We start from the raw sequence: 70,906 nt of genomic DNA, 5'->3' as shown, positions 1-70,906 counted from the left end.
GGTTTCTCTGGAGTGCCATGAAGGAAATCAAGGCTCCTTTCATGTTTGATGTGCAAAACGGAATTGCTCTGCATGCAGTGCAGGGGAATCGGGCCTCATCTCGCGGCGAGTGGGAAGTCTCATGGTTTTTCTCAAGTTGCGGCGGGAACCTGGGGTATATTCTCGAGTTACGACGGGAATGGCCCTTCCACCCACGTGTTTGTTCAGCGACGTCAGGACTCCTGCCTAGTTGCGAGTTACAACTCCGGATTCTCCTCGAGGGTTGGCAGGGCAATTGGGACGCCTCTCCAGCTGAGGAGGGAGACCAAGAGTCCCTTTCCACGTGCCACAGGAATCCTGGGACTCCTATCAAGTTTCACGAGGAGTCAGGCATCATCTCCTTTGGAGGCACTGACCACCCCGTACTTCTGAAGTTTTCAAAGGATGTGAGGCCTCCGGTCGCGATGAGGTGGGGAACTGGGTCTTCCTCTGTGGTCTCCACAGGGGATTCAGACATCCTTTCGTCTTGGGAGATGCAAGACGAGCCTGCATTCAAGTCACTGCAAGGATATCCGGCCTTATTTCGAGTCAGGGCATCACGGTGTCCATTCCACTTGAGGCCGCAAACTCAGGGTCCCTCTCACATACCTAGAGCTGAGAGAAGCCTCCTCTTGAGGTGCTTGTGGTAAGGTGGTATTCCTCTGGAGTCGAACCCAGGGACTAACCTCTCATCTCGAGTTGATTTTTGGTCCACGGAGCTCTTTCGTGTTGCTACAGTGACCTCAGGATCCCTCTAGCCTTGAAACAGTGTTCTTGGGGTTTCTCTGGAGTGCCATCAAGGAAATCAAGGCTCCTTTCATGTGTGATGTGCAACACGGAATTGCTCTGCATGCAGCGCAGGGGAATCGGGCCTCATCTCGCGGCGAGGGGGAAGTCTCATGGTTTTTCTCGAGTTGCGGCGGGAACCTGGGGTATATTCTCGAGTTACGACGGGGATGGCCCTTCCACACACGTGTTTGTCCAGCGACGTCAGGACTCCTGCCTAGTTGCGAGGGACAACTCGGGATTCTCCTCGAGGCTTGCCAGGGCAATTGGGATGCCTCTCCAGGTGAGGCGGGAGACCAAGAGTCCCTTTCCACGTGCCACAGGAATCCTGGGACTCCTATCAAGTTTCACGAGGAGTCAGCCATCGACTCCTTTGGAGGCACTGATCTCCGCGTACCTCTGGAGTTTTCAAAGGATGTGAGGCCTCTGGTCGTGATGAGGTGGGGAACTAGGTCTTTTTCTATGGTCTCCACAGGGGATTCAGACATCCTTTCGTCTTGGGAGATGCAAGACTAGCCTGCATTCAAGTCACTGCAAGGATATCCGGCCTGATTTCGAGTCAGGGCTTCACGGTGTCCATTCCACTTGAGGCCGCAAACTCAGGGTCCCTCTCAGATACCTACAGCTGAGAGAAACCTCCTCTTGAGGTGCTTGTGGTAAGGTGGTATTCCTCTGGAGTCGAACCCAGGGACTAACCACTCATCTCGAGTTGATTTTTGGTCCACGGAGCTCTTTAATGTGGCTACAGTGACCTCAGGATCCCTCTAGCCTTTGAACAGTGTTCTTGGGGTTTCCTTGGAGTGCCAACAAGGAAAATAAGGCTCCTTTCATGTCTGATGTGCAACACGGAATTACGCTGCATGCAGTGCAGGGGAATCGGGCCTCATCTCGCGGCGAGGATGAAGTCTCATGGTTTTTCTCGAGTTGCGGCGGGAACCTGGGGTATATTCTCGCGTTATGTCGGGGATGGCCCTTCCACCCACGTGTTTGTTCACCGACGTCAGGACTCCTGCCTAGTTGCGAGGGACAACTCGGGATTCTCTTCGAGGCTTGGCAGGGCAATTGGGATGCCTCTCCAGCTGAGACGGGAGACCAAGGGTCCCTTTCCACGTGCCACAGGAATCCTGGGACTCCTATCAAGTTTAACGAGGAGTCAGGCATCGTCTCCTTTGGAGGCACTGATCTCCGCGTACCTCTGGAGTTTTCAAAGGGTATGAGGCCTCCGGTCGCGATGAGGTGGGGAACTAGGTCTTTCTCTGTGGTCTCCACAGGGGTTTCAATTATCCTTTCGTCTTGGGAGATGCAAGACGAGCCTGCATTCAAGTCACTGCAGGGATATCCGGCATTATTTCGAGTCAGGGCATCGCGGTGTCCATTCCACTTGAGGTCGCAAACTCAGGGTCCCTCTCACATAGCTAGAGCTGAGAGAAGCCTCCTCTTGAGGTGCTTGTGGTAAGGTGGTATTCCTCTGCAGTCGAAGCCAGGGACTAACCTCTCATCTCGATTTGATTTTTGGTCCACGGAGCTCTTTCTTGTTGCTACAGTGACCTCAGGCTCCCTCTAGCCTTGAGACAGTGTTCTTGGGGTTTCTCTGGAGTGCCATCAAGGAAATCAAGGCTCCTTTCATGTGTGATGTGCAACACGGAATTGTTCTGCATGCAGTGCAGGGGAATCGGGCCTCATCTCGTGGCGAGGGGGAAGTCTCATGGTTTTTCTGGAGTTGCGGCGGGAACCTGGGGTATATTCTCGAGTTACGACGGGGATGGCCCTTCCACACACGTGTTTGTTCAGCGACGGCAGGACTCCTGCGTAGTTGCGAGGGACAACTCGGGATTCTCCTCGAGGCGTGGCAGGGCAATTGGGACATCTCTCCACCTGAGGCGGGAGACCAAGGGTCCCTTTCCATGTGCCTCAGGAATCCTGGGACTCCTATCAAGTTTCACGAGGAATCAGGCATCGTCTCCTTTGGAGGCACTGAACTCTGCGTACCTCTGGAATTTTCAAAGGATGTGAGGCCTCCGGTCGCGATGAGGTGTGGAACTAGGTCTTTCTCTGTCGTCTCCACAGGGGATTCAGACATCCTTTCGTCTTGGGAGATGCAAAACGAGCCTGGATTCAAGTCACTGCAGGGATATCCGGCCTTATTTTGAGTCAGGGCATCGCGGTGTCCTTTCGACTTGAGGCCGCAATCTCAGGGTCCCTCTCACATACCAGAGCTGAAAAAAGCCTCCTCTTGAGGTGCTTGTGGTAAGGTGGTATTCCTCTGGAGTCGAAGCCAGGGACTAACCCCTCATCTCGAGTTGATTTTTGGTACACGGAGCTCTTTCGTGTTGCTTCAGTGACCTCAGGATCCTTTAGCCTTGAAACAGTGTTCTTGGGGTTTCTCTGGAGTGCCATCAAGGAAATCAAGGCTCCTTTCATGTGTGATGTGCAACACGGAATTGCTCTGCACGCAGTGCGGGGGAATCGGGCCTCATCTCACGGCGAGGGGGAAGTCTCATGGTTTTTCTCGAGTTGCGGCGGGAACCTGGGGTATATTCTCGAGTTACGATGGGGATGGCCCTTCCACACACGTGTTTGTTCAGCGTCGTCAGGACTCCTGCCTAGTTGCGAGGGCCAACTCGGGATTCTCTTCGAGGCTTGGCAGGGCAATTGGGATGCCTCTCCAGCTGAGGAGGGAGACCAAGTGTCCCTTTCCACGTGCCACAGGAATCCTGGGACTCCTATCAAGTTTGACGAGGAGTCAGGCATCGTCTCCTTTGGAGGCACTGATCTCCGCGTACCCCTGGAGTTTTCAAAGGATGTGAGTCCTCCGGTCGCGATGAGGTGGGGAACTAGGTCTTTCTCTGTGGTCTCCACAGGGGATTCAGACATCCTTTCATCTTGGGAGATGCAAGACGAGCCTGCATTCTAGTCACTGCAGGGATATCCGGCCTTATTTCGCGTCAAGGCATCACAGTGTCCATTCCACTTGAGGTCGCAAAATCAGGGTACCTCTCACATACGTAGAGCTGAGAGAAGCCTCCTCTTGAGGTGCTTATGGTAAGGTGGTATTCCTCTGGAGTCGAAACCAGGGACTAACCTCTCATCTCGAGTTGATTTTTGGTCCACGGAGCTCTTTCGTGTTGCTACAGTGACCTCAGGATCCCTCTAGCCTTGAAACAGTGTTCTTGGGGTTTCTCTGGAGTGCCATGAAGGAAATCAAGGCTCCTTTCATGTTTGATGTGCAAAACGGAATTGCTCTGCATGCAGTGCAGGGGAATCGGGCCTCATCTCGCGGCGAGTGGGAAGTCTCATGGTTTTTCTCAAGTTGCGGCGGGAACCTGGGGTATATTCTCGAGTTACGACGGGAATGGCCCTTCCACCCACGTGTTTGTTCAGCGACGTCAGGACTCCTGCCTAGTTGCGAGTTACAACTCCGGATTCTCCTCGAGGGTTGGCAGGGCAATTGGGACGCCTCTCCAGCTGAGGAGGGAGACCAAGAGTCCCTTTCCACGTGCCACAGGAATCCTGGGACTCCTATCAAGTTTCACGAGGAGTCAGGCATCATCTCCTTTGGAGGCACTGACCACCCCGTACTTCTGAAGTTTTCAAAGGATGTGAGGCCTCCGGTCGCGATGAGGTGGGGAACTGGGTCTTCCTCTGTGGTCTCCACAGGGGATTCAGACATCCTTTCGTCTTGGGAGATGCAAGACGAGCCTGCATTCAAGTCACTGCAAGGATATCCGGCCTTATTTCGAGTCAGGGCATCACGGTGTCCATTCCACTTGAGGCCGCAAACTCAGGGTCCCTCTCACATACCTAGAGCTGAGAGAAGCCTCCTCTTGAGGTGCTTGTGGTAAGGTGGTATTCCTCTGGAGTCGAACCCAGGGACTAACCTCTCATCTCGAGTTGATTTTTGGTCCACGGAGCTCTTTCGTGTTGCTACAGTGACCTCAGGATCCCTCTAGCCTTGAAACAGTGTTCTTGGGGTTTCTCTGGAGTGCCATCAAGGAAATCAAGGCTCCTTTCATGTGTGATGTGCAACACGGAATTGCTCTGCATGCAGCGCAGGGGAATCGGGCCTCATCTCGCGGCGAGGGGGAAGTCTCATGGTTTTTCTCGAGTTGCGGCGGGAACCTGGGGTATATTCTCGAGTTACGACGGGGATGGCCCTTCCACACACGTGTTTGTCCAGCGACGTCAGGACTCCTGCCTAGTTGCGAGGGACAACTCGGGATTCTCCTCGAGGCTTGCCAGGGCAATTGGGATGCCTCTCCAGGTGAGGCGGGAGACCAAGAGTCCCTTTCCACGTGCCACAGGAATCCTGGGACTCCTATCAAGTTTCACGAGGAGTCAGCCATCGACTCCTTTGGAGGCACTGATCTCCGCGTACCTCTGGAGTTTTCAAAGGATGTGAGGCCTCTGGTCGTGATGAGGTGGGGAACTAGGTCTTTTTCTATGGTCTCCACAGGGGATTCAGACATCCTTTCGTCTTGGGAGATGCAAGACTAGCCTGCATTCAAGTCACTGCAAGGATATCCGGCCTGATTTCGAGTCAGGGCTTCACGGTGTCCATTCCACTTGAGGCCGCAAACTCAGGGTCCCTCTCAGATACCTACAGCTGAGAGAAACCTCCTCTTGAGGTGCTTGTGGTAAGGTGGTATTCCTCTGGAGTCGAACCCAGGGACTAACCACTCATCTCGAGTTGATTTTTGGTCCACGGAGCTCTTTAATGTGGCTACAGTGACCTCAGGATCCCTCTAGCCTTTGAACAGTGTTCTTGGGGTTTCCTTGGAGTGCCAACAAGGAAAATAAGGCTCCTTTCATGTCTGATGTGCAACACGGAATTACGCTGCATGCAGTGCAGGGGAATCGGGCCTCATCTCGCGGCGAGGATGAAGTCTCATGGTTTTTCTCGAGTTGCGGCGGGAACCTGGGGTATATTCTCGCGTTATGTCGGGGATGGCCCTTCCACCCACGTGTTTGTTCACCGACGTCAGGACTCCTGCCTAGTTGCGAGGGACAACTCGGGATTCTCTTCGAGGCTTGGCAGGGCAATTGGGATGCCTCTCCAGCTGAGACGGGAGACCAAGGGTCCCTTTCCACGTGCCACAGGAATCCTGGGACTCCTATCAAGTTTAACGAGGAGTCAGGCATCGTCTCCTTTGGAGGCACTGATCTCCGCGTACCTCTGGAGTTTTCAAAGGGTATGAGGCCTCCGGTCGCGATGAGGTGGGGAACTAGGTCTTTCTCTGTGGTCTCCACAGGGGTTTCAATTATCCTTTCGTCTTGGGAGATGCAAGACGAGCCTGCATTCAAGTCACTGCAGGGATATCCGGCATTATTTCGAGTCAGGGCATCGCGGTGTCCATTCCACTTGAGGTCGCAAACTCAGGGTCCCTCTCACATAGCTAGAGCTGAGAGAAGCCTCCTCTTGAGGTGCTTGTGGTAAGGTGGTATTCCTCTGCAGTCGAAGCCAGGGACTAACCTCTCATCTCGATTTGATTTTTGGTCCACGGAGCTCTTTCTTGTTGCTACAGTGACCTCAGGCTCCCTCTAGCCTTGAGACAGTGTTCTTGGGGTTTCTCTGGAGTGCCATCAAGGAAATCAAGGCTCCTTTCATGTGTGATGTGCAACACGGAATTGTTCTGCATGCAGTGCAGGGGAATCGGGCCTCATCTCGTGGCGAGGGGGAAGTCTCATGGTTTTTCTGGAGTTGCGGCGGGAACCTGGGGTATATTCTCGAGTTACGACGGGGATGGCCCTTCCACACACGTGTTTGTTCAGCGACGGCAGGACTCCTGCGTAGTTGCGAGGGACAACTCGGGATTCTCCTCGAGGCGTGGCAGGGCAATTGGGACATCTCTCCACCTGAGGCGGGAGACCAAGGGTCCCTTTCCATGTGCCTCAGGAATCCTGGGACTCCTATCAAGTTTCACGAGGAATCAGGCATCGTCTCCTTTGGAGGCACTGAACTCTGCGTACCTCTGGAATTTTCAAAGGATGTGAGGCCTCCGGTCGCGATGAGGTGTGGAACTAGGTCTTTCTCTGTCGTCTCCACAGGGGATTCAGACATCCTTTCGTCTTGGGAGATGCAAAACGAGCCTGGATTCAAGTCACTGCAGGGATATCCGGCCTTATTTTGAGTCAGGGCATCGCGGTGTCCTTTCGACTTGAGGCCGCAATCTCAGGGTCCCTCTCACATACCAGAGCTGAAAAAAGCCTCCTCTTGAGGTGCTTGTGGTAAGGTGGTATTCCTCTGGAGTCGAAGCCAGGGACTAACCCCTCATCTCGAGTTGATTTTTGGTACACGGAGCTCTTTCGTGTTGCTTCAGTGACCTCAGGATCCTTTAGCCTTGAAACAGTGTTCTTGGGGTTTCTCTGGAGTGCCATCAAGGAAATCAAGGCTCCTTTCATGTGTGATGTGCAACACGGAATTGCTCTGCACGCAGTGCGGGGGAATCGGGCCTCATCTCACGGCGAGGGGGAAGTCTCATGGTTTTTCTCGAGTTGCGGCGGGAACCTGGGGTATATTCTCGAGTTACGATGGGGATGGCCCTTCCACACACGTGTTTGTTCAGCGTCGTCAGGACTCCTGCCTAGTTGCGAGGGCCAACTCGGGATTCTCTTCGAGGCTTGGCAGGGCAATTGGGATGCCTCTCCAGCTGAGGAGGGAGACCAAGTGTCCCTTTCCACGTGCCACAGGAATCCTGGGACTCCTATCAAGTTTGACGAGGAGTCAGGCATCGTCTCCTTTGGAGGCACTGATCTCCGCGTACCCCTGGAGTTTTCAAAGGATGTGAGTCCTCCGGTCGCGATGAGGTGGGGAACTAGGTCTTTCTCTGTGGTCTCCACAGGGGATTCAGACATCCTTTCATCTTGGGAGATGCAAGACGAGCCTGCATTCTAGTCACTGCAGGGATATCCGGCCTTATTTCGCGTCAAGGCATCACAGTGTCCATTCCACTTGAGGTCGCAAAATCAGGGTACCTCTCACATACGTAGAGCTGAGAGAAGCCTCCTCTTGAGGTGCTTATGGTAAGGTGGTATTCCTCTGGAGTCGAAACCAGGGACTAACCTCTCATCTCGAGTTGATTTTTGGTCCACGGAGCTCTTTCGTGTTGCTACAGTGACCTCAGGATCCCTCTAGCCTTGAAACAGTGTTCTTGGGGTTTCTCTGGAGTGCCATGAAGGAAATCAAGGCTCCTTTCATGTTTGATGTGCAAAACGGAATTGCTCTGCATGCAGTGCAGGGGAATCGGGCCTCATCTCGCGGCGAGTGGGAAGTCTCATGGTTTTTCTCAAGTTGCGGCGGGAACCTGGGGTATATTCTCGAGTTACGACGGGAATGGCCCTTCCACCCACGTGTTTGTTCAGCGACGTCAGGACTCCTGCCTAGTTGCGAGTTACAACTCCGGATTCTCCTCGAGGGTTGGCAGGGCAATTGGGACGCCTCTCCAGCTGAGGAGGGAGACCAAGAGTCCCTTTCCACGTGCCACAGGAATCCTGGGACTCCTATCAAGTTTCACGAGGAGTCAGGCATCATCTCCTTTGGAGGCACTGACCACCCCGTACTTCTGAAGTTTTCAAAGGATGTGAGGCCTCCGGTCGCGATGAGGTGGGGAACTGGGTCTTCCTCTGTGGTCTCCACAGGGGATTCAGACATCCTTTCGTCTTGGGAGATGCAAGACGAGCCTGCATTCAAGTCACTGCAAGGATATCCGGCCTTATTTCGAGTCAGGGCATCACGGTGTCCATTCCACTTGAGGCCGCAAACTCAGGGTCCCTCTCACATACCTAGAGCTGAGAGAAGCCTCCTCTTGAGGTGCTTGTGGTAAGGTGGTATTCCTCTGGAGTCGAACCCAGGGACTAACCTCTCATCTCGAGTTGATTTTTGGTCCACGGAGCTCTTTCGTGTTGCTACAGTGACCTCAGGATCCCTCTAGCCTTGAAACAGTGTTCTTGGGGTTTCTCTGGAGTGCCATCAAGGAAATCAAGGCTCCTTTCATGTGTGATGTGCAACACGGAATTGCTCTGCATGCAGCGCAGGGGAATCGGGCCTCATCTCGCGGCGAGGGGGAAGTCTCATGGGTTTTCTCGAGTTGCGGCGGGAACCTGGGGTATATTCTCGAGTTACGACGGGGATGGCCCTTCCACACACGTGTTTGTCCAGCGACGTCAGGACTCCTGCCTAGTTGCGAGGGACAACTCGGGATTCTCCTCGAGGCTTGCCAGGGCAATTGGGATGCCTCTCCAGGTGAGGCGGGAGACCAAGAGTCCCTTTCCACGTGCCACAGGAATCCTGGGACTCCTATCAAGTTTCACGAGGAGTCAGCCATCGACTCCTTTGGAGGCACTGATCTCCGCGTACCTCTGGAGTTTTCAAAGGATGTGAGGCCTCTGGTCGTGATGAGGTGGGGAACTAGGTCTTTTTCTATGGTCTCCACAGGGGATTCAGACATCCTTTCGTCTTGGGAGATGCAAGACTAGCCTGCATTCAAGTCACTGCAAGGATATCCGGCCTGATTTCGAGTCAGGGCTTCACGGTGTCCATTCCACTTGAGGCCGCAAACTCAGGGTCCCTCTCAGATACCTACAGCTGAGAGAAACCTCCTCTTGAGGTGCTTGTGGTAAGGTGGTATTCCTCTGGAGTCGAACCCAGGGACTAACCACTCATCTCGAGTTGATTTTTGGTCCACGGAGCTCTTTAATGTGGCTACAGTGACCTCAGGATCCCTCTAGCCTTTGAACAGTGTTCTTGGGGTTTCCTTGGAGTGCCAACAAGGAAAATAAGGCTCCTTTCATGTCTGATGTGCAACACGGAATTACGCTGCATGCAGTGCAGGGGAATCGGGCCTCATCTCGCGGCGAGGATGAAGTCTCATGGTTTTTCTCGAGTTGCGGCGGGAACCTGGGGTATATTCTCGCGTTATGTCGGGGATGGCCCTTCCACCCACGTGTTTGTTCACCGACGTCAGGACTCCTGCCTAGTTGCGAGGGACAACTCGGGATTCTCTTCGAGGCTTGGCAGGGCAATTGGGATGCCTCTCCAGCTGAGACGGGAGACCAAGGGTCCCTTTCCACGTGCCACAGGAATCCTGGGACTCCTATCAAGTTTAACGAGGAGTCAGGCATCGTCTCCTTTGGAGGCACTGATCTCCGCGTACCTCTGGAGTTTTCAAAGGGTATGAGGCCTCCGGTCGCGATGAGGTGGGGAACTAGGTCTTTCTCTGTGGTCTCCACAGGGGTTTCAATTATCCTTTCGTCTTGGGAGATGCAAGACGAGCCTGCATTCAAGTCACTGCAGGGATATCCGGCATTATTTCGAGTCAGGGCATCGCGGTGTCCATTCCACTTGAGGTCGCAAACTCAGGGTCCCTCTCACATAGCTAGAGCTGAGAGAAGCCTCCTCTTGAGGTGCTTGTGGTAAGGTGGTATTCCTCTGCAGTCGAAGCCAGGGACTAACCTCTCATCTCGATTTGATTTTTGGTCCACGGAGCTCTTTCTTGTTGCTACAGTGACCTCAGGCTCCCTCTAGCCTTGAGACAGTGTTCTTGGGGTTTCTCTGGAGTGCCATCAAGGAAATCAAGGCTCCTTTCATGTGCGAGGTGCAACACGGAATTGCTCTGCAGGCAGTGCAGGGGAATCGGGCCTCATTTTGCGGCGAGGGGGAAGTCTCATGGGTTTTCTCGAGTTGCGGCGGGAACCTGGGGTATATTCTCGAGTTACGACGGGGATGGCCCTTCCACCCACGTGTTTGATCAGCGACGTCAGGACTCCTGCCTAGTTGCGAGGGACAACTCGGGATTCTCCTGAGGGCTTGGCAGGGCAATTGGGACGCCTCTCCAGCTGAGGCGGTAGACCAAGGGTCCCTTTCCACGTGCCACAGAAATCCTGGGACTCCTATCAAGTTTCACGAGGAGTCAGGCATCGTCTCCTTTGGAGGCACTGATGTCCACGTACCTCTGGAGTTTTCAAAGGATGTGAGGCCTCCGGTCGCGATGAGGTGGGGAAGTAGGTTTTCTCTGTGGTCTCCACAGTGGATTCAGACATCCTTTCGTCTTGGGAGATGCAAGACGAGCCTGCATTCAAGTCACTGCAGGGATATTCGGCCTTATTTCGAGTCAGGGCATCGCGGTGTCCATTCCACTTGAGGCCGCAAACTCAGGGTCCCTCTCACATACCTAGAGCTGAGAGAAGCCTCCTCTTGAGGTGCTTGTGGTAAGGTGGTATTCCTCTGGAGTCGAACCCAGGGACTAACCTCTCATCTCGAGTTGATTTTTGGTCCACGGAGCTCTTTAGTGTGGCTACAGTGACCTCAGGATCCCTCTAGCCTTGAAACAGTGTTCTTGGGGTTTCTCTGGAGTGCCATCAAGGAAATCAAGGCTCCTTTCATGTGTGTTGTGCAACACGGAATTGCTCTGCACGCACTGCAGGGGAATCGGGCCTCATTTTGCGGTGAGGGGGAAGACTCATGGTTTTTCTCGTGTTGCGGCGGGAACCTGGGGTATATTCTCGAGTTACGACGGGGATGGCCCTTCCACACACGTGTTTGTTCAGCGACGTCAGGACTCCTGCCTAGTTGCGAGGGACAACTCGGGATTCTCCTCGAGGCTTGGCAGGGCAATTGGGACGCCTCTCCAGCTGAGGCGGGAGACCAAGTGTCCCTTTCCACGTGCCACAGGAATCCTGGGACTCCTATCAAGTTTCCCGAGGAGTCAGGCATCGTCTCCTTTGGAGGCACAGATCTCCGTGTACCTCTGGAGTTTTCAAAGGATGTGAGGCCTCCGATCGCGATGAGGTGGGGAACTAGGTCTTTCTTTGTGGTCTCCACAGGGGATTCAGACATCCTTTCGTCTTGGAGATGCAAAACGAGCCTGCATTCAAGTCACTGCAAGGATATCCGGCCTTATTTCGAGTCTGGGCTTCACGGTGTCCATTCCACTTGAGGCCGCAAACTCAGGGTCCCTCTCAGATACCTAGAGCTGAGAGAAGCCTCCTCTTGAGATGCTTGTGGTAAGGTGGTATTCCTCTGGAGTCGAACCCAGGGAGTAACCACTCATCTCGAGTTGATTTTTGGTCCACGGAGCTCTTTAGTGTGGCTACAGTGACCTCAGGATCCCTCTAGCCTTGAAACAGTGTTCTTGGGGTTTCTCTGGAGTGCCATGAAGGAAATCAAGGCTCCTTTCATGTTTGATGTGCCAAACGGAATTGCTCTGCATGCAGTGCAGGGGAATCGGGCCTCATCTCGCGGCGAGTGGGAAGTCTCATGGTTTTTCTCAAGTTGCGGCAGGAACCTGGGGTATATTCTCGAGTTACGACGGGAATGGCCCTTCCACCCACGTGTTTGTTCAGCGACGTCAGGACTCCTGCCTAGTTGCGAGTTACAACTCCGGATTCTCCTCGAGGGTTGGCAGGGCAATTGGGACGCCTCTCCAGCTGAGGAGGGAGACCAAGGGTCCCTTTCCACGTGCCACAGGAATCCTGGGACTCCTATCAAGTTTCACGAGGAGTCAGGCATCGTCTCCTTTGGAGGCACTGACCACCGCGTACTTCTGAAGTTTCAAAGGATGTGAGGACTCAGGTCGCGATGAGGTGGGGAACTGGGTCTTTCTCTGTGGTCTCCACAGGGGATTCAGACATCCTTTCGTCTTGGGAGATGCAAGACGAGCCTGCATTCAAGTCACTGCAAGGATATCCGGCCTTATTTCGAGTCAGGGCATCACGGTGTCCATTCCACTTGAGGCCGCAAACTCAGGGTCCCTCTCCCATACCTAGAGCTGAGAGAAGCCTCCTCTTGAGGTGCTTGTGGTAAGGTGGTATTCCTCTGGAGTCGAACCCAGGGACTAACCTCTCATCTCGAGTTGATTTTTGGTCCACGGAGCTCTTTCGTGTTGCTACAGTGACCTCAGGATCCCTCTAGCCTTGAAACAGTGTTCTTGGGGTTTTTCTGGAGTGCCATCAAGGAAATCAAGGCTCCTTTCATGTGTGATGTGCAACACGGAATTGCTCTGCATGCAGCGCAGGGGAATCGGGCCTCATCTCGCGGCGAGGGGGAAGTCTCATGGTTTTTCTCGAGTTGCGGCGGGAACCTGGGGTATATTCTCGAGTTACGACGGGGATGGCCCTTCCACACACGTGTTTGTCCAGCGACGTCAGGACTCCTGCCTAGTTGCGAGGGACAACTCGGGATTCTCCTCGAGGCTTGCCAGGGCAATTGGGATGCCTCTCCAGGTGAGGCGGGAGACCAAGAGTCCCTTTCCACGTGCCACAGGAATCCTGGGACTCCTATCAAGTTTCACGAGGAGTCAGCCATCGACTCCTTTGGAGGCACTGATCTCCGCGTACCTCTGGAGTTTTCAAAGGATGTGAGGCCTCTGGTCGTGATGAGGTGGGGAACTAGGTCTTTTTCTATGGTCTCCACAGGGGATTCAGACATCCTTTCGTCTTGGGAGATGCAAGACGAGCCTGCATTCAAGTCACTGCAAGGATATCCGGCCTGATTTCGAGTCAGGGCTTCACGGTGTCCATTCCACTTGAGGCCGCAAACTCAGGGTCCCTCTCAGATACCTACAGCTGAGAGAAGCCTCCTCTTGAGGTGCTTGTGGTAAGGTGGTATTCCTCTGGAGTCGAACCCAGGGACTAACCACTCATCTCGAGTTGATTTTTGGTCCACGGAGCTCTTTAGTGTGGCTACAGTGACCTCAGGATCCCTCTAGCCTTTGAACAGTGTTCTTGGGGTTTCCTTGGAGTGCCAACAAGGAAAATAAGGCTCCTTTCATGTCTGATGTGCAACACGGAATTACGCTGCATGCAGTGCAGGGGAATCGGGCCTCATCTCGCGTCGAGGATGAAGTCTCATGGTTTTTCTCGAGTTGCGGCGGGAACCTGGGGTATATTCTCGCGTTATGTCGGGGATGGCCCTTCCACCCACGTGTTTGTTCACCGACGTCAGGACTCCTGCCTAGTTGCGAGGGACAACTCGGGATTCTCTTCGAGGCTTGGCAGGGCAATTGGGATGCCTCTCCAGCTGAGACGGGAGACCAAGGGTCCCTTTCCACGTGCCACAGGAATCCTGGGACTCCTATCAAGTTTAACGAGGAGTCAGGCATCGTCTCCTTTGGAGGCACTGACCTCCGCGTACCTCTGGAGTTTTCAAAGGGTATGAGGCCTCCGGTCGCGATGAGGTGGGGAACTAGGTCTTTCTCTGTGGTCTCCACAGGGGTTTCAATTATCCTTTCGTCTTGGGAGATGCAAGACGAGCCTGCATTAAAGTCACTGCAGGGATATCCGGCATTATTTCGAGTCAGGGCATCGCGGTGTCCATTCCACTTGAGGCCGCAAACTCAGGGTCCCTCTCACATAGCTAGAGCTGAGAGAAGCCTCCTCTTGAGGTGCTTGTGGTAAGGTGGTATTCCTCTGCAGTCGAAGCCAGGGACTAACCTCTCATCTCGATTTGATTTTTGGTCCACGGAGCTCTTTCTTGTTGCTACAGTGACCTCAGGCTCCCTCTAGCCTTGAGACAGTGTTCTTGGGGTTTCTCTGGAGTGCCATCAAGGAAATCAAGGCTCCTTTCATGTGTGATGTGCAACACGGAATTGCTCTGCATGCAGCGCAGGGGAATCGGGCCTCATCTCGCGGCGAGGGGGAAGTCTCATGGTTTTTCTCGAGTTGCGGCGGGAACCTGGGGTATATTCTCGAGTTACGACGGGGATGGCCCTTCCACACACGTGTTTGTCCAGCGACGTCAGGACTCCTGCCTAGTTGCGAGGGACAACTCGGGATTCTCCTCGAGGCTTGCCAGGGCAATTGGGATGCCTCTCCAGGTGAGGCGGGAGACCAAGAGTCCCTTTCCACGTGCCACAGGAATCCTGGGACTCCTATCAAGTTTCACGAGGAGTCAGCCATCGACTCCTTTGGAGGCACTGATCTCCGCGTACCTCTGGAGTTTTCAAAGGATGTGAGGCCTCTGGTCGTGATGAGGTGGGGAACTAGGTCTTTTTCTATGGTCTCCACAGGGGATTCAGACATCCTTTCGTCTTGGGAGATGCAAGACTAGCCTGCATTCAAGTCACTGCAAGGATATCCGGCCTGATTTCGAGTCAGGGCTTCACGGTGTCCATTCCACTTGAGGCCGCAAACTCAGGGTCCCTCTCAGATACCTACAGCTGAGAGAAGCCTCCTCTTGAGGTGCTTGTGGTAAGGTGGTATTCCTCTGGAGTCGAACCCAGGGACTAACCACTCATCTCGAGTTGATTTTTGGTCCACGGAGCTCTTTAGTGTGGCTACAGTGACCTCAGGATCCCTCTAGCCTTTGAACAGTGTTCTTGGGGTTTCCTTGGAGTGCCAACAAGGAAAATAAGGCTCCTTTCATGTCTGATGTGCAACACGGAATTACGCTGCATGCAGTGCAGGGGAATCGGGCCTCATCTCGCGGCGAGGATGAAGTCTCATGGTTTTTCTCGAGTTGCGGCGGGAACCTGGGGTATATTCTCGCGTTATGTCGGGGATGGCCCTTCCACCCACGTGTTTGTTCACCGACGTCAGGACTCCTGCCTAGTTGCGAGGGACAACTCGGGATTCTCTTCGAGGCTTGGCAGGGCAATTGGGATGCCTCTCCAGCTGAGACGGGAGACCAAGGGTCCCTTTCCACGTGCCACAGGAATGCTGGGACTCCTATCAAGTTTAACGAGGAGTCAGGCATCGTCTCCTTTGGAGGCACTGACCTCCGCGTACCTCTGGAGTTTTCAAAGGGTATGAGGCCTCCGGTCGCGATGAGGTGGGGAACTAGGTCTTTCTCTGTGGTCTCCACAGGGGTTTCAATTATCCTTTCGTCTTGGGAGATGCAAGACGAGCCTGCATTCAAGTCACTGCAGGGATATCCGGCATTATTTCGAGTCAGGGCATCGCGGTGTCCATTCCACTTGAGGCCGCAAACTCAGGGTCCCTCTCACATAGCTAGAGCTGAGAGAAGCCTCCTCTTGAGGTGCTTGTGGTAAGGTGGTATTCCTCTGCAGTCGAAGCCAGGGACTAACCTCTCATCTCGATTTGATTTTTGGTCCACGGAGCTCTTTCTTGTTGCTACAGTGACCTCAGGCTCCCTCTAGCCTTGAGACAGTGTTCTTGGGGTTTCTCTGGAGTGCCATCAAGGAAATCAAGGCTCCTTTCATGTGCGAGGTGCAACACGGAATTGCTCTGCACGCAGTGCAGGGGAATCGGGCCTCATTTTGCGGCGAGGGGGAAGTCTCATGGGTTTTCTCGAGTTGCGGCGGGAACCTGGGGTATATTCTCGAGTTACGACGGGGATGGCCCTTCCACCCACGTGTTTGATCAGCGACGTCAGGACTCCTGCCTAGTTGCGAGGGACAACTCGGGATTCTCCTGAGGGCTTGGCAGGGCAATTGGGACGCCTCTCCAGCTGAGGCGGTAGACCAAGGGTCCCTTTCCACGTGCCACAGAAATCCTGGGACTCCTATCAAGTTTCACGAGGAGTCAGGCATCGTCTCCTTTGGAGGCACTGATGTCCACGTACCTCTGGAGTTTTCAAAGGATGTGAGGCCTCCGGTCGCGATGAGGTGGGGAAGTAGGTTTTCTCTGTGGTCTCCACAGTGGATTCAGACATCCTTTCGTCTTGGGAGATGCAAGACGAGCCTGCATTCAAGTCACTGCAGGGATATTCGGCCTTATTTCGAGTCAGGGCATCGCGGTGTCCATTCCACTTGAGGCCGCAAACTCAGGGTCCCTCTCACATACCTAGAGCTGAGAGAAGCCTCCTCTTGAGGTGCTTGTGGTAAGGTGGTATTCCTCTGGAGTCGAACCCAGGGACTAACCTCTCATCTCGAGTTGATTTTTGGTCCACGGAGCTCTTTAGTGTGGCTACAGTGACCTCAGGATCCCTCTAGCCTTGAAACAGTGTTCTTGGGGTTTCTCTGGAGTGCCATCAAGGAAATCAAGGCTCCTTTCATGTGTGTTGTGCAACACGGAATTGCTCTGCACGCACTGCAGGGGAATCGGGCCTCATTTTGCGGTGAGGGGGAAGACTCATGGTTTTTCTCGTGTTGCGGCGGGAACCTGGGGTATATTCTCGAGTTACGACGGGGATGGCCCTTCCACACACGTGTTTGTTCAGCGACGTCAGGACTCCTGCCTAGTTGCGAGGGACAACTCGGGATTCTCCTCGAGGCTTGGCAGGGCAATTGGGACGCCTCTCCAGCTGAGGCGGGAGACCAAGTGTCCCTTTCCACGTGCCACAGGAATCCTGGGACTCCTATCAAGTTTCCCGAGGAGTCAGGCATCGTCTCCTTTGGAGGCACAGATCTCCGTGTACCTCTGGAGTTTTCAAAGGATGTGAGGCCTCCGATCGCGATGAGGTGGGGAACTAGGTCTTTCTTTGTGGTCTCCACAGGGGATTCAGACATCCTTTCGTCTTGGAGATGCAAAACGAGCCTGCATTCAAGTCACTGCAGGGATATCCGGCCTTATTTCGAGTCAGGGCATCGCGGTGTCCATTCCACTTGAGGCCGCAAACTCAGGGTCCCTCTCACATACCTAGAGCTGAGACGAGCCTCCTCTTGAGGTGCTTGTGGTAAGGTGGTATTCCTCTGGAGTCGAAGCCAGGGACTAACCTCTCATCTCGAGTTGATTTTTGGTCCACCGAGCTCTTTCGTGTTGCTACAGTGACCTCAGGATCCCTCTAGCCTTGAAACAGTGTTCTTGGGGTTTCTCTGGAGTGCCATCAAGGAAATCAAGGCTCCTTTCATGTTTGATGTGCAACACGGAATTGCTCTGCATGCAGCGCAGGGGAATCGGGCCTGATCTCGCGGCGAGGGGGAAGTCTCATGGTTTTCTCGAGTTGCGGCGGGAACCTGGGGTATATTCTCGAGTTACGACGGGGATGGCCCTTCCACCCACGTGTTTGTTCAGCGACGTCAGGACTCCTGCCTAGTTGCGAGGGACAACACGGGATTCTCCTCGAGGCTTGCCAGGGCAATTGGGACGCCTCTCCAGGTGAGGAGGGAGACCAAGGGTCCCTTTCCACGTGCCACAGGAATCCTGGGACTCCTATCAAATTTCACGAGGAGTCAGCCATCGACTCCTTTGGAGGCACTGATCTCCGCGTACCTCTGGAGTTTTCAAAGGATGTGAGGCCTCTGGTCGTGATGAGGTGGGGAACTAGGTCTTTTTCTATGGTCTCCACAGGGGATTCAGACATCCTTTCGTCTTGGAAGATGCAAGACGAGCCTGCATTCAAGTCACTGCAAGGATATCCGGCCTTATTTCGAGTCTGGGCTTCACGGTGTCCATTCCACTTGAGGCCGCAAACTCAGGGTCCCTCTCAGATACCTAGAGCTGAGAGAAGCCTCCTCTTGAGGTGCTTGTGGTAAGGTGGTATTCCTCTGGAATCGAACCCAGGGAGTAACCACTCATCTCGAGTTGATTTTTGGTCCACGGAGCTCTTTAGTGTGGCTACAGTGACCTCAGGATCCCTCTAGCCTTGGAACAGTGTTCTTGGGGTTTCTCTGGAGTGCCATCAAGGAAATCAAGGCTCCTTTCATGTATGATGTGCAACACGGAATTGGTCTGCACGCAGTGCAGGGGAAGCGGGCCTCATCTCGCGGCGAGGGGGAAGTCTCATGGTTTTTCTCGAGTTGTGGCGGGAACCTGGGGTATATTCTCGAGTTACAACGGATATGGCCCTTCCACCCACGTGTTTGTTCAGCCACGTCAGGACTCTTGCCTAGTTACGAGGGACAACTCGGGATTCTCCTCGAGGCTTGGCATTGTAATTGGGACGCCTATCCAGCTGAGGCGGGAGACCAAGTGTCCCTTTCCACCTGGCACAGGAATCCTGGGACTCCTATCAAGTTTCACGAGGAGTCAGGCATCGTCTCCTTTGGAGGCACTGATCTCCGCGTACCTCTGGAGTTTTCAAAGGATGTGAGGCCTCCGTTCGCGATGAGGTGGGGAACTAGGTCTTTCTCTGTGGTCTCCACAGGGGATTCAGACATCCTTTCGTCTTGGGAGATGCAAGACGAGCCTGCATTCAAGTCACTGCAGGGATATCCGGCCTTATTTCGAGTCAGGGCATCGCAGTGTCCATTCCACTTGAGGCCGCAAACTCAGGGTCCCTCTCACATACCTAGAGCTGAGAGAAGTCTCCTCTTGAGGTGCTTGTGGTAAGGTGATATTCCTCTGGTGTCGACGCCAGGGACTTACCTCTCATCTCGAGTTGATTTTTGGTCCACGGAGCTCTTTCGTGTTGCTACAGTGACGTCAGGATCCCTCTAGCCTTGAAACAGTGTTCTTGGGGTTTCTCTGGAGTGCCATCAAGGAAATCAAGGCTCCTTTCATGTGTGATGTGCAACACGGAATTGCTCTGCACGCAGTGCAGGGGAATCGGGCCTCATCTCGTGGCGAGGGGGAAGTCTCATGGTTTTTCTGGAGTTGCGGCGGGAACCTGGGGTATATTCTCGAGTTACGACGGGGATGGCCCTTCCACCCACGTGTTTGTTCAGCGACGGCAGGACTCCTGCGTAGTTGCGAGGGACAACTCGGGATTCTCCTCGAGGCGTGGCAGGGCAATTGGGACATCTCTCCACCTGAGGCGGGAGACCAAGGGTCCCTTTCCATGTGCCTCAGGAATCCTGGGACTCCTATCAAGTTTCCCGAGGAGTCAGGCATCGTCTCCTTTGGAGGCACAGATCTCCGTGTACCTCTGGAGTTTTCAAAGGATGTGAGGCCTCCGATCGCGATGAGGTGGGGAACTAGGTCTTTCTTTGTGGTCTCCACAGGGGATTCAGACATCCTTTCGTCTTGGAGATGCAAAACGAGCCTGCATTTAAGTCACTGCAGGGATATCCGGCCTTATTTCGAGTCAGGGCATCGCGGTGTCCATTCCACTTGAGGCCGCAAACTCAGGGTCCCTCTCACATACCTAGAGCTGAGACAAGCCTCCTCTTGAGGTGCTTGTGGTAAGGTGGTATTCCTCTGGAGTCGAAGCCAGGGACTAACCTCTCATCTCGAGTTGATTTTTGGTCCACCGAGCTCTTTCGTGTTGCTACAGTGACCTCAGGATCCCTCTAGCCTTGAAACAGTGTTCTTGGGGTTTCTCTGGAGTGCCATCAAGGAAATCAAGGCTCCTTTCATGTGTGATGTGCAACACGGAATTGCTCTGCATGCAGCGCAGGGGAATCGGGCCTCATCTCGCGGCGAGGGGGACGTCTCATGGTTTTTCTCGAGTTGCGGCGGGAACGTGGGGTATATTCTCGAGTTACGACGGGGATGGCCCTTCCACACACGTGTTTGTCCAGCGACGTCAGGACTCCTGCCTAGTTGCGAGGGACAACTCGGGATTCTCCTCGAGGCTTGCCAGGGCAATTGGGATGCCTCTCCAGGTGAGGCGGGAGACCAAGAGTCCCTTTCCACGTGCCACAGGAATCCTGGGACTCCTATCAAGTTTCACGAGGAGTCAGCCATCGACTCCTTTGGAGGCACTGATCTCCGCGTACCTCTGGAGTTTTCAAAGGATGTGAGGCCTCTGGTCGTGATGAGGTGGGGAACTAGGTCTTTTTCTATGGTCTCCACAGGGGATTCAGACATCCTTTCGTCTTGGGAGATGCAAGACGAGCCTGCATTCAAGTCACTGCAAGGATATCCGGCCTGATTTCGAGTCAGGGCTTCACGGTGTCCATTCCACTTGAGGCGGCAAACTCAGGGTCCCTCTCAGATACCTACAGCTGAGAGAAGCCTCCTCTTGAGGTGCTTGTGGTAAGGTGGTATTCCTCTGGAGTCGAACCCAGGGACTAACCACTCATCTCGAGTTGATTTTTGGTCCACGGAGCTCTTTAGTGTGGCTACAGTGACCTCAGGATCCCTCTAGCCTTTGAACAGTGTTCTTGGGGTTTCCTTGGAGTGCCAACAAGGAAAATAAGGCTCCTTTCATGTCTGATGTGCAACACGGAATTACGCTGCATGCAGTGCAGGGGAATCGGGCCTCATCTCGCGGCGAGGATGAAGTCTCATGGTTTTTCTCGAGTTGCGGCGGGAACCTGGGGTATATTCTCGAGTTACGACGGGGATGGCCCTTCCACCCACGTGTTTGATCAGCGACGTCAGGACTCCTGCCTAGTTGCGAGGGACAACTCGGGATTCTCCTGAGGGCTTGGCAGGGCAATTGGGACGCCTCTCCAGCTGAGGCGGTAGACCAAGTGTCCCTTTCCACGTGCCACAGAAATCCTGGGACTCCTATCAAGTTTCACGAGGAGTCAGGCATCGTCTCCTTTGGAGGCACTGATGTCCACGTACCTCTGGAGTTTTCAAAGGATGTGAGGCCTCCGGTCGCGATGAGGTGGGGAAGTAGGTTTTCTCTGTGGTCTCCACAGTGGATTCAGACATCCTTTCGTCTTGGGAGATGCAAGACGAGCCTGCATTCAAGTCACTGCAGGGATATTCGGCCTTATTTCGAGTCAGGGCATCGCGGTGTCCATTCCACTTGAGGCCGCAAACTCAGGGTCCCTCTCACATACCTAGAGCTGAGAGAAGCCTCCTCTTGAGGTGCTTGTGGTAAGGTGGTATTCCTCTGGAGTCGAAGCCAGGGACTAACCTCTCATCTCGAGTTGATTTTTGGTCCACGGAGCTCTTTAGTGTGGCTACAGTGACCTCAGGATCCCTCTAGCCTTGAAACAGTGTTCTTGGGGTTTCTCTGGAGTGCCATCAAGGAAATCAAGGCTCCTTTCATGTGTGTTGTGCAACACGGAATTGCTCTGCACGCAGTGCAGGGGAATCGGGCCTCATTTTGCGGTGAGGGGGAAGACTCATGGTTTTTCTCGTGTTGCGGCGGGAACCTGGGGTATATTCTCGAGTTACGACGGGGATGGCCCTTCCACACACGTGTTTGTTCAGCGACGTCAGGACTCCTGCCTAGTTGCGAGGGACAACTCGGGATTCTCCTCGAGGCTTGGCAGGGCAATTGGGACGCCTCTCCAGCTGAGGCGGGAGACCAAGTGTCCCTTTCCACGTGCCACAGGAATCCTGGGACTCCTATCAAGTTTCCCGAGGAGTCAGGCATCGTCTTCTTTGGAGGCACAGATCTCCGTGTACCTCTGGAGTTTTCAAAGGATGTGAGGCCTCCGATCGCGATGAGGTGGGGAACTAGGTCTTTCTTTGTGGTCTCCACAGGGGATTCAGACATCCTGTCGTCTTGGAGATGCAAAACGAGCCTGCATTCAAGTCACTGCAGGGATATCCGGCCTTATTTCGAGTCAGGGCATCGCGGTGTCCATTCCACTTGAGGCCGCAAACTCAGGGTCCCTCTCACATACCTAGAGCTGAGAGAAGCCTCCTCTTGAGGTGCTTGTGGTAAGGTGGTATTCCTCTGGAGTCGAAGCCAGGGACTAACCTCTCATCTCGAGTTGATTTTTGGTCCACCGAGCTCTTTCGTGTTGCTACAGTGACCTCAGGATCCCTCTTGCCTTGAAACAGTGTTCTTGGGGTTTCTCTGGAGTGCCATCAAGGAAATCAAGGCTCCTTTCATGTTTGATGTGCAACACGGAATTGCTCTGCATGCAGCGCAGGGGAATCGGGCCTCATCTCGCGGCGAGGGGGAAGTCTCATGGTTTTCTCGAGTTGCGGCGGGAACCTGGGGTATATTCTCGAGTTACGACGGGGATGGCCCTTCCACCCACGTGTTTGTTCAGCGACGTCAGGACTCCTGCCTAGTTGCGAGGGACAACTCGGGATTTTCCTCGAGGCTTGCCAGGGCAATTGGGACGCCTCTCCAGGTGAGGAGGGAGACCAAGGGTCCCTTTCCACGTGCCACAGGAATCCTGGGACTCCTATCAAATTTCACGAGGAGTCAGCCATCGACTCCTTTGGAGGCACTGATCTCTGCGTACCTCTGGAGTTTTCAAAGGATGTGAGGCCTCTGGTCGTGATGAGGTGGGGAACTAGGTCTTTTTCTATGGTCTCCACAGGGGATTCAGACATCCTTTCGTCTTGGAAGATGCAAGACGAGCCTGCATTCAAGTCACTGCAAGGATATCCGGCCTTATTTCGAGTCTGGGCTTCACGGTGTCCATTCCACTTGAGGCCGCAAACTCAGGGTCCCTCTCACATACCTAGAGCTGAGAGAAGCCTCCTCTTGAGGTGCTTGTGGTAAGGTGGTATTCCTCTGGAGTCGAACCCAGGGAGTAACCACTCATCTCGAGTTGATTTTTGGTCCACGGAGCTCTTTAGTGTGGCTACAGTGACCTCAGGATCCCTCTAGCCTTGGAACAGTGTTCTTGGGGTTTACTTGGAGTGCGAACAAGGAAAATAAGGCTCCTTTCATGTGTGATGTGCAACACGGAATTACGCTGCATGCAGTGCAGGGGAATCGGGCCTCATCTCGCGGCGAGGGGGAAGTCTCATGGTTTTTCTCGAGTTGCGGCGGGAACCTGGGGTATATTCTCGAGTTACGACGGGGATGGCCCTTCCACCCACGTGTTTGTTCACCGACGTCAGGACTCCTGCCTAGTTGCGAGGGACAACTCGGGATTCTCCTCGAGGCTTGGCAGGGCAATTGGGACGCCTCTCCAGCTGAGGCGGGAGACCAAGGGTCCCTTTCCACGTGCCACAGGAATCCTGGGACTCCTATCAAGTTGCACGAGGAGTCAGGCATCGTCTCCTTCGGAGGCACTGACCTCCGCGTACCTCTGGAGTTTTCAAAGGATGTGAGGCTTCCGGTCGCGATGAGGTGGGGAACTAGGTCTTTCTCTGTGGTCTCCACAGGGGATTCAGACATCCTTTCGTCTTGGGAGATGCAAGACGAGCCTGCATTCAAGTCACTGCAGGGATATTCTGCCTTATTTCAAGTCAGGGCATCACGGTGTCCATTCCATTTGAGGCCGCACACTCAGGGTCCCTCTCACATATCTAGAGCTGAGAGAAGCCTCCTCTTGAGGTGCTTGTGGTAAGGTGGTATTCCTCTGGATTCGAAGCCAGGGATTAACCTCTCATCTCGAGTTGATTTTTGGTCCACGGAGCTCTTTTGTGTGGCTACATTGACCTCAGGATCCCTATAGCTTGGAAACAATGTTCTTGGGGATTTTCTGGAGTGCCATCAAGGAAATCAAGGCTCCTTTCATGTGTGATGTGCAACACGGAATTGCTCTGCACGCAGTGCAGGGGAATCGGGCCTCATCTCGCGGCGAGGGGGAAGTCTCATGCTTTTTCTCGAGTTGCGGCGGGAACCTGGGGTATATTCTCGAGTTACGACGGGGATGGCCCTTCCACACACGTGTTTGTTCAGCGACGTCAGGACTCCTGCCTAGTTGCGAGGGACAACTCGGGATTCTCCTCGAGGCTTGGCAGGGCAATTGGGACTCCTCTCAATCTGAGGCGGGAGACCAAGGGTCCCTTTCCACGTGCCACAGGAATCCTGGGACTCCTATCAAGTTTCACGAGGAGTCAGGCATCGTCTCCTTTGGAGGCACTGATCTTCGCGTACCTCTGTAGTTTTCAAAGGATGTGAGGCCTCCGGTCGCGATGAGGTGGGAAACTAGGTCTTTCTCTGTGGTCTCCACAGGGGATTCAGTCATCCTTTCATCTTGGGAGACGCAAGACGTGCCTGCATTCAAGTCACTGCAGGGATATCCGGCCTTATATCGAGTCAGGGCATCGCGGTGTCCATTCCACTTGAGGCCGCAAAATCAGGGTCCCTCTCACATACCTAGAGCTGAGAGAAGCCTACTCTTGAGGTGCTTGTGGTAAGGTGGTATTCCTCTGGATTCGAAGCCAGGGACTAACCTCTCATCCCGAGTTGATTTTTGGTCCACGGAGATCTTTCTTGTTGCTACAGTGACCTCAGGATCCCTCTAGCCTTGAAACAGTGTTCTTGGTGTTTCTCTGGAGTGCCATCAAGGAAATCAAGGCTCCTTTCATGTGTGATGTGCAACACGGAATTGCTCTGCACGCAGTGCAGGGGAATCGGGCCTCATCTCGCGGCGAGGGGGAAGTCTCATGGTTTTTCTCGAGTTGCGGCGGGAACCTGGGGTATATTCTCGAGTTACGACGGGGATGGCCCTTCCACCCACGTGTTTGTTCAGCGACGTCAGGACTCCTGCCTAGTTGTGAGGGAAAACTCGGGATTCTCCTCGAGGCTTGGCAGGGCAATTGGGACGCCTCTCCAGCTGAGTCGGGAGACCAAGGGTCCCTTTCCACGTGCCACAGGAATCCTGGGACTCCTATCAAGTTTCACAAGGAGTCAGGCATCGTCTCCTTTGGAGGCACTGATCTCTGCGTACCTCTGGAGTTTTCAAAGGATGTGAGGCCTCCAGTCACGATGAGGTGGGGAACTAGGTCTTTCTCTGTGGTCTCCACAGGGGATTCAGACATCCTTTCGTCTTGGGAGATGCAAGACGAGACTGCATTCAAGTCACTGCAGGGATATCCGGCCTTATTTCGAGTCAGGGCATCGCGGTGTCCACTCCACTTGAGGCCGCAAACTCAGGGTCCCTTTCACATCTAGAGCTGAGAGAAGCCTCCTCTTGAGGTGCTTGTGGTAAGGTGGTATTCCTCTGGAGTCGAAGCCAGGGACTAACCTCTCATCTCGAGTTGATTTTTGGTCCACGGAGCTCTTTCTTGTTGCTACAGTGACCTCAGGATCCCTCTAGCCTTGAAACAGTGTTCTTGGGGTTTCTCTGGAGTGCCATCAAGGAAATCAAGGCTCCTTTCATGTGTGATGTGCAACACGGAATTGCTCTGCACGCAGTGCAGGGGAATCGGGCCTCATCTCGTGGCGAGGGGGAGTCTCCTGGTTTTTCTCGAGTTGCGGCGGGAACCTGGGGTGTATTCTCGAGTTACGACGGGGATGACCCTTTCACACACGTGTTTGTTCAGCGACGTCAGGACTCCTGCCTAGTTGCGAGGGACAACTCGGGATTCTCCTCGAGGCTTGGCAGGGCAATTGGGACGCCTCTCCAGCTGAGGCGGGAGACCAAGTGTCCCTTTCCACGTGCCACAGGAATCCTGGGACTCCTATCAAGTTTCACGAGGAGTCAGGCATCGTCTCCTTTGGAGGCACTGATCTCCGCGTACCTCTGGAGTTTTCCAAGGATGTGAGGCCTCCGGTCGCGATGAGGTGGGGAACTAGTTCTTTTTCTGTGGTCTCCACAGGGGAGTCAGACATCCTTTCGTCTTGGGAGATGCAAGACGAGCCTGCATTCAAGTCACTGCAGGGATATCCGGCCTTATTTCGAGTCAGGGCATCGCGGTGTCCATTCCACTTGAGGCCGCAAATCAGGGTCCCTCTCACATACCTAGAGCTGAGAGAAGCCTCCTCTTGAGGTGCTTCTGGTAAGGTGATATTCTTCTGGAGTCGAAGCCAGGGACTAACCTCTCATCTCGAGTTGATTTTTGGTCCGCGGAGCTCTTTCGTGTGGCTACAGTGACCTCAGGATCCCTCTAGCCTTGAAACAGTGTTCTTGGGGTTTTTCTGAAGTGCCATCAAGGAAATCAAGGCTCCTTTCATGTGTGATGTGCAACACGGAATTGCTCTGCACGCAGTGCTAAGGAATCGGGCCTCACCTCGCGGCGAGGGGAAAGTCTCATGCTTTTTCTCGAGTTGCAGCGGGAACCTGGGGTTTATTCTCGAGTTACGACGGGGATGGCCCTTCCACACACGTGTTTGTTCAGCGACGTCAAGACTCCTGCCTAGTTGGAAGGGACAACTCGGGATTCTCCTCGAGGCTTGGCAGGGCAATTGGGACTCCTCTCAATCTGAGGCGGGAGACCAAGGGTCCCTTTCCACGTGCCACAGGAATCCTGGGACTCCTATCAAGTTTCACGAGGAGTCATGCATCGTCTCCTTTGGAGGCACTGATCTCCGCGTACCTCTGGAGTTTTCAAAGGATGTGAGGCCTCCGGTCGCGATGAGGTGGGGAAGTAGGTTTCCTCTGTGGTCTCCACAGGGGATTCAGACATCCTTTCGTCTTGGGAGATGCAAAACGAGCCTGCATTTAAGTCACTGCATGGATATTCGGCCTTATTTCGAGTCAGGGCATCACGGTGTCCACTCCACTAGAGGCCGCAAACTCAGGGTCCCTCTCAGATACCTAGAGCTGAGAGAAGCCTCCTCTTGAGGTGCTTGTGGTAAGGTGGTATTCCTCTGGAGTCGAACCCAGGGACTAACCTCTCATCTCGAGTTGATTTTTGGTCCACGGAGCTCTTTAGTGTGGCTACAGTGACCTCAGGACCCCTCTAGCCTTGAAACAGTGTTCTTGGGGTTTCTCTGGAGTGCCATCAAGGAAATCAAGGCTCCTTTCATGTGTGTTGTGCAACACGGAATTGCTCTGCACGCACTGCAGGGGAATCGGGCCTCACTTTGCGGTGAGGGGGAAGACTCATGGTTTTTCTCATGTTGCGGCGAGAACCTGGGGTATATTCTCGAGTTACGACGGTGATGGCCCTTCCACCCACGTGTTTGTTCAGCGACGTCAGGACTCCTGCCTAGTTGTGAGGGACAACTCGGGATTCTCCTCGAGGCTTGGCAGGGCAATTGGGACGCCTCTCCAGCTGAGGCGGGAGACCAAGTGTCCCTTTCCACGTGCCACAGGAATCCTGGGACTCCTATCAAGTTTCCCGAGGAGTCAGGCATCGTCTCCTTTGGAGGCACAGATCTCCGTGTACCTCTGGAGTTTTCAAAGGATGTGAGGCCTCCGATCGCGATGAGGTGGGGAACTAGGTCTTTCTATGTGGTCTCCACAGGGGATTCAGACATCCTTTCGTCTTGGAGATGCAAAACGAGCCTGCATTTAAGTCACTGCAGGGATATCCGGCCTTATTTCGAGTCAGGGCATCGCAGGGTCCATTCCACTTGAGGCCGCAAACTCAGGGTCCCTCTCACATACCTAGAGCTGAGAGAAGCCTCCTCTTGAGGTGCTTGTGGTAAGGTGGTATTCCTCTGGAGTCGAAGCCAGGGACTAACCTCTCATCTCGAGTTGATTTTTGGTCCACGGAGCTCTTTAGTGTGGCTACAGTGACCTCAGGATCCCTCTAGCCTTGAAACAGTGTTCTTGGGGTTTCTCTGGAGTGCCATCAAGGAAATCAAGGCTCCTTTCATGTGTGTTGTGCAACACGGAATTGCTCTGCACGCACTGCAGGGGAATCGGGCCTCATTTTGCGGTGAGGGGGAAGACTCATGGTTTTTCTCGTGTTGCGGCGGGAACCTGGGGTATATTCTCGAGTTACGACGGGGATGGCCCTTCCACACACGTGTTTGTTCAGCGACGTCAGGACTCCTGCCTAGTTGCGAGGGAAAACTCGGGATTCTCCTCGAGGCTTGGCAGGGCAATTGGGACGCCTCTCCAGCTGAGGCGGGAGACCAAGTGTCCCTTTCCACGTGCCACAGGAATCCTGGGACTCCTATCAAGTTTCCCGAGGAGTCAGGCATCGTCTCCTTTGGAGGCACTGATCTCCGTGTACCTCTGGAGTTTTCAAAGGATGTGAGGCCTCCGATCGCGATGAGGTGGGGAACTAGGTCTTTCTTTGTGGTCTCCACAGGGGATTCAGACATCCTTTCGTCTTGGAGATGCAAAACGAGCCTGCATTCAAGTCACTGCAGGGATATCCGGCCTTATTTCGAGTCAGGGCATCGCAGTGTCCATTCCACTTGAGGCCGCAAACTCAGGGTCCCTCTCACATACCTAGAGCTGAGAGAAGCCTCCTCTTGAGGTGCTTGTGGTAAGGTGGTATTCCTCTGGAGTCGAAGCCAGGGACTAACCTCTCATCTCGAGTTGATTTTTGGTCCACCGAGCTCTTTCGTGTTGCTACAGTGACCTCAGGATCCCTCTAGCCTTGAAACAGTGTTCTTGGGGTTTCTCTGGAGTGCCATCAAGGAAATCAAGGCTCCTTTCATGTTTGATGTGCAACACGGAATTGCTCTGCATGCAGCGCAGGGGAATCGGGCCTCATCTCGCGGCGAGGGGGAAGTCTCATGGTTTTCTCGAGTTGCGGCGGGAACCTGGGTTATATTCTCGAGTTACGACGGGGATGGCCCTTCCACCCACGTGTTTGTTCAGCGACGTCAGGACTCCTGCCTAGTTGCGAGGGACAACTCGGGATTTTCCTCGAGGCTTGCCAGGGCAATTGGGACGCCTCTCCAGGTGAGGAGGGAGACCAAGGGTCCCTTTCCACGTGCCACAGGAATCCTGGGACTCCTATCAAATTTCACGAGGAGTCAGCCATCGACTCCTTTGGAGGCACTGATCTCCGCGTACCTCTGGAGTTTTCAAAGGATGTGAGGCCTCTGGTCGTGATGAGGTGGGGAACTAGGTCTTTTTCTATGGTCTCCACAGGGGATTCAGACATCCTTTCGTCTTGGAAGATGCAAGACGAGCCTGCATTCAAGTCACTGCAAGGATATCCGGCCTTATTTCGAGTCTGGGCTTCACGGTGTCCATTCCACTTGAGGCCGCAAACTCAGGGTCCCTCTCACATACCTAGAGCTGAGAGAAGCCTCCTCTTGAGGTGCTTGTGGTAAGGTGGTATTCCTCTGGAGTCGAACCCAGGGAGTAACCACTCATCTCGAGTTGATTTTTGGTCCACGGAGCTCTTTAGTGTGGCTACAGTGACCTCAGGATCCCTCTAGCCTTGGAACAGTGTTCTTGGGGTTTACTTGGAGTGCGAACAAGGAAAATAAGGCTCCTTTCATGTGTGATGTGCAACACGGAATTACGCTGCATGCAGTGCAGGGGAATCGGGCCTCATCTCGCGGCGAGGGGGAAGTCTCATGGTTTTTCTCGAGTTGCGGCGGGAACCTGGGGTATATTCTCGAGTTACGACGGGGATGGCCCTTCCACCCACGTGTTTGTTCACCGACGTCAGGACTCCTGCCTAGTTGCGAGGGACAACTCGGGATTCTCCTCGAGGCTTGGCAGGGCAATTGGGACGCCTCTCCAGCTGAGGCGGGAGACCAAGGGTCCCTTTCCACGTGCCACAGGAATCCTGGGACTCCTATCAAGTTGCACGAGGAGTCAGGCATCGTCTCCTTCGGAGGCACTGACCTCCGCGTACCTCTGGAGTTTTCAAAGGATGTGAGGCTTCCGGTCGCGATGAGGTGGGGAACTAGGTCTTTCTCTGTGGTCTCCACAGGGGATTCAGACATCCTTTTGTCTTGGGAGATGCAAGACGAGCCTGCATTCAAGTCACTGCAGGGATATTCGGCCTTATTTCAAGTCAGGGCATCACGGTGTCCATTCCACTTGAGGTCGCACACTCAGGGTCCCTCTCACATATCTAGAGCTGAGAGAAGCCTCCTCTTGAGGTGCTTGTGGTAAGGTGGTATTCCTCTGGATTCGAAGCCAGGGATTAACCTCTCATCTCGAGTTGATTTTTGGTCCACGGAGCTCTTTCTTGTTGCTACAGTGACCTCAGGATCCCTATAGCTTTGAAACAGTGTTCTTGGGGATTTTCTGGAGTGCCATCAAGGAAATCAAGGCTCCTTTCATGTGTGATGTGCAACACGGAATTGCTCTGCACGCAGTGCAGGGGAATCGGGCCTCATCTCGCGGCGAGGGGGAAGTCTCATGCTTTTTCTCGAGTTGCGGCGGGAACCTGGGGTATATTCTCGAGTTACGACGGGGATGGCCCTTCCACCCACGTGTTTGTTCAGCGACGTCAGGACTCCTGCCTAGTTGCGAGGGACAACTCGGGATTCTCCTCGAGGCTTGGCAGGGCAATTGGGACTCCTCTCAATCTGAGGCGGGAGACCAAGGGTCCCTTTCCACGTGCCACAGGAATCCTGGGACTCCTATCAAGTTTCACAGGGAGTCAGGCATCGTCTCCTTTGGAGGCACTGTACTTCGCGTACCTCTGGAGTTTTCCAAGGATGTGAGGCCTCCGGTCGCGATGAGGTGGGAAACTAGGTCTTTCTCTGTGGTCTCCACAGGGGAGTCAGACATCCTTTCGTCTTGGGAGATGCAAGACGAGCCTGCATTCAAGTCACTGCAGGGATATCCGGCCTTATTTCGAGTCAGGGCATCGCGGTGTCCATTCCACTTGAGGCCGCAAATCAGGGTCCCTCTCACATACCTAGAGCTGAGAGAAGCCTCCTCTTGAGGTGCTTCTGGTAAGGTGATATTCTTCTGGAGTCGAAGCCAGGGACTAACCTCTCATCTCGAGTTGATTTTTGGTCCGCGGAGCTCTTTCGTGTGGCTACAGTGACCTCAGGATCCCTCTAGCCTTGAAACAGTGTTCTTGGGGTTTTTCTGAAGTGCCATCAAGGAAATCAAGGCTCCTTTCATGTGTGATGTGCAACACGGAATTGCTCTGCACGCAGTGCTAAGGAATCGGGCCTCACCTCGCGGCGAGGGGAAAGTCTCATGCTTTTTCTCGAGTTGCAGCGGGAACCTGGGGTTTATTCTCGAGTTACGACGGGGATGGCCCTTCCACACACGTGTTTGTTCAGCGACGTCAAGACTCCTGCCTAGTTGGGAGGGACAACTCGGGATTCTCCTCGAGGCTTGGCAGGGCAATTGGGACTCCTCTCAATCTGAGGCGGGAGACCAAGGGTCCCTTTCCACGTGCCACAGGAATCCTGGGACTCCTATCAAGTTTCACGAGGAGTCATGCATCGTCTCCTTTGGAGGCACTGATCTCCGCGTACCTCTGGAGTTTTCAAAGGATGTGAGGCCTCCGGTCGCGATGAGGTGGGGAAGTAGGTTTTCTCTGTGGTCTCCACAGGGGATTCAGACATCCTTTCGTCTTGGGAGATGCAAAACGAGCCTGCATTCAAGTCACTGCAGGGATATCCGGCCTTATTTCGAGTCAGGGCATCACGGTGTCCACTCCACTTGAGGCCGCAAACTCAGGGTCCCTCTCACATACCTAGAGCTGAGAGAAGCCTCCTCTTGAGGTGCTTGTGGTAAGGTGGTATTCCTCTGGAGTCGAACCCAGGGACTAACCTCTCATCTCGAGTTGATTTTTGGTCCACGGAGCTCTTTAGTGTGGCTACAGTGACCTCAGGACCCCTCTAGCCTTGAAACAGTGTTCTTGGGGTTTCTCTGGAGTGCCATCAAGGAAATCAAGGCTCCTTTCATGTGTGTTGTGCAACACGGAATTGCTCTGCACGCACTGCAGGGGAATCGGGCCTCATTTTGCGGTGAGGGGGAAGACTCATGGTTTTTCTCATGTTGCGGCGGGAACCTGGGGTATATTCTCGAGTTATTACGGGGATGGCCCTTCCACCCACGTGTTTGTTCAGCGACGGCAGGACTCCTGCCTAGTTGCGAGGGACAACTCGTGATTCTCCTCGAGGCTTGGCAGGGCAATTGGGACTCCTCTCAATCTGAGGCGGGAGACCAAGGGTCCCTTTCCACGTGCCACAGGAATCCTGGGACTCCTATCAAGTTTCACGAGGAGTCAGGCATCGTCTCCTTTGGAGGCACTGACCTCCGCGTACCTCTGGAGTTTTCAAAGGATGTGAGGCTTCCGGTCGCGATGAGGTGGGGAACTAGGTCTTTCTCTGTGGTCTCCACAGGGGATTCAGACATCCTTTCATCTTGGGAGATGCAAGACGAGCCTGCATTCAAGTCACTGCAGGGATATCGGGCCTTATATCGAGTCAGGGCATCGCGGTGTCCATTCCACTTGAGGCCGCAAACTCAGGGTCCCTCTCACATACCTAGAGCTGAGAGAAGCCTCCTCTTGAGGTGCTAGTGGTAAGGTGGTACTCCTCTGGAGTCGAAGCCAGGGACTAACTTCTCATCTCGAGTTGATTTTTGGTCCACGGAGCTCTTTCGTGTTGCTACAGTGACCTCAGGATGCCTCTAGCCTTGAAACAGTGTTCCTGGGGTTTCTCTGGAGTGCCATCAATGAAATCAAGGCTCCTTTCATGTGTGATGTGCAACAGGGAATTGCTCTGCACGCAGTGCACGGTATCGGGCCTCATTTTCCGGCGAGGGGGAAGTCTCATGGTTTTTCTCGAGTTGCGGCGGGAACCTGGGGTATATTCTCGAGTTATTACGGGGATGGCCCTTCCACCCACGTGTTTGTTCAGCGACGGCAGGACTCCTGCCTAGTTGCGAGGGACAACTCGTGATTCTCCTCGAGGCTTGGCAGGGCAATTGGGACTCCTCTCAATCTGAGGCGGGAGACCAAGGGTCCCTTTCCACGTGCACAGGAATCCTGGGACTCCTATCAAGTTTCACGAGGAGTCAGGCATCGTCTCCTTTGGAGGCACTGATCTCCACGTACCTCTGGAGTTTTCAAAGGATGTGAGGCCTCCGGTCGCGATGAAGTGCGGAACTACCTCTTTTTCTGCAGTCTCCACAGGGGATTTAGACATCCTTTCATCTTGGGAGATGCAAGACGAGCCTGCATTCAAGTCACTGCAGGGATATCCGGCCTTATTTCGAGTCAGGGCATCGCGGTGCGCATTCCACTGGAGACCGCAAACTCAGGGTCCCTCTCACATACCTAGAGCTGAGAGAAGCCTCCACTTGAGGTACTTGTGGTAAGGTGGTATTCCTCTGGAGTCGAAGCCAGGGACTAACCTCTCATCTCGAGTTGATTTTTAGTCCACGGAGCTCTTTCGTGTTGCTACAGTGACCTCAGGATCCCTCTAGGCTTGAAAGAGTGTTCTTGGGGTTTCTCTGGAGTGCCATCAAGGAAATCAAGGCTCCTTTCATGTGTGATGTGCAACACGGAATTGCTCTGCATGCAGTGCAGGGGAATCGGGCCTCATCTCACGGCGAGGGGAAGTCTCATGGTTTTTCTCGAGTTGCGCCGGGAACCTGGGGTATATTCTCGAGTTACGACGGGGATGGCCCTTCCAACCACGTGTTTGTTCAGCGACGTCAGGACTCCTGCCTAGTTGCGAGGGACAACTCGGGATTCTCCTCGAGGCTTGGCAGGGCAAATGGGATGCCTCTCCAGCTGAGGCGGGACACCAAGGGTCCCTTTCCACGTGCCACAGGAATCCTGGGATTCCTATCAAGTTTCACGAGGAGTCAGGCATCGTCTCCTTTGGAGGCACTGATCTCCGCGTACCTCTGGAGTTTTCAAAGGATGTGAGGCCTCCGGTCGCGATGAGGTGTGGAACTAGGTCTTTCTCTGTGGTATCCACAGGGGATTCAGACATCCTTTCGTCTTGGGAGATGCAAGACGAGCCTGCATTCAAGTCACTGCAGGGATATCCGGCCTTATTTCGAGTCAGGGCATCGCGGTGTCCATTCCACTTGAGGCCGCAAACTCAGTGTCCCTCTCACATACCTAGAGCTGAGAGAAGCCTCCTCTTGAGGTGCTTGTGGTAAGGTGGTATTCCTCTGGATTTGAAGCCAGGGACTAACCTCTCATCTCGAGTTGATTTTTGGTCCACGGAGCTCTTTTGTGTTGCTACAGTGACCTCAGGAACCCTCTAGCCTTGAAACAGGGTTCTTGGGGTTTCTCTGGAGTGCCGTCAAAGAAATCAAGGCTCCTTTCATGTGTGATGTGCAACACGGAATTGCTCTGCACGCAGTGCAGGCGAATCGGGCTGCATCTCGCGGCAAGGGGGAAGTCTCATGGTTTTTCTCGAGTTGCGGCGAGAACCTGGGGTATATTCTCGAGTTACGACGAGGATGGCCCTTCCACCCACGTGTTTGTTCAGCGACGTCAGGACTCCTGCCTAGTTGCGAGGGACAACTCGGGATTCTCCTCGAGGCTTGGCAGGGCAATTGGGACACCTCTCCAGCTGAGGCGGGAGACCAAGGGTCCCTTTCCACGTGCCACAGGAATCCTGGGACTCCTATCAAGTTTCACGAGGAGTCAGGCATCGTCTCTTTGGAGGCACTGATCTCCGCGTACCTCTGGAGTTTTCAAAGGATGTGAGGCGTCCGGTCGCGATGAGGTGGGGAACTAGGTCTTACTCTTTGGTCTCCACAGGGGATTCAGACATACTTTCGTCTTGGAAGATGCAAGACGAGCCTGCATTCAAGTCACTGCAGGGATATCCAGCCTTATTTCGAGTCAGGGCATCACGGTGTCCATTTCACTTGAGGCCGCAAACTCAGGGTCGCTCTCACATACCTAGAGCTGAGAGAAGCCTCCTCTTGAGGTGCTTGTGGTAAGGCGGTATTCCTCTGGCGTCGAAGCCAGGGACTAACCGCTCATCTTGACTTGATTTTTGGCCCACGATCTCTTTCTTGTTGCTACAGTGACCTCAGGATCCCTTTAGCCTTGAAACAGTGTTCTTGGGGTTTCTCTGGAGTGCCATCAAGGAAATCAAGGCTCCTTTCATGTATGATGTGCAACACGGAATTGCTCTGCACGCAGTGCAGGGGAAGCGGGCCTCATCTCGCGGCGAGGGGGAAGTCTCATGGTTTTTCTCGAGTTGTGGCGGGAACCTGGGGTATATTCTCGAGTTACAACGGGGATGGCCCTTCCACCCACGTGTTTGTTCAGCGACGTCAGGACTCCTGCCTAGTTACGAGGGACAACTCGGGATTCTCCTCGAGGCTTGGCATTGCAATTGGGACGCCTATCCAGCTGAGGCGGGAGACCAAGTGTCCCTTTCCACCTGGCACAGAAATCCTGGGACTCCTATCAAGTTTCACGAGGAGTCAGGCATCGTCTCCTTTGGAGGCACTGATCTCCACGTACCTCTGGAGTTTTCAAAGGATGTGAGTCCTCCGGTCGCGATGAAGTGCGGAACTACCTCTTTCTCTGCAGTCTCCACAGGGGATTCAGACATCCTTTCATCTTGGGAGATGCAAGACGAGCCTGCATTCAAGTCACTGCAGGGATATCCGGCCTTATTTCGAGTCAGGGCATCGCGGTGCGCATTCCACTGGAGACCGCAAACTCAGGGTCCCTCTCACATATCTAGAGCTGAGAGAAGCCTCCTCTTGAGGTACTTGTGGTAAGGTGGTATTCCTCTGGAGTCGAAGCCAGGGACTAACCTCTCATCTCCAGTTGATTTTTAGTCCACGGAGCTCTTTCGTGTTGCTACAGTGACCTCAGGATCCCTCTAGGCTTGAAACAGTGTTCTTGGGGTTTCTCTGGAGTGCCATCAAGGAAATCAAGGCTCCTTTCATGTGTGATGTGCACCATGGAATTGCTCTGCATGCAGTGCAGGGGAATCGGGCCTCATCTCACGGCGAGGGGAAGTCTCATGGTTTTTCTCGAGTTGCGCCGGGAACCTGGGGTATATTCTCGAGTTACGACGGGGATGGCCCTTCCACACACGTGTTTGTTCAGCGACGTCAGGACTCCTGCCTAGTTGCGAGGGACAACTCGGGATTCTCCTCGAGGCTTGGCAGGGCAAATGGGATGCCTCTCCAGCTGAGGCGTGAGACCAAGGGTCCCTTTCCACGTGCCACAGGAATCCTGGGATTCCTATCAAGTTTCACGAGGAGTCAGGCATCGTCTCCTTTGGAAGCACTGATCTCCGGGTACCTCTGGAGTTTTCAAAGGATGTGAGGCCTCCGGTCGCGATGAGGTGGGAAAGTAGGTTTTCTCTGTGGTCTCCACAGGGGATTCAGACATCCTTTCGTCTTGGGAGATGCAAAACGAGCCTGCATTTAAGTCACTGCATGGATATTCGGCCTTATTTCGAGTCAGGGCATCACGGTGTCCACTCCACTTGAGGCCGCAAACTCAGGGTCCCTCTCAGATACCTAGAGCTGAGAGAAGCCTCCTCTTGAGGTGCTTGTGGTAAGGTGGTATTCCTCTGGAGTCGAACCCAGGGACTAACCTCTCATCTCGAGTTGATTTTTGGTCCACGGAGCTCTTTAGTGTGGCTACAGTGACCTCAGGACCCCTCTAGCCTTGAAACAGTGTTCCTGGGGTTTCTCTGGAGTGCCATCAATGAAATCAAGGCTCCTTTCATGTGTGATGTGCAACAGGGAATTGCTCTGCACGCAGTGCACGGTATCGGGCCTCATTTTCCGGCGAGGGGGAAGTTTCATGGTTTTTCTCGAGTTGCGGCGGGAACCTGGGGTATATTCTCGAGTTATTACGGGGATGGCCCTTCCACCCACGTGTTTGTTCAACGACGGCAGGACTCCTGCCTAGTTGCGAGGGACAACTCGTGATTCTCCTCGAGGCTTGGCAGGGCAATTGGGACTCCTCTCAATCTGAGGCGGGAGACCAAGGGTCCCTTTCCACGTGCACAGGAATCCTGGGACTCCTATCAAGTTTCACGAGGAGTCAGGCATCGTCTCCTTTGGAGGCACTGATCTCCACGTACCTCTGGAGTTTTCAAAGGATGTGAGGCCTCCGGTCGCGATGAAGTGCGGAACTACCTCTTTTTCTGCAGTCTCCACAGGGGATTTAGACATCCTTTCATCTTGGGAGATGCAAGACGAGCCTGCATTCAAGTCACTGCAGGGATATCCGGCCTTATTTCGAGTCAGGGCATCGCGGTGCGCATTCCACTGGAGACCGCAAACTCAGGGTCCCTCTCACATACCTAGAGCTGAGAGAAGCCTCCACTTGAGGTACTTGTGGTAAGGTGGTATTCCTCTGGAGTCGAAGCCAGGGACTAACCTCTCATCTCGAGTTGATTTTTAGTCCACGGAGCTCTTTCGTGTTGCTACAGTGACCTAAGGATCCCTCTAGGCTTGAAAGAGTGTTCTTGGGGTTTCTCTGGAGTGCCATCAAGGAAATCAAGGCTCCTTTCATGTGTGATGTGCAACACGGAATTGCTCTGCATGCAGTGCAGGGGAATCGGGCCTCATCTCACGGCGAGGGGAAGTCTCATGGTTTTTCTCGAGTTGCGCCGGGAACCTGGGGTATATTCTCGAGTTACGACGGGGATGGCCCTTCCAACCACGTGTTTGTTCAGCGACGTCAGGACTCCTGCCTAGTTGCGAGGGACAACTCGGGATTCTCCTCGAGGCTTGGCAGGGCAAATGGGATGCCTCTCCAGCTGAGGCGGGACACCAAGGGTCCCTTTCCACGTGCCACAGGAATCCTGGGATTCCTATCAAGTTTCACGAGGAGTCAGGCATCGTCTCCTTTGGAGGCACTGATCTCCGCGTACCTCTGGAGTTTTCAAAGGATGTGAGGCCTCCGGTCGCGATGAGGTGTGGAACTAGGTCTTTCTCTGTGGTATCCACAGGGGATTCAGACATCCTTTCGTCTTGGGAGGTGCAAGACGAGCCTGCATTCAAGTCACTGCAGGGATATCCGGCCTTATTTCGAGTCAGGGCATCGCGGTGTCCATTCCACTTGAGGCCGCAAACTCAGTGTCCCTCTCACATACCTAGAGCTGAGAGAAGCCTCCTCTTGAGGTGCTTGTGGTAAGGTGGTATTCCTCTGGATTTGAAGCCAGGGACTAACCTCTCATCTCGAGTTGATTTTTGGTCCACGGAGCTCTTTTGTGTTGCTACAGTGACCTCAGGAACCCTCTAGCCTTGAAACAGGGTTCTTGGGGTTTCTCTGGAGTGCCATCAAAGAAATCAAGGCTCCTTTCATGTGTGATGTGCAACACGGAATTGCTCTGCACGCAGTGCAGGCGAATCGGGCTGCATCTCGCGGCAAGGGGGAAGTCTCATGGTTTTTCTCGAGTTGCGGCGAGAACCTGGGGTATATTCTCGAGTTACGACGAGGATGGCCCTTCCACCCACGTGTTTGTTCAGCGACGTCAGGACTCCTGCCTAGTTGCGAGGGACAACTCGGGATTCTCCTCGAGGCTTGGCAGGGCAATTGGGACACCTCTCCAGCTGAGGCGGGAGACCAAGGGTCCCTTTCCACGTGCCACAGGAATCCTGGGACTCCTATCAAGTTTCACGAGGAGTCAGGCATCGTCTCTTTGGAGGCACTGATCTCCGCGTACCTCTGGAGTTTTCAAAGGATGTGAGGCGTCCGGTCGCGATGAGGTGGGGAACTAGGTCTTACTCTTTGGTCTCCACAGGGGATTCAGACATACTTTCGTCTTGGAAGATGCAAGACGAGCCTGCATTCAAGTCACTGCAGGGATATCCAGCCTTATTTCGAGTCAGGGCATCACGGTGTCCATTTCACTTGAGGCCGCAAACTCAGGGTCGCTCTCACATACCTAGAGCTGAGAGAAGCCTCCTCTTGAGGTGCTTGTGGTAAGGCGGTATTCCTCTGGCGTCGAAGCCAGGGACTAACCGCTCATCTTGACTTGATTTTTGGCCCACGATCTCTTTCTTGTTGCTACAGTGACCTCAGGATCCCTTTAGCCTTGAAACAGTGTTCTTGGGGTTTCTCTGGAGTGCCATCAAGGAAATCAAGGCTCCTTTCATGTATGATGTGCAACACGGAATTGCTCTGCACGCAGTGCAGGGGAAGCGGGCCTCATCTCGCGGCGAGGGGGAAGTCTCATGGTTTTTCTCGAGTTGTGGCGGGAACCTGGGGTATATTCTCGAGTTACAACGGGGATGGCCCTTCCACCCACGTGTTTGTTCAGCGATGTCAGGACTCTTGCCTAGTTACGAGGGACAACTCGGGATTCTCCTCGAGGCTTGGCATTGCAATTGGGACGCCTATCCAGCTGAGGCGGGAGACCAAGTGTCCCTTTCCACCTGGCACAGGAATCCTGGGACTCCTATCAAGTTTCACGAGGAGTCAGGCATCGTCTCCTTTGGAGGCACTGATCTCCACGTACCTCTGGAGTTTTCAAAGGATGTGAGTCCTCCGGTCGCGATGAAGTGCGGAACTACCTCTTTCTCTGCAGTCTCCACAGGGGATTCAGACATCCTTTCATCTTGGGAGATGCAAGACGAGCCTGCATTCAAGTCACTGCAGGGATATCCGGCCTTATTTCGAGTCAGGGCATCGCGGTGCGCATTCCACTGGAGACCGCAAACTCAGGGTCCCTCTCACATATCTAGAGCTGAGAGAAGCCTCCTCTTGAGGTACTTGTGGTAAGGTGGTATTCCTCTGGAGTCGAAGCCAGGGACTAACCTCTCATCTCCAGTTGATTTTTAGTCCACGGAGCTCTTTCGTGTTGCTACAGTGACCTCAGGATCCCTCTAGGCTTGAAAGAGTGTTCTTGGGGTTTCTCTGGAGTGCCATCAAGGAAATCAAGGCTCCTTTCATGTGTGATGTGCACCATGGAATTGCTCTGCATGCAGTGCAGGGGAATCGGGCCTCATCTCACGGCGAGGGGAAGTCTCATGGTTTTTCTCGAGTTGCGCCGGGAACCTGGGGTATATTCTCGAGTTACGACGGGGATGGCCCTTCCACACACGTGTTTCTTCAGCGACGTCAGGACTCCTGCCTAGTTGCGAGGGACAACTCGGGATTCTCCTCGAGGCTTGGCAGGGCAAATGGGATGCCTCTCCAGCTGAGGCGTGAGACCAAGGGTCCCTTTCCACGTGCCACAGGAATCCTGGGATTCCTATCAAGTTTCACGAGGAGTCAGGCATCGTCTCCTTTGGAAGCACTGATCTCCGCGTACCTCTGGAGTTTTCAAAGGATGTGAGGCCTCCGGTCGCGATGAGGTGGGGAAGTAGGTTTTCTCTGTGGTCTCCACAGGGGATTCAGACATCCTTTCGTCTTGGGAGATGCAAAACGAGCCTGCATTTAAGTCACTGCATGGATATTCGGCCTTATTTCGAGTCAGGGCATTGCAGTGTCCACTCCACTTGAGGCCGCAAACTCAGGGTCCCTCTCAGATACCTAGAGCTGAGAGAAGCCTCCTCTTGAGGTGCTTGTGGTAAGGTGGTATTCCTCTGGAGTCGAACCCAGGGACTAACCTCTCATCTCGAGTTGATTTTTGGTCCACGGAGCTCTTTAGTGTGGCTACAGTGACCTCAGGACCCCTCTAGCCTTGAAACAGTGTTCTTGGGGTTTCTCTGGAGTGCCATCAAGGAAATCAAGGCTCCTTTCATGTGTGTTGTGCAACACGGAATTGCTCTGCACGCACTGCAGGGGAATCGGGCCTCATTTTGCGGTGAGGGGGAAGACTCATGGTTTTTCTCATGTTGCGGCGGGAACCTGGGGTATATTCTCGAGTTATTACGGGGATGGCCCTTCCACCCACGTGTTTGTTCAGCGACGGCAGGACTCCTGCCTAGTTGCGAGGGACAACTCGTGATTCTCCTCGAGGCTTGGCAGGGCAATTGGGACTCCTCTCAATCTGAGGCGGGAGACCAAGGGTCCCTTTCCACGTGCCACAGGAATCCTGGGACTCCTATCAAGTTTCACGAGGAGTCAGGCATCGTCTCCTTTGGAGGCACTGACCTCCGCGTACCTCTGGAGTTTTCAAAGGATGTGAGGCTTCCGGTCGCGATGAGGTGGGGAACTAGGTCTTTCTCTGTGGTCTCCACAGGGGATTCAGACATCCTTTCATCTTGGGAGATGCAAGACGAGCCTGCATTCAAGTCACTGCAGGGATATCGGGCCTTATATCGAGTCAGGGCATCGCGGTGTCCATTCCACTTGAGGCCGCAAACTCAGGGTCCCTCTCACATACCTAGAGCTGAGAGAAGCCTCCTCTTGAGGTGCTAGTGGTAAGGTGGTACTCCTCTGGAGTCGAAGCCAGGGACTAACCTCTCATCTCGAGTTGATTTTTGGTCCACGGAGCTCTTTCGTGTTGCTACAGTGACCTCAGGATGCCTCTAGCCTTGAAACAGTGTTCCTGGGGTTTCTCTGGAGTGCCATCAATGAAATCAAGGCTCCTTTCATGTGTGATGTGCAACAGGGAATTGCTCTGCACGCAGTGCACGGTATCGGGCCTCATTTTCCGGCGAGGGGGAAGTTTCATGGTTTTTCTCGAGTTGCGGCGGGAACCTGGGGTATATTCTCGAGTTATTACGGGGATGGCCCTTCCACCCACGTGTTTGTTCAACGACGGCAGGACTCCTGCCTAGTTGCGAGGGACAACTCGTGATTCTCCTCGAGGCTTGGCAGGGCAATTGGGACTCCTCTCAATCTGAGGCGGGAGACCAAGGGTCCCTTTCCACGTGCACAGGAATCCTGGGACTCCTATCAAGTTTCACGAGGAGTCAGGCATCGTCTCCTTTGGAGGCACTGATCTCCACGTACCTCTGGAGTTTTCAAAGGATGTGAGGCCTCCGGTCGCGATGAAGTGCGGAACTACCTCTTTTTCTGCAGTCTCCACAGGGGATTTAGACATCCTTTCATCTTGGGAGATGCAAGACGAGCCTGCATTCAAGTCACTGCAGGGATATCCGGCCTTATTTCGAGTCAGGGCATCGCGGTGCGCATTCCACTGGAGACCGCAAACTCAGGGTCCCTCTCACATACCTAGAGCTGAGAGAAGCCTCCACTTGAGGTACTTGTGGTAAGGTGGTATTCCTCTGGAGTCGAAGCCAGGGACTAACCTCTCATCTCGAGTTGATTTTTAGTCCACGGAGCTCTTTCGTGTTGCTACAGTGACCTAAGGATCCCTCTAGGCTTGAAAGAGTGTTCTTGGGGTTTCTCTGGAGTGCCATCAAGGAAATCAAGGCTCCTTTCATGTGTGATGTGCAACACGGAATTGCTCTGCATGCAGTGCAGGGGAATCGGGCCTCATCTCACGGCGAGGGGAAGTCTCATGGTTTTTCTCGAGTTGCGCCGGGAACCTGGGGTATATTCTCGAGTTACGACGGGGATGGCCCTTCCAACCACGTGTTTGTTCAGCGACGTCAGGACTCCTGCCTAGTTGCGAGGGACAACTCGGGATTCTCCTCGAGGCTTGGCAGGGCAAATGGGATGCCTCTCCAGCTGAGGCGGGACACCAAGGGTCCCTTTCCACGTGCCACAGGAATCCTGGGATTCCTATCAAGTTTCACGAGGAGTCAGGCATCGTCTCCTTTGGAGGCACTGATCTCCGCGTACCTCTGGAGTTTTCAAAGGATGTGAGGCCTCCGGTCGCGATGAGGTGTGGAACTAGGTCTTTCTCTGTGGTATCCACAGGGGATTCAGACATCCTTTCGTCTTGGGAGATGCAAGACGAGCCTTCATTCAAGTCACTGCAGGGATATCCGGCCTTATTTCGAGTCAGGGCATCGCGGTGTCCATTCCACTTGAGGCCGCAAACTCAGTGTCCCTCTCACATACCTAGAGCTGAGAGAAGCCTCCTCTTGAGGTGCTTGTTGTAAGGTGGTATTCCTCTGGATTTGAAGCCAGGGACTAACCTCTCATCTCGAGTTGATTTTTGGTCCACGGAGCTCTTTTGTGTTGCTACAGTGACCTCAGGAACCCTCTAGCCTTGAAACAGGGTTCTTGGGGTTTCTCTGGAGTGCCATCAAAGAAATCAAGGCTCCTTTCATGTGTGATGTGCAACACGGAATTGCTCTGCACGCAGTGCAGGCGAATCGGGCTGCATCTCGCGGCAAGGGGGAAGTCTCATGGTTTTTCTCGAGTTGCGGCGAGAACCTGGGGTATATTCTCGAGTTACGACGAGGATGGCCCTTCCACCCACGTGTTTGTTCAGCGACGTCAGGACTCCTGCCTAGTTGCGAGGGACAACTCGGGATTCTCCTCGAGGCTTGGCAGGGCAATTGGGACACCTCTCCAGCTGAGGCGGGAGACCAAGGGTCCCTTTCCACGTGCCACAGGAATCCTGGGACTCCTATCAAGTTTCACGAGGAGTCAGGCATCGTCTCTTTGGAGGCACTGATCTCCGCGTACCTCTGGAGTTTTCAAAGGATGTGAGGTGTCCGGTCGCGATGAGGTGGGGAACTAGGTCTTACTCTTTGGTCTCCACAGGGGATTCAGACATACTTTCGTCTTGGAAGATGCAAGACGAGCCTGCATTCAAGTCACTGCAGGGATATCCAGCCTTATTTCGAGTCAGGGCATCACGGTGTCCATTTCACTTGAGGCCGCAAACTCAGGGTCGCTCTCACATACCTAGAGCTGAGAGAAGCCTCCTCTTGAGGTGCTTGTGGTAAGGCGGTATTCCTCTGGCGTCGAAGCCAGGGACTAACCGCTCATCTTGACTTGATTTTTGGCCCACGATCTCTTTCTTGTTGCTACAGTGACCTCAGGATCCCTTTAGCCTTGAAACAGTGTTCTTGGGGTTTCTCTGGAGTGCCATCAAGGAAATCAAGGCTCCTTTCATGTATGATGTGCAACACGGAATTGCTCTGCATGCAGTGCAGGGGAAGCGGGCCTCATCTCGCGGCGAGGGGGAAGTCTCATGGTTTTTCTCGAGTTGTGGCGGGAACCTGGGGTATATTCTCGAGTTACAACGGGGATGGCCCTTCCACCCACGTGTTTGTTCAGCGACGTCAGGACTCTTGCCTAGTTACGAGGGACAACTCGGGATTCTCCTCGAGGCTTGGCATTGCAATTGGGACGCCTATCCAGCTGAGGCGGGAGACCAAGTGTCCCTTTCCACCTGGCACAGGAATCCTGGGACTTCTATCAAGTTTCACGAGGAGTCAGGCATCGTCTCCTTTGGAGGCACTGATCTCCACGTACCTCTGGAGTTTTCAAAGGATGTGAGTCCTCCGGTCGCGATGAAGTGCGGAACTACCTCTTTCTCTGCAGTCTCCACAGGGGATTCAGACATCCTTTCATCTTGGGAGATGCAAGACGAGCCTGCATTCAAGTCACTGCAGGGATATCCGGCCTTATTTCGAGTCAGGGCATCGCGGTGCGCATTCCACTGGAGACCGCAAACTCAGGGTCCCTCTCACATACCTAGAGCTGAGAGAAGCCTCCTCTTGAGGTGCTTGTGGTAAGGTGGTATTCCTCTGGAGTCGAAGCCAGGGACTAACCTCTCATCTCCAGTTGATTTTTAGTCCACGGAGCTCTTTCGTGTTGCTACAGTGACCTCAGGATCCCTCTAGGCTTGAAAGAGTGTTCTTGGGGTTTCTCTGGAGTGCCATCAAGGAAATCAAGGCTCCTTTCATGTGTGATGTGCACCATGGAATTGCTCTGCATGCAGTGCAGGGGAATCGGGCCTCATCTCACGGCGAGGGGAAGTCTCATGGTTTTTCTCGAGTTGCGCCGGGAACCTGGGGTATATTCTCGAGTTACGACGTGGATGGCCCTTCCAACCACGTGTTTGTTCAGCGACGTCAGGACTCCTGCCTAGTTGCGAGGGACAACTCGGGATTCTCCTCGAGGCTTGGCAGGGCAAATGGGATGCCTCTCCAGCTGAGGCGTGAGACCAAGGGTCCCTTTCCACGTGCCACAGGAATCCTGGGATTCCTATCAAGTTTCACGAGGAGTCAGGCATCGTCTCCTTTGGAAGCACTGATCTCCGCGTACCTCTGGAGTTTTCAAAGGATGTGAGGCCTCCGGTCGCGATGAGGTGGGGAACTAGGTCTTTCTCTGTGGTATCCACAGGGGATTCAGACATCCTTTCGTCTTGGGAGATGCAAGACGAGCCTGCATTCAAGTCACTGCAGGGATATCCGGCCTTATTTCGAGTCAGGGCATCGCGGTGTCCATTCCATTTGAGGCCGCAAACTCAGAGTCCCTCTCACATACCTAGAGTTGAGAGAAGCCTCCTCTTGAGGTGCTTGTGGTAAGGTGGTATTCCTCTGGATTTGAAGCCAGGGACTAACCTCTCATCTCGAGTTGATTTTTGGTCCACGAAGCTCTTTTGTGTTGCTACAGTGACCTCAGGAACCCTCTAGCCTTGAAACAGTGTTCTTGGGGTTTCTCTGGAGTGCCATCAAGGAAATCAAGGCTCCTTTCATGTATGATGTGCAACACGGAAATGCTCTGCACGCAGTGCAGGGGAAGCGGGCCTCATCTCGCGGCGAGGGGGAAGTCTCATGGTTTTTCTCGAGTTGTGGCGGGAACCTGGGGTATATTCTCGAGTTACAACGGGGATGGCCCTTCCACCCACGTGTTTGTTCAGCGACGTCAGGACTCTTGCCTAGTTACGAGGGACAACTCGGGATTCTCCTCGAGGCTTGGCATTGCAATTGGGACGCCTATCCAGCTGAGGCGGGAGACCAAGTGTCCCTTTCCACCTGGCACAGGAATCCTGGGACTCCTATCAAGTTTCACGAGGAGTCAGGCATCGTCTCCTTTGGAGGCACTGATCTCCACGTACCTCTGGAGTTTTCAAAGGATGTGAGTCCTCCGGTCGCGATGAAGTGCGGAACTACCTCTTTTTCTGCAGTCTCCACAGGGGATTCAGACATCCTTTCATCTTGGGAGATGCAAGACGAGCCTGCATTCAAGTCACTGCAGGGATATCCGGCCTTATTTCGAGTCAGGGCATCGCGGTGCGCATTCCACTGGAGACCGCAAACTCAGGGTCCCTCTCACATACCTAGAGCTGAGAGAAGCCTCCTCTTGAGGTACTTGTGGTAAGGTGGTATTCCTCTGGAGTCGAAACCAGGGACTAACCTCTCATCTCGAGTTGATTTTTAGTCCACGGAGCTCTTTCGTGTTGCTACAGTGACCTCAGGATCCCTCTAGGCTTGAAAGAGTGTTCTTGGGGTTTCTCTGGAGTGCCATCAAGGAAATCAAGGCTCCTTTCATGTGTGATGTGCAACATGGAATTGCTCTGCATGCAGTGCAGGGGAATCGGGCCTCATCTCACGGCGAGGGGAAGTCTCATGGTTTTTCTCGAGTTGCGCCGGGAACCTGGGGTATATTCTCGAGTTACGACGGGGATGGCCCTTCCAACCACGTGTTTGTTCAGCGACGTCAGGACTCCTGCCTAGTTGCGAGGGACAACTCGGGATTCTCCTCGAGGCTTGGCAGGGCAAATGGGATGCCTCTCCAGCTGAGGCGGGAGACCAAGGGTCCCTTTCCACGTGCCACAGGAATCCTGGGACTCCTATCAAGTTTCACGAGGAGTCAGGCATCGTCTCCTTTGGAAGCACTGATCTCCGCGTACCTCTGGAGTTTTCAAAGGATGTGAGGCCTCCGGTCGCGATGAGGTGTGGAACTAGGTCTTTCTCTGTGGTATCCACAGGGGATTCAGACATCCTTTCGTCTTGGGAGATGCAAGACGAGCCTGCATTCAAGTCACTGCAGGGATATCCGGCCTTATTTCGAGTCAGGGCATCGCGGTGTCCATTCCACTTGAGGCCGCAAACTCAGGGACCCTCTCACATACTTAGAGCTGAGAGAAGCCTCCTCTTGAGGTGCTTGTGGTAAGGTGGTATTCCTCTGGAGTCGAAGCCAGGGACTAAACTCTCATCTCGAGGTGATTTTTGGTCCACAAAGCTCTTTCATGTTGCTACAGTTACCTCAGGTTCCCTCTAGCCTTGAAACAGTGTTCTTGGGCTTTCTCTGGAGTGCCATAAAGTAAATCAAGGCTCCTTTCATGTGTGATGTGCAAGACGGAATTGCTCTGCCCGCAGTGCAGGGTATCGGGCCTCATTTTGCGGCGAGGGGGAAGTCTCATGGTTTTTCTCGAGTTGCGATGGGAACCTGGGGTATATTCTCGAGTTACAACGGGGATGGCCCTTCCACCCACGTGTTTGTTCAGCGATGTCAGGACTCCTGCCCTGTTGCGAGGGACAACTCGGGATTCTCCTCGAGGCTTGGCAGGGCAATTGGGACGCCTCTCCAGCTGAGGCGGGAGACCAAGGGTCCCTTTCCACGTGCCACAGGAAACCTGGGACTCCTATCAAGTTTCACGAGGAGTCAGGCATCGTCTCCTTTGGAGGCACTGATCTCCGCATACCTCTGAAGTTTTCAAAGGATTTGATTCCTCCGGTCGCGATGAGCTGGGGAACTAGGTCTTTCTCTGGGGTCTACACAGGTGATTCAGACATCCTTTCGTCTTGGGAGAGGCAAGACGAGCCTGCATTCAAGTCACTGCAGGGATGTCCGGCCTTATTTCGAGTCAGGGCATCGCGGTGTCCATTCCAATTGAGGCCACAAACTCAGGGTCCCTCTCACATACCTAGAGCTGAGAGAAGCCTCCTCTTGAGGTGCTTGTGGTAAGGTGGTATTCCTCTGGAGTCGAAGCCAGGGACTAACCTCTCATCTCGAGTTGATTTGTGGTCCACGGAGCTCTTTCGTGTTGCTACAGTGACCTCAGGATCCCTCTAGCCTGGAAATAGTGTTCTTGGGGTTTCTGTGGAGTGCCACCAAGGAAATCAACGCTCCTTTCATGTGTGATGTGCAACACGGAATTGCTCTGCACGCAGTGCAGGGGAATCGGGCCTCATCTCACGGCGAGGGGAAGTCTCATGGTTTTTCTCGAGTTGCGCCGGGAACCTGGGGTATATTCTCGAGTTACGACGTGGATGGCCCTTCCAACCACGTGTTTGTTCAGCGACGTCAGGACTCCTGCCTAGTTGCGAGGGACAACTCGGGATTCTCCTCGAGGCTTGGCAGGGCAAATGGGATGCCTCTCCAGCTGAGGCGTGAGACCAAGGGTCCCTTTCCACGTGCCACAGGAATCCTGGGATTCCTATCAAGTTTCACGAGGAGTCAGGCATCGTCTCCTTTGGAAGCACTGATCTCCGCGTACCTCTGGAGTTTTCAAAGGATGTGAGGCCTCCGGTCGCGATGAGGTGGGGAACTAGGTCTTTCTCTGTGGTATCCACAGGGGATTCAGACATCCTTTCGTCTTGGGAGATGCAAGACGAGCCTGCATTCAAGTCACTGCAGGGATATCCGGCCTTATTTCGAGTCAGGGCATCGCGGTGTCCATTCCATTTGAGGCCGCAAACTCAGAGTCCCTCTCACATACCTAGAGTTGAGAGAAGCCTCCTCTTGAGGTGCTTGTGGTAAGGTGGTATTCCTCTGGATTTGAAGCCAGGGACTAACCTCTCATCTCGAGTTGATTTTTGGTCCACGAAGCTCTTTTGTGTTGCTACAGTGACCTCAGGAACCCTCTAGCCTTGAAACAGTGTTCTTGGGGTTTCTCTGGAGTGCCATCAAGGAAATCAAGGCTCCTTTCATGTATGATGTGCAACACGGAAATGCTCTGCACGCAGTGCAGGGGAAGCGGGCCTCATCTCGCGGCGAGGGGGAAGTCTCATGGTTTTTCTCGAGTTGTGGCGGGAACCTGGGGTATATTCTCGAGTTACAACGGGGATGGCCCTTCCACCCACGTGTTTGTTCAGCGACGTCAGGACTCTTGCCTAGTTACGAGGGACAACTCGGGATTCTCCTCGAGGCTTGGCATTGCAATTGGGACGCCTATCCAGCTGAGGCGGGAGACCAAGTGTCCCTTTCCACCTGGCACAGGAATCCTGGGACTCCTATCAAGTTTCACGAGGAGTCAGGCATCGTCTCCTTTGGAGGCACTGATCTCCACGTACCTCTGGAGTTTTCAAAGGATGTGAGTCCTCCGGTCGCGATGAAGTGCGGAACTACCTCTTTTTCTGCAGTCTCCACAGGGGATTCAGACATCCTTTCATCTTGGGAGATGCAAGACGAGCCTGCATTCAAGTCACTGCAGGGATATCCGGCCTTATTTCGAGTCAGGGCATCGCGGTGCGCATTCCACTGGAGACCGCAAACTCAGGGTCCCTCTCACATACCTAGAGCTGAGAGAAGCCTCCTCTTGAGGTACTTGTGGTAAGGTGGTATTCCTCTGGAGTCGAAACCAGGGACTAACCTCTCATCTCGAGTTGATTTTTAGTCCACGGAGCTCTTTCGTGTTGCTACAGTGACCTCAGGATCCCTCTAGGCTTGAAAGAGTGTTCTTGGGGTTTCTCTGGAGTGCCATCAAGGAAATCAAGGCTCCTTTCATGTGTGATGTGCAACATGGAATTGCTCTGCATGCAGTGCAGGGGAATCGGGCCTCATCTCACGGCGAGGGGAAGTCTCATGGTTTTTCTCGAGTTGCGCCGGGAACCTGGGGTATATTCTCGAGTTACGACGGGGATGGCCCTTCCAACCACGTGTTTGTTCAGCGACGTCAGGACTCCTGCCTAGTTGCGAGGGACAACTCGGGATTCTCCTCGAGGCTTGGCAGGGCAAATGGGATGCCTCTCCAGCTGAGGCGGGAGACCAAGGGTCCCTTTCCACGTGCCACAGGAATCCTGGGACTCCTATCAAGTTTCACGAGGAGTCAGGCATCGTCTCCTTTGGAAGCACTGATCTCCGCGTACCTCTGGAGTTTTCAAAGGATGTGAGGCCTCCGGTCGCGATGAGGTGTGGAACTAGGTCTTTCTCTGTGGTATCCACAGGGGATTCAGACATCCTTTCGTCTTGGGAGATGCAAGACGAGCCTGCATTCAAGTCACTGCAGGGATATCCGGCCTTATTTCGAGTCAGGGCATCGCGGTGTCCATTCCACTTGAGGCCGCAAACTCAGGGACCCTCTCACATACTTAGAGCTGAGAGAAGCCTCCTCTTGAGGTGCTTGTGGTAAGGTGGTATTCCTCTGGAGTCGAAGCCAGGGACTAAACTCTCATCTCGAGGTGATTTTTGGTCCACAAAGCTCTTTCATGTTGCTACAGTTACCTCAGGTTCCCTCTAGCCTTGAAACAGTGTTCTTGGGCTTTCTCTGGAGTGCCATAAAGTAAATCAAGGCTCCTTTCATGTGTGATGTGCAAGACGGAATTGCTCTGCCCGCAGTGCAGGGTATCGGGCCTCATTTTGCGGCGAGGGGGAAGTCTCATGGTTTTTCTCGAGTTGCGATGGGAACCTGGGGTATATTCTCGAGTTACAACGGGGATGGCCCTTCCACCCACGTGTTTGTTCAGCGATGTCAGGACTCCTGCCCTGTTGCGAGGGACAACTCGGGATTCTCCTCGAGGCTTGGCAGGGCAATTGGGACGCCTCTCCAGCTGAGGCGGGAGACCAAGGGTCCCTTTCCACGTGCCACAGGAAACCTGGGACTCCTATCAAGTTTCACGAGGAGTCAGGCATCGTCTCCTTTGGAGGCACTGATCTCCGCATACCTCTGAAGTTTTCAAAGGATTTGATTCCTCCGGTCGCGATGAGCTGGGGAACTAGGTCTTTCTCTGTGGTCTACACAGGTGATTCAGACATCCTTTCGTCTTGGGAGAGGCAAGACGAGCCTGCATTCAAGTCACTGCAGGGATGTCCGGCCTTATTTCGAGTCAGGGCATCGCGGTGTCCATTCCAATTGAGGCCACAAACTCAGGGTCCCTCTCACATACCTAGAGCTGAGAGAAGCCTCCTCTTGAGGTGCTTGTGGTAAGGTGGTATTCCTCTGGAGTCGAAGCCAGGGACTAACCTCTCATCTCGAGTTGATTTGTGGTCCACGGAGCTCTTTCGTGTTGCTACAGTGACCTCAGGATCCCTCTAGCCTGGAAATAGTGTTCTTGGGGTTTCTGTGGAGTGCCACCAAGGAAATCAACGCTCCTTTCATGTGTGATGTGCAACACGGAATTGCTCTGCACGCAGTGCAGGGGAATCGGGCTTCATCTCGCGGCGAGGGGAAAGTCTCATGGTTTTTCTCGAGTTGCGACGGGAACCTGGGGTATATTCTCAAGTTACGACGGGGATGGCCCTTCCACACACGTGTTTCTTCAGCGATGTCAGGACTCCTACCTAGTTGCGAGGGACAACTCGGGATTCTCCTCGAGGCTTGGCAGGGCAATTGGGACGCCTCTCCAGCTGAGGCGGGAGACCAAGGGTCCCTTTCCACGTGCCACAGGAATCCTGGGACTCCTATCAAGTTTCACGAGGAGTCAGGCATCGTCTCCTTTGGAGGCACTGATCTCCGCGTACCTCTGGAGTTTTCAAAGGATGTGGGGCCTCCGGTCCCCATGAGGTGGTGAAAGAGGTCTTTCTCTGTGGTCTCCACAGGGGATTCAGACATCCTTTCGTCTTGGGAGATGCAAGACGAGCCTGCATTCAAGTCACTGCAGGGATATCCGGCCTTATTTCACGTCAGGGCATCGCGGTGTCCATTCCACTTGAGGCCGCAAACTCAGGGTCCCTCTCACATACCTAGAGCTGAGAGAAGCCTCCTCTTGAGGTGCTTGTGGTAAGGTGGTATTCATCTGGATTCGAAGCCAGGGACTAACCTCTCATCTCGAGTTGATTTTTCGTCCACGGAGCTCTTTCTTGTTGCTACAGTGACCTCAGGATCCCTCTAGCGTTGAAACAGTGTTCTTGGGGTTTCTCTGGAGTGCCATCAAGGAAATCAAGGCTCCTTTCATGTTTGATGTGCAACACGGAATTGCTCTGCATGCAGTGCAGGGAAATCGGGTCTCATCTCACGGCGAGGGGGAAGTCTCATGGTTTTCTCGAGTTGCGGCGGGAACCTGGGGTATATTCTCGAGTTACGACGGGGATGTCCCTTCCACCTACGTGCTTCTTCAGTGACGTCAGGACTCCTGCCTATTTGCGAGGGACAACTCGGGATTCTCCTCTAGGCTTGGCAGGGCAATTGGGACGCCTCTCCAGCTGAGGCGGGAGACCAAGTGTCCCTTTCCACGTGCCACAGGAATCCTGGGACTCCTATCAAGTTTCACGAGGAGTCAGGCATCGTTTCCTTTGGAGGCACTGATCTCCGGGTACCTCTAGAGTTTTCAAAGGATGTGGGGCCTCCGGTCGCCATGAAGTGTGGAACTAGGTCTTTCTCTGTGGTCTCCACAGGGGATTCAGACATCCTTTCGTCTTGGGAGATGCAAGACGAGCCTGCATTCAAGTGACTGCAGGGATATCCGGCCTTATTTCGAGTCAGGGCATCGCGGTGTCCATTCCACTTGAGGCCGCAAACTCAGGGTCCCTCTCACATACCTAGAGCTGAGAGAATCCTCCTCTTGAGGTGCTTGTGGTAAGGTGGTATTCCTCTGGAGTCGAAGCCAGGGACTAACCTCTCATCTCGAGTTGATTTTTGGTCCACGGAGCTCTTTTGTGTTGCTACAGTGACCTCAGGATCCCTCTAGCCTTGAAACAGTGTTCTTGGGGTTTCTCTGGAGTGCCATCAAGGAAATCAAGGCTCCTTTCATGTGTGATGTGCAACACGGAATTGCTCTGCACGCAGTCTAGGGTATCGGGCCTTATTTTGCGGCGAGGGGGAAGTCTCATGGTTTTTCTCGAGTTGCGATGGGAACCCGGGGTATATTCTCGAGTTACGACGGGGATGGCCCTTCCACCCACGTGTTTCTTCAGTGACGTCAGGACTCCTGCCTAGTTGCGAGGGAGAACTCGGGATTCTCCTCGAGGCTTGGCAGGGCAATTGGGAGGCCTCTCCAGCTGAGGCGGGAGACCAAGGGTCCCTTTCCACGTGCCACAGGAATCCTGGGACTCCTATCAAGTTTGACGAGGAGTCAGGCCTCGTCTCCTTTGGAGGCACTGATCTCCGCGTACCCCTGGAGTTTTCAAAGGATGTGAGGCCTCCGGTCGCGATGAGGTGGGGAACTAGGTCTTTCTCTGTGGTCTCCACAGGGGATTCAGACATCCTTTCGTCTTGGGAGATGCAAAACGAGCCTGGATTCAAGTCACTGAAGGGATCTCCGGCCTTATTTCGCGTCAGGGCATCACGGTGACCTTTCCACTTGAGGCCGCAATCTCAGGGTCCCTCTCACATACCTAGAGCTGAGAGAAGCCTCCTCTTGAGGAGCTTGTGGTAAGGTGGTATTCCTCTGGATTCGAAGCCAGGGACTAACCTCTCATCTCGAGTTGATTTTTGGTCCACGGTGCTCTTTCGTGTTGCTACAGTGACCTCAGGATCCTCTAGCCTTGAAACAGTGTTCTTGGGGTTTCTCTGGAGTGCCATCAAGGAAATCAAGGCTCCTTTCATGTGTGATGTGCAACACGGAATTGCTCTGCACGCAGTGCAGGGGAATCGGGCCTCATCTCGCGGCGAGGGGGAAGTCTCATGGTTTTTCTCGAGTTGCGGCGGGAACCTGGGGTACATTCTCGAGTTACGACGGGGATGGCCCTTCCACACACGTGTTTGTTCAGCCACGTCAGGACTCCTGCCTAGTTGCGAGGGACAAGTCGGGATTCTCCTTGAGGCTTGGCAGGGCACTTGGGACGCCTCTCCAGCTGAGGCAGGAGACCAAGGGTCCCTTTCCACGTGCCACAGGAATCCTGGGACTCCTATCAAGTTTCTCGAGGAGTCAGGCATCGTCCCTTTTGGGGGCACTGATCTCCGCGTACCTCTGGAGTTTTCAAAGGATGTGAGGCCTCCGGTCGCCATGAAGTGGGGAACTAGGTCTTTCTCTGTGGTCTCCACAGGGGATTCAGACATCCTTTCGTCTTGGGAGATGCAAGACGAGCCTGCATTCAAGTCACTGCATGGATATCCGGCCTTATTTCGAGTCAGGGCATCGCAGTGTCCATTCCACTTGAGGCCGCAAACTCAGGGTCCCTCTCACATACCTAGAGCTGAGAGAAGCCTCCTCTTGAGGTGCTTGTGGTAAGGTGGTATTCCTCTGGAGTCGAAGCCAGGGACTAACCTCTCATCTCGAGTTGATTTTTGGTCCACGGAGCTCCTTCTTGTTGCTACAGTGACCTCAGGATGCCTCTAGCCTTGAAACAGTGTTCTTGGGGTTTCTCTGGAGTGCCATCAAGGAAATCAAGGCTCCTTTCATGTGTGATGTGCAACACGGAATTGCTCTGCACGCAGTGCAGGGGAATCGGGCCTCATCTCGTGGCGAGGGGGAAGTCTCATGGTTTTTCTGGAGTTGCGGCGGGAACCTGGGGTATATTCTCGAGTTACGACTGGGATGGCCCTTCCACACACGTGTTTGTTCAGCGACGTCAGGACTCCTGCGTAGTTGCGAGGGACAACTCGTGATTCTCCTCGAGGCGTGGCAGGGCAATTGGGACATCTCTCCACCTGAGGCGGGAGACCAAGGGTCCCTTTCCATGTGCCTCAGGAATCCTGGGACTCCTATCAAGTTTCACGAGGAAGCAGGCATTGTCTCCTTTGGAGGCACTGAACTCTGCGTACCTCTGGAATTTTCAAAGGATGTGAGGCCTCCGGTCGCGATGAGGTGTGGAACTAGGTCTTTCTCTGTGGTCTCCACAGGGGATTCAGACATCCTTTCGTCTTGGGAGATGCAAAACGAGCCTGGATTCAAGTCACTGCAGGGATATCCGGCCTTATTTTGAGTCAGGGCATCGCGGTGTCCTTTCGACTTGAGGCCGCAATCTCAGGGTTCCTCTCACATACCAGAGCTGAAAAAAGCCTCCTCTTGAGGTGCTTGTGTAAGGTGGTATTCCTCTGGAGTCGAAGCCAGGGACTACCCTCTCATCTCGAGTTGATTTTTGGTCCAGGGAGCTCTTTCGTGTTGCTACAGTGACCTCAGGATGCCTCTAGCCTAGAAATAGTGTTCTTGGGGTTTCTCTGGAGTGCCATCAAGGAAATCTAGGCTCCTTTCATGTGTGATGTGCTACACGGAATTGCTCTGCACGCAGTGCAGGGTATCGGGCCTCATTTTGCGGCGAGGGGGAAGTATCATGGTTTTTTTCGAGTTGCGATGGGAACCTGGGGTATATTCTCGAGTTACGACGGGGATGGCCCTTCCAACCACGTGTTTGTTCAGCGACGTCAGGACTCCTGCCTAGTTGTGAGGGACAACTCGGGGTTCTCCTCGAGGCTTGCCAGGGCAATTGAGACGCCTCTGCAGCTGAGGCGGGAGACCATGGGGCCCTTTCCACGTGCCACAGGAATCCTGGGACTCCTATCAAGTTTCACGAGGAGTCAGCCATCGTCTCCTTTGGAAGCACTTATCTCCGTGTACCTCTAGAGTTTTCAAAGGATGTGAGGCCTCCGGTCGCGATGAGGTGGGGAACTAGGTCTTTCTCTGTGGTCTCCACAGGGGATTCAGACATCCTTTCGTCTTGGGAGATGCAAGACGAGCCTGCATTCAAGTCACTGCAGGGATATCTGGCCTTATTTCGAGTCAGGGCATCGCGGTGTCCATTCCACTTGAGGCCGCAAACTCAGGGTCCCTCTCACATACCTAGAGCTGAGAGAAGACTCCTCTTGAGGTGCTTGTGGCAAGGTGGTATTCCTCTGGAGTCGAAGCCAGGGACTACCCTCTCATCTCGAGTTGATTTTTGGTCCACGGAGCTCTTTCGTGTTGCTACAGTGACCTCAGGATGCCTCTAGCCTTGAAAGTGTTCTTGGGATTTCTCTGGAGTGCCATCAAGGAAATCTAGGCTCCTTTCATGTGTGATGTGCCACACGGAATTGCTCTGCACACAGTGCAGGGTATCGGGCCTCATTTTGCGGCGAGGGGGAAGTATCATGGTTTTTTTCGAGTTGCGATGGGAACCTGGGGTATATTCTCGAGTTACGACGGGGATGGCCCTTCCACCCACGTGTTTGTTCAGCGACGTCAGGACTCCTGCCTAGTTGCGAGGGACAACTCGGGATTCTCCTCGAGGCTTGGCAGGGCAATTGGGACGCCTCTCCAGCTGAGGCGGGAGACCATGGGGCCCTTTCCACGTGCCACAGGAATCCTGGGACTCCTATCAAGTTTCACGAGGAGTCAGGCATCATCTCCTTTGGAGGCACTGATCTCCGTGTACCTCTGGAGTTTTCAAAGGATGTGAGGCCTCCGGTCGCGATGAGGTGGGGAACTAGGTCTTTCTCTGTGGTCTCCACAGGGGATTCAGACATCATTTCGTCTTGGGAGATGCAAGACGAGCCTGTATTCAAGTCACTGCAGGGATATCCGGCCTTATTTCGAGTCAGGGCATCGCGGTGTCCATTCCACTTGAGGCCGCAAACTCAGGGTCCCTCTCACATACCTAGAGCTGAGAGAAGCCTCCTCTTGAGGTGCTTGTGGTAATGTGGTATTCCTCTGGAGTCGAAGCCAGGGACTAAACTATCACCTTGAGTTGATTTTTGGTCAACGGAGCTCTTTCGTGTAGCTACAGTGACCTCAGGATCCCTCTAGCCTTGAAACAGTGTTCTTGGGGTTTCTCTGAAGTGCCATCAAGGAAATCAAGGCTCTTTTCATGTGTGATGTGCAACACGGAATTGCTCTGCACGCAGTGCAGGGGAATCGGGCCTCATCTCGCGGCGAGGGGGAAGTCTCATGGTTTTTCTCGAGTTGCGGCGGGAACCTGGGGTATATTCTCGAATTACGACGGGGATGGCCCTTCCACACACGTGTTTGTTCAGCGACGGCAGGACTCCTGCCTAGTTGCGAGGGACAACTCGGGATTTTCCTCGAGGCTTGGCAGGGCAATTGGGACACCTCTCCAGCTGAGGCGGGAGACCAAGGGTCCCTTTCCACGTGCCACAGGAATCCTGGGACTCCTATCAAGTTGCACGAGGAGTCAGGCATCGTCTCCTTTGGAGGCACTGATCTCTGCGTACCTCTGTGGAGTTTTCAAAGGATGTGAGGCCTCCGGTCGTTATGAGGTGGGGAAATAGGTCTTTCTCTGTGGTCTCCACAGGGGATTCAGACATCCTTTCGTCTTGGGAGATGCAAGACGAGCCTGCATTCAAGTCACTGCAAGGATATCCCGCCTTATTTCGAGTCAGGGTATCACGGTGTCCATTCCACTTGAGGCCGCAAACTCAGGGTCCCTCTCAGATACCTAGAGCTGAGAGAAGCCTCCTCTTGAGGTGCTTGTGGTAAGGTGGTATTCCTCTGGAGTCGAACCCAGGGACTAACCTCTCATCTCGAGTTGATTTTTGGTCCACCGAGCTCTTTCGTGTTGCTACAGTGACCTCAGGACCCCTCTAGCCTTGAAACAGTGTTCTTGGGGTTTCTCTGGAGTGCCATCAAGGAAATCAAGGCTCCTTTCATGTGTGTTGTGCAACACGGAATTGCTCTGCACGCAGTGCAGGGGAATCGGGCCTCATTTTGCGGTGAGGGGGAAGACTCATGGTTTTTCTCGTGTTGCGGCGGGAACCTGGGGTATATTCTCGAGTTACGACGGGGATGGCCCTTCCACACACGTGTTTGTTCAGCGACGTCAGGACTCCTGCCTAGTTGCGAGGGACAACTCGGGATTCTCCTCGAGGCTTGGCAGGGCAATTGGGACGCCTCTCCAGCTGAGGCGGGAGACCAAGTGTCCCTTTCCACGTGCCACAGGAATCCTGGGACTCCTATCAAGTTTCCCGAGGAGTCAGGCATCGTCTCCTTTGGAGGCACAGATCTCCGTGTACCTCTGGAGTTTTCAAAGGATGTGAGGCCACCGATCGCGATGAGGTGGGGAACTAGGTCTTTCTATGTGGTCTCCACAGGGGATTCAGACATCCTTTCGTCTTGGAGATGCAAAACGAGCCTGCATTTAAGTCACTGCAGGGATATCCGGCCTTATTTCGAGTCAGGGCATCGCGGTGTCCATTCCACTTGAGGCCGCAAACTCAGGGTCCCTCTCACATACCTAGAGCTGAGAGAAGCCTCCTCTTGAGGTGCTTGTGGTAAGGTGGTATTCCTCTGGAGTTGAAGCCAGGGACTAACCTCTCATCTCGAGTTGATTTTTGGTCCACCGAGCTCTTTCGTGTTGCTACAGTGACCTCAGGATCCCTCTAGCCTTGAAACAGTGTTCTTGGGGTTTCTCTGGAGTGCCATCAAGGAAATCAAGGCTCCTTTCATGGGTGATGTGCAACACGGAATTGCTCTGCATGCAGCGCAGGGGAATCGGGCCTCATCTCGCGGCGAGGGGGAAGTCTCATGGTTTTCTCGAGTTGCGGCGGGAACCTGGGGTATATTCTCGAGTTACGACGGGGATGGCCCTTCCACCCACGTGTTTGTTCAGCGACGTCAGGACTCCTGCCTAGTTGCGAGGGACAACTCGGGATTTTCCTCGAGGCTTGCCAGGGCAATTTGGATGCCTCTCCAGCTGAGGAGGGAGACCAAGGGTCCCTTTCCACGAGCCACAGGAATCCTGGGACTCCTATCAAATTTCACGAGGAGTCAGCCATCGACTCCTTTGGAGGCACTGATCTCCGCGTACCTCTGGAGTTTTCAAAGGATGTGAGGCCTCTGGTCGTGATGAGGTGGGGAACTAGGTCTTTTTCTATGGTCTCCACAGGGGATTCAGACATCCTTTCGTCTTGGGAGATGCAAGACGAGCCTGCATTCAAGTCACTGCAAGGATATCCGGCCTTATTTCGAGTCTGGGCTTCACGGTGTCCATTCCACTTGAGGCCGCAAACTCAGGGTCCCTCTCAGATACCTAGAGCTGAGAGAAGCCTCCTCTTGAGGTGCTTGTGGTAAGGTGGTATTCCTCTGGAGTCGAACCCAGGGACTAACCACTCATCTCGAGTTGATTTTTGGTCCACGGAGCTCTTTCGTGTGGCTACAGTGACCTCAGGATCCCTCTAGCCTTGGAACAGTGTTCTTGGGGTTTACTTGGAGTGCGAACAAGGAAAATAAGGCTCCTTTCATGTGTGATGTGCAACACGGAATTACGCTGCATGCAGTGCAGGGGAATCGGGCCTCATCTCGCGGCGAGGGGGAAGTCTCATGGTTTTTCTCGAGTTGCGGCGGGAACCTGGGGTATATTCTCGAGTTACGACGGGGATGGCCCTTCCACCCACGTGTTTGTTCACCGACGTCAGGACTCCTGCCTAGTTGCGAGGGACAACTCGGGATTCTCCTCGAGGCTTGGCAGGGCAATTGGGACGCCTCTCCAGCTGAGGCGGGAGACCAAGGGTCCCTTTCCACGTGCCACAGGAATCCTGGGACTCCTATCAAGTTTTACGAGGAGTCAGGCATCGTCTCCTTTGGAGGCACTGATCTCCGCGTACCTTTGGAATTTTCAAAGGATGTGAGGCCTCTGGTCGCGATGAGGTGGGGAACTAGGTGTTTCTCTGTGGTCTCCACAAGGTATTCAGACATCCTTTCATCTTGGGAGATGCAAGACGAGCCTGCATTCAAGTCACTGCAGGGATATTCGGCCTTATTTCACGTCAGGGCATCGCGGTGTCCATTCCACTTGAGGCCGCAAACTCAGCGTCCCTCTCACATACCTATAGCTGAGAGAAGCCTCCTCTTGAGGTGCTTGTGGTAAGGTGGTATTCCTCTGGAGTCGAAGCCAGGGACTAACCTTTCATCTCGAATTGATTTTTGGTCCACGGAGTTCTTTCGTGTTGCTACAGTAACCTCAGGATCCCTCTAGCCTTGAAACAGTGTTTTTGGGGTTTCTCTGGAGTGCCATCAAGGAAATCAAGGCTCCTTTCATGTTTGATGTGCAACACGGAATTGCTCTGCATGTAGTGCAGGAGAATCGAGCCTCATCTCGCGGCGAGGGGGAAGTCTCATGGTTTTTATCGAGTTGCGGCGGGAACCTGGGGTATATTTCCGAGTTACGACGGGGATGGCCCTTCCACCCACGTGTTTGTTCAGCGCCGTCAGGACTCCTGCCTAGTTGCGAGGGACAACTCGGGATTCTCCTCGAGGCTTGGCAGGGCAATTGGGACGCCTCTCCAGCTGAGGCGGGAGACCAAGGGTCCCTTTCCACGTGCCACAGGAATCCTGGGACTCCTATCAAGTTTCACGAGGAGTCAGGCATCGTCTCCTTTGGAGGCACTGATCTCAGTGTACCTCTGGAGTTTTCAAAGGATGTGAGGCCTCCGGTCGCGATGAGGTGGGGAACTAGGTCTTTCTCTGTGGTCTCCACAGGGGATTCAGACATCCTTTCCTCTTGGGAAATGCAAGACCAGCCTGCATTCAAGTCACTGCAGGGATATCCGGCCTTATTTCGAGTCAGGGCATGGCGGTGTCCATTCCACTTGAGGTCGCAAACTCAGGGTCCCTCTCACATACCTAGAGCTGAGAGAAGCCTCCTCTTGAGGTGCTTGTGGTAAGGTGGTTTCCTCTGGAGTCGAAGCCAGGGACTAACCTCTCATCTCGAGTTGATTTTTGGTCCACGGAGCTCTTTCGTGTTGCTACAGTGACCTCAGGATCTCTCTAGCCTAAAACAGTGTTCTTGGGGTTTCTCTGGAGTGGCATCAAGGAAATCAAGGCTCCTTTCATGTGTGATGTGCAACACGGAATTGCTCTGCACGCAGTGCAGGGGAATCGGGCCTCATCTTGCGGCGAGGGGGAAGTCTCATGGTTTTTCTCGAGTTGCGGCGGGAACCTGGGGTATATTCTTGAGTTATGACGGGGATGGCCCTTCCACCCACGTGTTTGTTCAGCGACGTCAGGACTCCTGCCTAGTTGCGAAGGACAACTCGGGATTCTCCTAGTGGCTTGGCAGGGCATTTGGGACGCTTCTCCAGCTGAGGCGGGAGACCAAGGGTCCCTTTCCACGTGCCACAGGAATCCTGGGACTCCTATCAAGTTTCAGGAGGAGTCAGGCATCGTCTCCTTTGGAGGCACTGATCTCCGCGTACCTCTGGAGTTTTCAAAGGATGTGAGGCCTCCGGTCGCGATGAGGTGGGGAACTAGGTCTTTCTCTGTGGTCTCCACAGGGGATTCAGACATCCTTTCGTCTTGGGAGATGCAAGACGAGCCTGCATTCAAGTCACTGCATGGATATCCGGCCTTATTTCGCGTCAGGGCATCGCAGGGTCCATTCCACTTGAGGCCGCAAACTCAGGGTCCCTCTCACATACCTAGAGCTGAGAGAAGCCTCCTCTTGAGGTGCTTGTGGCAAGGTGGTATGCCTCTGGAGTTGAAGCAAGGGACTAACCTCTCATTTCGAGTTGATTTTTGGTCCACGGAGCTCTTTCGTGTTGCTACAGTGACCTCAGGATCCCTCTAGCCTTGAAACAGTGTTCTTGGTGTTTCTCTGGAGTGCTATCAAGGAAATCAAGGCTCCTTTCATGTTTGATGTGCAATACGGAATTGCTTTGAATGCAGTGCAGGGGAATCGGGCCTCATATTGCGGCGAGGGGGAAGTCTCATGGTTTTTCTCGAGTTTCGGCGGGAACCTGGGGTACATTCTCGAGTTACGACGGGGATGGCCCTTCCACCCACGTGTTTGTTCAGCGACGTCAGGACTCCAGCCTAGTTGCGAGGGACAACTCGGGATTCTCCTCGAGACTTGACAGGGCAATTGGGACGCCTCTCCAGCTGAGGCGGGAGACCAAGGGTCCCTTTCCACGTGCCACAGGAATCCTGGGACTCCTATCAAGTTTCACGAGGAGTCAGGCATCGTCTCCTTTGGAGGCACTGATCTCAGTGTACCTCTGGAGTTTTCAAAGGATGTGAGGCCTCCGGTCGCGATGAGGTGGGGAACTAGGTCTTTCTCTGTGGTCTCCACAGGGGATTCAGACATCCTTTCCTCTTGGGAAATGCAAGACGAGCCTGCATTCAAGTCACTGCAGGGATATCCGGCCTTATTTCGAGTCAGGGCATGGCGGTGTCCATTCCACTTGAGGTCGCAAACTCAGGGTCCCTCTCACATACCTAGAGCTGAGAGAAGCCTCCTCTTGAGGTGCTTGTGGTAAGGTGGTTTCCTCTGGAGTCGAAGCCAGGGACTAACCTCTCATCTCGAGTTGATTTTTGGTCCACGGAGCTCTTTCGTGTGGCTACAGTGACCTCAGGATCCCTCTAGCCTTGAAACAGTGTTCTTGGGGTTTCTCTGGAGTGCCATCAAGGACATCAAGGCTTCTTTCATGTGTGATATGCAACACGGAATTGCTCTGCACGCAGTGCAGGGGAATCGGGCCTCATCTCGCGGCGAGGGGGAAGTCTCATGGTTTTTCTCGAGTTGCGGCGGGAACCTGGGGTACATTCTCGAGTTACGACGGGGATGGCCCTTCCACACACGTGTTTGTTCAGCGACGTCAGGACTCCTGCCTAGTTGCGAGGGACAACTCGGGATTCTCCTCCAGGTTTGGCAGGGCAACTGGGACGCCTCTCCAGCTGAGGCGGGAGACCAAGTGTCCCTTTCCACGTGCCACAGGAATCCTGGGACTCCTATCAAGTTTCACGAGGAGTCAGGCATCGTCTCCTTTGGAGGCACTGATCTCCGCGTACCTCTGGAGTTTTCAAAGGATGTGAGGACTCCGGTCGCGATGAGGTGGGGAACTAGGTCTTTCTCTGTGGTCTCCACAGGGGATTCAGACATCCTTTCGTCTTGGGAGATGCAAGACGAGACTGCATTCAAGTCACTGCAGGGATATCCGGCCTTATTTCGAGTCAGGGTGTCGCGGTGTCCATTCCACTTGAGGCCACAAACTCAGGGTCCCTCTCACATACCTAGAGCTGAGAGAAGCCTCCTCTTGAGGTGCTTGTGGTAAGGTGGTATTCCTCTGGAGTCGAATCCAGGGACTACCCTCTTATCTCGAGTTGATTTTTGGTCCACAGAGCTCTTTCGTGTTGCTACAGTGACCTCAGGATCCCTCTAGCCTTGAAAGAGTGTTCTTGGGGTTTCTCTGGAGTGCCATCAAGGAAATCAAGGCTCCTTTCATGTGTGATGTGCAACACGGAATTGCTCTGCACGCAGTGCAGGGAAATCGGACCTCATCTCGCGGCGAGGGGGAAGTCTCATGGTTTTTCTCGAGTTGCGGCGAGAACCTGGGGTATATTCTCGAGTTACGACGGGGATGTACCTTCCATCCACGTGTTTGTTCAGCGACGTCAGGACTCCTGCCTAGTTGCGAGGGACAACTCGGGATTCTCCTCGAGGCTTGGCAGGGCAATTGGAACGCCTCTCCAGCTGAAGCGGGAGACCAAGGGTCCCTTTCCACGTGCCACAGGAATCCTGGGACTCCTATCAAGTTTCACGAGGAGTCAGGAATCGTCTCCTTTGGAGGCACTGATCTCTGAGTACCTCTGGAGTTTGCAAAGGATGTGAGGACTCCGGTCGCGATGAGCTGGGGAACTAGGTCTTTCTCTGTGCTTTCCACAGGGGATTCAGACATCCTTTCATCTTGGGAGATGCAAGACGAGCCTGCATTCAAGTCACTGCAGGGATATCCGGCATTATTTCGCGTCATGGCATCGCGGTGTCCATTCCACTTGAGGCCGCAAACTCAGCGTCCCTCTCACATACCTAGAGCTGAGAAAAGCCTCCTCTTGAGGTGCTTGTGGTAAGGTGGTATTCCTCTGGAGTCGAAGCCAGGGACTAACCTCTCATCTCGAGTTGATTTTTGGTCCACGGAGCTCTTTCGTGTGGCTACAGTGACCTCAGGATCCCTCTAGCCTTGAAACAGTGTTCTTGGGGTTTCTCTGGAGTGCCATCAAGGAAATCAAGGCTTCTTTCATGTTTGATGTGCAACACGGAATTGCTGTGCATGCAGTGCAGGGGAATCGGGCCTCATCTCGCGGCGAGGGGGAAGTCTCATGGTTTTTCTCGAGTTGCGGCGAGAACCTGGGGTATATTCTTGAGTTAAGACGGGGATGTCCCTTCCACACACGTGTTTGTTCAGCGACGTCAGGACTCCTGCCTAGTTGTGAGGGACAACTCAGGATTCTCCTCGAGGCTTGGGAGGGCAATTGGGATGCCTCTCTAGCTGAGGCGGGAGACCAAGTGTCCCTTTCCACGTGCCACAGGAATCCTGGGACTCCTATCAAGTTTCACGAGGAGTCAGGCATCGTCTCCTTTGGAGGCACTGATCTCCGTGTACCTCTGGAGTTTTCAAAGTATGTGAGGACTCCGGTCGCGATGAGGTGGGGAACTAGGTCTTTCTCTGTGGTCTCCACAGGGGATTCAGACATCCTTTCGTCTTGGGAGATGCAAGACGGGCCTGCATTCAAGTCACTGCAGGGATATCCGGCCTTATTTCGCGTCAGGGCAACGCAGTGTCCATTCCACTTGAGGCCGCAAACTCAGGGTCCCTCTCACATACCTAGAGCTGAGAGAAGCCTCCTCTTGAGGTGCTTGTGGTAAGGGGGTATTCCTCTGGAGTTGAAGCCAGGGACTAACCTCTCATCTCCAGTTAATTTGTGGTCCACGGAGCTCTTTCGTGTTGCTACAGTGACCTCAGGATCCCTCTAGCCTAAAACAGTGTTCTTGGGGTTTCTCTGGAGTGGCATCAAGGAAATCAAGGCTCCTTTCATGTGTGATGTGCAACACGGAATTGCTCTGCACACAGTGCAGGGGAATCGGGCCTCATCTTGGGGCGAGGGGGAAGTCTCATGGTTTTTCTCGAGTTGCGGCGGGAACCTGGGGTATATTCTCGAGTTATGACGGGGATGGCCTTTCCACCCACGTGTTTGTTCAGCGACGTCAGGACTCCTGCCTAGTTGCGAGGGACAACTCGGGATTCTCCTCGAGGCTTGGCAGGGCAATTGGGACGCCTCTCCAGCTGAGGCGGGAGACCAAGGGTCCCTTTCCACGTGCCACAGGAATCCTGGGACTCCTATCAAGTTTCACGAGGAGTCAGGCATCGTCTCCTTTGGAGGCACTGATCTCCGCGTACTTCTGGAGTTTTCAAAGGATGTGAGGCCTCCTGTCGCGATGAGGTGGGGAACTAGGTCTTTCTCTGTGGTCTCCACAGGGGATTCAGACATCCTTTCGTCTTGGGAGATGCAAGACGAGACTGCATTCAAGTCACTGCAGGGATATCCGGCCTTATTTCGCGTCAGGGCATCGCAGGGTCCATTCCACTTGAGGCCGCAAACTCAGGGTCCCTCTCACATACCTAGAGCTGAGACAAGCCTCCTCTTGAGGTGCTTGTGGTAAGGTGGTATGCCTCTGGAGTCGAAGCCAGGGACTAACCTCTCATCTCGAGTTGATTTTTGGTCCACGGAGCTCTTTCGTGTTGTTACAGTGACCTCAGGATCCCTCTATCCTTGAAACAGTGTTCTTAGGGTTTCTCTGGAGTGCCATCAAGGAAATCAAGGCTCCTTTCATGTGTGATGTGAAATACGGAATTGCTTTGAATGCAGTGCAGGGGAATCGGGCCTCATCTTGCGGCGAGGGGAAAGTCTCATGGTTTTTCTCGAGTTGCGGCGGGAACCTGGGGTATATTCTCGAGTTACGACGGGGATGGCCCTTCCACCCACGTGTTTGTTCAGCGACGTCAGGACTCCTGCCTAGTTGCGAGGGACAACTCGGGATTCTCCTCGAGGCTTGGCAGGGCAATTGGGATGCCTCTCCAGCTGAGGCGGGAGACCAAGGGTCCCTTTCCACGTGCCACAGGAATCCTGGGACTCCTATCAAGTTTCACGAGGAGTCAGGCCTCGTCTCCTTTGGAGGCACTGATCTCAGTGTACCTCTGGAGTTTTCAAAGGATGTGAGGCCTCCGGTCGCGATGAGGTGGGGAACTAGGTCTTTCTCTGTGGTCTCCACAGGGGATTCAAACATCCTTTCCTCTTGGGAAATGCATGAGGAGCCTGCATTCAAGTCACTGCAGGGATATCCGGCCTTATTTCGAGTCAGGGCATGGCGGTGTCCATTCCACTTGAGGCCGCAAACTCAGGGTCCCTCTCACATACCTAGAGCTGAGAGAAGCCTCCTCTTGAGGTGCTTGTGATAAGGTGGTATCCTCTGGAGTCGAAGCCAGGGACTAACCTCTCATCTCGAGTTGATTTTTGGTCCACGGAGCTCTTTCGTGTGGCTACAGTGACCTCAGGATCCCTCTAGACTTGAAACAGTGTTCTTGGGGTTTCTCTGGAGTGCCATCAAGAACATCAAGGCTTCTTTCATGAGTGATGTTCAACACGGAATTGCTCTGCACGCAGTGCAGGGGAATCGGGCCTCATCTCTCGGCGAGGGGGAAGTCTCATGGTTTTTCTCGAGTTGCGGCGGGAACCTGGGGTACATTCTCGAGTTACGACGGGGATGGCCCTTCCACACACGTGTTTGTTCAGCGACGTCAGGACTCCTGCCTAGTTGCGAGGGACAACTCGGGATTCTCCTCCAGGTTTGGCAGGGCAACTGGGACGCCTCTCCAGCTGAGGCGGGAGACCAAGGGTCCCTTTCCACGTGCCACAGGAATCCTGGGACTCCTATCAAGTTTCACGAGGAGTCAGGCATCGTCTCCTATGGAGGCACTGATCTCCGCGTACCTCTGGAGTTTTCAAAGGATGTGAGGACTCCGGTCGCGATGAGCTGGGGAACTAGGTCTTTCTCTGTGGTCTCCACAGGGGATTCAGACATCCTTTCGTCTTGGGAGATGCAAGACGAGCCTGCATTCAAGTCACTGCAGGGATATGCGGCCTTATTTCGAGTCAGGGCATCGCGGTGTCCATTCCACTTGAGGCCGCAAACTCAGGGTCCTCTCACATACCTAGAGCTGAGAGAAGCCTCCTCTTGAGGTGCTTGTGGTAAGGTGGTATTCCTCTGGAGTCGAAGCCAGGGACTAACCTATCATTTCGAGTTGATTTTTGGTCCACGGAACTCTTTCGTGTTGCTACAGTGACCTCAGGATCCCTCTAGCCTTGAAACAGTGTTCTTGGGGTTTCTCTGGAGTGCCATCAAGGAAATCAAGGGGCCTTTCATGTGTGATGTGCAACACGGAATTGCTCTGCACGCAGTGCAGGGGAATCGGGCCTCATCTCGCGGCGAGGGGGAAGTCTCATGGTTTTTCTCGAGTTGCAGCGGGAACCTGGGGTATATTCTCGAGTTATCACGGGGATGGCCCTTCCACACACGTGTTTGTTCATCAACGTCAGCACTCCTGCCTAGTTGCGAGGGACAACTCGGGATTCTCCTCGAGGCTTGGCAGGGCAATTGGGACGCCTCTCCAGCTGAGGCGGGAGACCAAGGGTCCCTTTCCACGTGCCACAGGAATCCTGGGACTCCTATCAAGTTTCACGAGGAGTCAGGCATCGTCTCCTTTGGAGGCACTGATCTCCGCGTACCTCTGGAGTTTTCAAAGGATGTGAGGCCTCCGGTCGCCATGAGGTGGGGAACTAGGTCTTTCTCTGTGGTCTCCACAGGGGATTCAGACATCCTTTCGTCTTGGGAGATGCAAAACGAGCCTGCATTCAAGTCACTACAGGGATATCCGGCCTTATTTCGCGTCAGGGCATCGCAGGGTCCATTCCACTTGAGGCTGCAAACTCAGGGTCCCTCTCACATACCTAGAGCGGAGAGAAGCCTCCTCTTGAGGTGCTTGTGGTAAGGGGGTATTCCTCTGGAGTCGAAGCCAGGGACTAACCTCTCATCTCGAGTTGATTTTTGGTCCACGGAGCTCTTTCGTGTTGCTACAGTGAACTCAGGATCCCTCTAGCCTTGAAACAGTGTTCTTGGGGTTTCTCTGGAGTGCCATCAAGGAAATCAAGGCTCCTTTCATGTTTGATGTGCAATACGGAATTGCTTTGAATGCAGTGCAGGGGAATCGGGCCTCATCTTGCGGCGAGGGGGAAGTCTCATGGTTTTTCTCGAGTTGCGGCGGGAACCTGGGGTATATTCTCGAGTTACGACGGGGATGGCCCTTCCAGCCACGTGTTTGTTCAGCGACGTCAGGACTCCTGCCTAGTTGCGAGGGACAACTCGGGATTCTCCTCGAGGCTTGGCAGGGCAATTGGGACGCCTCTCCAGCTGAGGCGGGAGACCAAGGGTCCCTTTCCACGTGCCACAGGAATCCTGGGACTCCTATCAAGTTTCACGAGGAGTCAGGCATCGTCTCCTTTGGAGGCACTGATCTCCGCGTACCTCTGGAGTTTTCAAAGGATGGGAGGACTCCGGTCACGATGAGGTGGGGAACTAGGTCTTTCTCTGTGGTTTTCACATGGGATTCAGACATCCTTTCATCTTGGGAGATGCAAGACGAGCCTGCATTCAAGTCACTGCAGGGATATCCAGCCTTATTTCGAGTCAGGGCATCGCGGTGTCCATTCCACTTGAGGCCGCAAACTCAGGGTCCCTCTCACATACCTAGAGCTGAGAGAAGCCTCCTCTTGAGGTGCTTGTGGTAAGGTAGTTTCCTCTGGAGTCGAAGCCAGGGACTAACCTCTCATCTCGAGTTGATTTTTGGTCCACGGAGCTCTTTCGTGTGGCTACAGTGACCTCAGGATCCCTCTAGCCTTGAAACAGTGTTCTTGGGGTTTCTCTGGAGTGCCATCAAGGACATCAAGGCTTCTTTCATGTGTGATGTGCAACACGGAATTGCTCTGCACGCAGTGCAGGGGAATCGGGCCTCATCTTGCGGCGAGGGGAAAGTCTCATGGTTTTTCTCGAGTTGCGGCGGGAACCTGGGGTATATTCTCGAGTTACGACGGGGATGGCCCTTCCACCCACGTGTTTGTTCAGCGACGTCAGGACTCCTGCCTAGTTGCGAGGGACAACTCGGGATTCTCCTCGAGACTTGGCAGGGCAATTGGGACGCCTCTCCAGCTGAGGCGGGAGACCAAGGGTCCCTTTCCACGTGCCACAGGAATCCTGGGACTCCTATCAAGTTTCACGAGGAGTCAGGCATCGTCTCCTTTGGAGGCACTGATCTCAGTGTACCTCTGGAGTTTTCAAAGGATGTGAGGCCTCCGGTCGCGATGAGGTGGGGAACTAGGTCTTTCTCTGTTGTCTCCACAGGGGATTCAGACATCCTTTCCTCTTGGGAAATGCAAGACGAGCCTGCATTCAAGTCACTGCAGGGATATCCGGCCTTATTTCGAGTCAGGGCATGGCGGTGTCCATTCCACTTGAGGCCGCAAACTCAGGGTCCCTCTCACATACCTAGAGCTGAGAGAAGCCTCCTCTTGAGGTGCTTGTGATAAGGTGGTTTCCTCTGGAGTCGAAGCCAGGGACTAACCTCTCATCTCGAGTTGATTTTTGGTCCACGGAGCTCTTTCTTGTGGCTACAGTGACATCAGGATCCCTCTAGACTTGAAACAGTGTTCTTGGGGTTTCTCTGGAGTGCCATCAAGGACATCAAGGCTTCTTTCATGTGTGATGTGCAACACGGAATTGCTCTGCACGCAGTGCAGGGGAATCGGGCCTCATCTCGCGGCGAGGGGGAAGTCTCATGGTTTTTCTCGAGTTGCGGCGGGAACCTGGGGTACATTCTCGAGTTACGACGGGGATGGCCCTTCCACACACGTGTTTGTTCAGCGACCTCACGACTCCTGCCTAGTTGCGAGGGACAACTCGGGATTCTCCTCCAGGTTTGGCAGGCCAACTGGGACGCCTCTCCAGCTGAGGCGGGAGACCAAGGGTCCCTTTCCACGTGCCACAGGAATCCTGGGACTCCTATCAAGTTTCACGAGGAGTCAGGCATCGTCTCCTTTGGAGGCACTGATCTCCGAGTACCTCTGGAGTTTTCAAAGGATGTGAGGACTCCGGTCGCGATGAGGTGGGGATCTAGGTCTTTCTCTGTGGTCTCCACAGGGGATTCAGACATCCTTTCGTCTTGGGAGATGCAAGACGAGACTGCATTCAAGTCACTGCAGGGATATCCGGCCTTATTTCGAGTCAGGGTGTCGCGGTGTCCATTCCACTTGAGGCCACAAACTCAGGGTCCCTCTCACATACCTAGAGCTGAGAGAAGCCTCCTCTTGAGGTGCTTGTGGCAAGGTGGTATTCCTCTGGAGTCGAATCCAGGGACTACCCTCTTATCTCGAGTTGATTTTTGGTCCACAGAGCTCTTTCGTGTTGCTACAGTGACCTCAGGATCCCTCTAGCCTTGAAAGAGTGTTCTTGGGGTTTCTCTGGAGTGCCATCAAGGAAATCAAGGCTCCTTTCATGTGTGATGTGCAACACGGAATTGCTCTGCTCGCAGTGCAGGGAAATCGGACCTCATCTCGCGGCGAGGGGGAAGTCTCATGGTTTTTCTCGAGTTGCGGCGAGAACCTGGGGTATATTCTCGAGTTACGACGGGGATGGCCCTTCCACCCACGTGTTTCTTCAGCGACGTCAGGACTCCTGCCTAGTTGCGAGGGACAACTCGGGATTCTCCTCTAGGCTTGGCAGGGCAATTGGAACGCCTCTCCAGCTGAAGCGGGAGACCAAGGGACCCTTTCCACGTGCCACAGGAATCCTGGGACTCCTATCAAGTTTCACGAGGAGTCAGGAATCGTCTACTTTGGAGGCACTGATCTCCGAGTACCTCTGGAATTTTCAAAGGATGTGAGGCCTCCGGTCGCGATGAGGTGGGGAACTAGGTCTTTCTCTGTGGTCTCCACAGGGGATTCAGACATCCTTTCCTCTTGGGAAATGCAAGACGAGCCTGCATTCAAGTCACTGCAGGGATATCCTGCATTATTTCGAGTCAGGGCATGGCGGTGTCCATTCCACTTGAGGCCGCAAACTCAGGGTCCCTCTCACATACCTAGAGCTGAGAGAAGCCTCCTCTTGAGGTGCTTGTGGTAAGGTGGTTTCCTCTGGAGTCGAAGCCAGGGACTAACCTCTCATCTCGAGTTGATTTTTGGTCCACGGAGCTCTTTCGTGTGGCTACAGTGACCTCAGGATCCCTCTAGCCTTGAAACTGTGTTCTTGGGGATTCTCTGGAGTGCCATCAAGGAAATCAAGGCTTCTTTCATGTTTGATGTGCAACACGGAATTGCTGTGCATGCAGTGCAGAGGAATCGGGCCTCATCTCGCGGCGAGGGGGAAGTCTCATGGTTTT

Source organism: Cervus elaphus, chromosome 19 (assembly GCF_910594005.1).
Source record: "Cervus elaphus chromosome 19, mCerEla1.1, whole genome shotgun sequence".
Lineage (NCBI taxonomy): Eukaryota > Metazoa > Chordata > Mammalia > Artiodactyla > Cervidae > Cervus > Cervus elaphus.
This window is presented reverse-complemented; position numbering follows the sequence as displayed.